General features: G+C 40.3%; 3 protein-coding genes across 4 annotated transcripts; all 3 read right to left on the bottom strand.

Annotated features, from left to right (window-relative positions):
* Positions 1-12,160: 12,160 nt before the first annotated feature.
* bub3 (BUB3 mitotic checkpoint protein) lies at positions 12,161-50,548 on the bottom strand. Of its 2 annotated transcripts, none has more exons than XM_078223377.1 (7): positions 50,346-50,548; positions 44,191-44,385; positions 41,204-41,273; positions 39,151-39,302; positions 29,243-29,401; positions 22,712-22,889; positions 12,161-13,124 (listed from the first exon to the last, which is right to left on the bottom strand). In XM_078223377.1, the coding sequence occupies exons 2-7, from the start codon at positions 44,383-44,385 to the stop codon at positions 12,904-12,906; spliced, it is 975 nt and encodes a 324-aa protein (XP_078079503.1). In that variant the 5' UTR covers positions 50,346-50,548; the 3' UTR covers positions 12,161-12,903. The 2 variants fall into 2 exon arrangements, with proteins under 2 accessions (XP_078079503.1, XP_078079504.1); XM_078223378.1 differs by having other exon boundaries at positions 12,171-13,124; positions 50,402-50,548.
* A 3,050-nt stretch (positions 50,549-53,598) lies between these two features.
* hmx2 (H6 family homeobox 2) lies at positions 53,599-55,819 on the bottom strand. The gene is given in 2 exon segments (XM_078224374.1): positions 53,599-54,300; positions 55,369-55,819. Coding segments are annotated over 2 exon segments (993 nt in total). The 3' UTR covers positions 53,599-53,758.
* A 9,934-nt stretch (positions 55,820-65,753) lies between these two features.
* On the bottom strand, positions 65,754-66,753 carry hmx3b (H6 family homeobox 3b). The gene is made up of 2 exons (XM_078224373.1): positions 66,458-66,753; positions 65,754-66,358 (listed from the first exon to the last, which is right to left on the bottom strand). Exons 1-2 carry the CDS (start codon positions 66,750-66,752, stop codon positions 65,754-65,756), a joined length of 900 nt encoding a protein of 299 aa, XP_078080499.1. The 5' UTR covers position 66,753.
* Between the last annotated feature and the right edge of the window lie 5,336 nt (positions 66,754-72,089).

The raw sequence follows: 72,089 nt of genomic DNA, 5'->3' as shown, positions 1-72,089 counted from the left end.
ATCCTACAAGAGTAGATCAGAGACCCAGTGGAAACATAGGGGGCATTGCAGTGCGACACTGCTTCGGAAAGCAGTCCTGTTTAATAGGGCAGCTCCCACATTTGAACACCAAACTGCCGCTTGGAATCTTTCTTCTCTCTCGTTGGGATGAGTGAGTTGGGATTTGTGAGTGGGAATACTGTGGCAAGTAACTCACCTCCTCACTTTTCCCAAAGGTAGGGGAGTCTAAAACTAGAGGGCATAGGTTTAAGGTGAGAGGGTATGGATACAAAAGAGGGCAATTTTTTCACAGAGGGTAGTGAGTGACTGGAACAAGGTGCCAGAGGTAGTAGTAGAGGCGGGTACAATTTTGTCTTTTAAAAAGCATTTAGAAAGTTACATGGGTAAGATGGGTATAGAGGGATATGGGCCAAACGCGTGCAATTGAGACTAGCTTAGTGGTTAAAAAAAAGGGCGGCATGGACAAGTTGAGCCGAAGGGCCTGTTTCTATGCTGTAAACCTCTGACTCTATCATATCCTTGGGGTTACCATTGACCAGAAACTTAACTGGACTCACCACATAAACACAGTGGCTACAAGAGCAGGTCAGAAGCTAGGAATATTGTGATGAGTAACTCATCTCCTGACTCCCTAAAGCCTATCCACCATCTACAAGGCACAAGTCAGGAGTGTGATGGAACACTGCCCACTTACCTGGATGGGTGCAGCTCCAACAACATGCAAGAGGCTTGACACCAGCCAGGACAAAGCAGCCCGCTTGATTGGCACCACATCTACAAACATCCACTCCCTCCACCACCGACACTCAATAGCAGCAGTGTGTAGTATCTACAAGATGCACTGCAACAATTCACCAAGATCCTTAGACAGCACCTTCCAAACTCACGACCACTTCCATCTAGAAGGACAAAGGCAGCAGATACATGGGACCACCACCACCTGCAAGTTCCCCTCCAAATCACTCGCTGTCCTGACTTGGAAATATATTGTCTTTCCTTCACAGTCGCTGGGTCAAAATCCTGGAATTTCCTCCCTAGCGGCATTGTAGACCAACTCACAAGACATGGACTGCAACGATTCAAGAAGGCACCTTCTCGAGGGCAACTAGGGATGGGCAATAAATGCCGGCCAGCCAGCGACGCCCATGTCCCACGAATGAATAAAAACGTATGCGCCCAAGTTTCTGGAACAGGATTTGAATCCACAACCTTCTGACTCAAAGATGAGCGCTACCAATCAAGAAGCATTTTTCATCAAAACATATTGTCATACATTACAAACTGGAATTCTACAGAAAACCAAAACAAACCCATCATATGACATCAACTTCTATACACTGCTGCAGCAGAACATCATGAAGAAAGTTCCTTTAATAGCAACAAGGGGAAGTGGTGGTGTAGTGGTACTGTCACAGAACTAGTAATCCAGAGATCCAGGGTAATGTTCTGGAAACTCGGTTTGAATCCTACCACAGAAGATGGTGAAATTTGAATTCAATGAAAACAAAGGTCTGGAATTAAAAGTCTAATGACGACCATGAAACCATCGTTGATTGTCATAAAACCCATTTGGTTCGCTAATGCTCTTTAGGGAAGGAAATCTGCTGTCCTTACCTGGTCTGGCCTACATGTGACCCCAGACCCACAGCAGTGTTTGACTCTTCACATACCCTGTGAAATGGTTCAATTAGGGATGGCCAATCAATGCCAACCAACACCTGCATAATGTTACCAACAAGTATCTGTAAAAAATGCCAATAAATGTATTGCATATAGTAAGACCTGCTAGAAATGCATTACTACTCTAGTACATGTACACTTAAGTCATTCAACAGACTGTATTCCACTGATCAACCTCCTGTTTACTTCACTCCATCACATCCCAAATAGGCACCGGTAAAAATCTCCATTTCTCAATGTGGTCAATTATGCATTTTCTATTTGAAGTTACATTTTTATACTACCTTCATTTCTGAATGATTACAAATGAAATGGGTTGCAATAGCGCCTTTGATCACAATTGACCGTTGACTTTCTTGAGGGGCTGGACTTTGACACTAGGTTCCTAGAGGAGACATTTCCCCTCCTCTTATTCCATAGGGCAAGAGGACCCTGCATTAATCCCATATCTTATCTCATGGGATCCTGTTTAATATAGTCTCCAATTTATACCTTCCCGTACTCATTTATTTGTTCACCCATATTTGTTCTCTCATGCAGGACTGCTAAGCGTCTCTAGGACCATTCCCACTGTAAATTCCATGTCTTGTTGTCCCAACAATTCATGCTCATTTATGTGCTCTCTCCCTGAAGACAGGTCCTTGGCACATTGTGTGTTGATGCTTCATCCAGAGCCACTTTCTTGGCAGTTTTTGTCACTGGTGGTTTGCCATTACTTTCCATTCTCATGGGCAGGGCGAGAAGGTAGTGCCAAAAGCCTTCCCATTCTTACTGAAGTTATCAAACCCACACTGATTGTGTTATTTTGAACCATACATTAGCCATCTAGCTCCTGGGGCTCTTAGCTTATTCAACCATAGTTCCACTAGAGTACCATACTTTGGTTGCAGGTCACGCTCCGTAGCTCTGCGCAGCTTAAACAATATAATTCAATAAAGTCAGATAGGCCACATTCAAGTACATACAAGACGATGAAAACTTTCTATTTGCGGATGAATTTATCAACCCTCTGTAAAACCAGTAACAGTCCAAGGCATCATTTTTATTTACACAAGCAGATCCAAACATATATATTTGAAGCTATCATTCAGCTCTCTATAGATTTTGTTCCCTGGGGCTGTTATTTATTTATTAGTGTCACAAGTAGGCTTACATTAACACTGCAATAAAAGTTACTGTGAAAATCCCCCAGTCGCCACATTCCAGCACCCGTTCGGGCACACAGAGAGAATTTAGTGTGGCCAATGCACCTAACCAGTACATCTTTCAGACTGGGAGGAAACCGGAGCACCCGGAGGAAACCCATGCAGAGCCAGGAAGAACATGCAGACTCCGCACAGAGAGTGACCCAAGCCAGGAATCGAACCTGGGTCCCTGGTGCTGAGGCAGCAGTGCTAAGCACTGTGCCACCATGCCGCCCTGTGATCTTATGAAAATACAAGAAAGTGCAATCACTTCACAGCTTGATTCTCTAACCAACCCAGAATATTTGTGTATGTATAAGCTCAAGATGAAGCAATCATTTCCATCTTGAAAATATGTCAATCCCAATTTACATTTTTTTTCTGGATATAGGGAATGACAATATGCAACTAGAATTAGCACAAGCTACTTTTTAAATGGAAAATAGATTCTCAAAAACAACCTGTAAACAATTAAATACTGTAACCCAGTGCCTTTGTTTACACAAAATTGCAGTCAACTAAATTAATATTGCAATCAGTTGAGAGAATTATAAACCTGCAATATTGTTATTCTAGTATCTACTGCGATTGTGGCATTTCCTTTCTATTGACATCTTTGCTTGTGCTCATGCACCACCCCCCCCCCCTCCCCTTTTAACTATTAAAGCTATCCCTGATAACAGATTTGTATCTATTAAGACTTCATTCTTTTGTACAACTGAGAATGCTCTTTCCAGGTACAACCCAAGGTTTCAAAAGTTGCAGCAGGATCTTGATCAGTTGGGGAAGTGGGCCGAGAAATGGCAAATGGAGTTCAATACAGATAAGTGTGAGGTGTTGCATTTTGGAAAGTCAAATCAAGGTAGGACTTTCATGGTGAATGGCAGGACAGGGGGACCTTGGAGTTCAGGTGCACGGTTCTCTAAAGGTGGAGTCACAAGTGGATAGGGCAGTGAAGAAGGCTTTGACATGCTGGCCTTCATCAGTCAGGGTATCGAGTATAGAAGTTGGGAAGTTGTACAGGACGTTGGGGAGGCCGCACCTGGAGTATTGTGTTCAGTTTTGGTCGCCATGCTATAGGAAAGATGTTACTAAACTGGAGAGAATGCAGAAGAGATTTACAAGGATGTTGCCAGGACTCAAGGGAGAGTTATAGGGAGAGATTGGACAGGCTAGGACTTTTTTCTTTGGAGCGTAGGAAACTGAGGGGTGATCTTATAGAGGTGTATAAGATCATGAGAAGCATGGATAGGGTTAGTGCACTCAGTCTTTTTCCCAGTGTTCGGAATTCAAGAACTAGAGGGCATAGGTTTAAGTTAAGCAGGGAAGGAATTAATGGGAACTGAGGAGCAACTTTTTTTACGCAGAGGATTGTACGCATGTGGAATAAGCTGCCGGAGGAAGTGGTGGAGGCAGGGACATTGAAAACATTTAAAAGGATAGGAAAGTTTTAGAGGGATATGGGCCAAATGCAGGCAAATGGGGTTAGCTTGGATGGGCATTTTGGTTGATATGCACCAGTTTGGGCCAAAGGGCCTGTCTTCGTGCCATAGATTCTAGATTAGGACATTTATAATTACAGTATCTGTTTTTCCACAATTTAAGTAGTTGACTGAATACTCAGCCATGAACATAACTGATATAGAAACAAGTAGCAATCCGGCATGTTTAATCTGCAAATCAAGCAAATGGAAAGTTTACAGGAGCATTTCCTGTTCCAATGATAAAAAGTGCACTCCCTCCCACAACACAATCCAAACAGGTACACAGTCCAGTTATCCAAGTACAGAAAACCTAGCTGCAAATTGGCAACAGCAAAGGCTCAGAGAATTCACAAGTCTGTGGCTGCAGACAACTACTTGGTGGTATTTGCAAACTAAAACAGTAGTTTACCAGCAGAGAACACAGGTAAATGTGTCCAATTAAGACTACCTTGATTGGTTGGAGCTCAGTGGGAAGCATCCTAAGCCTAGGGAAAGTCTACTTTTCCAGGTACCATTAAAGAGCTGGGCAGCCAGGTGCATCATCTTTGACCATGCACTGTCATGAACGTGCTAGCAGATTAAAAGCCACCAGCATTTCAAAAGATCTAAGTAACGAGATTAGCAGTGCAGACAGACCAAAAGAGTATATCATTCTTTGACAAAGCTTTGACAAAGGGTCATCTGGACTTGGTGGGAGTATATCATTCTGCTAATAGGAAACACTTTGGGTAGATGATTGCACCATCCAGGGATGACATACATAGGTTAATTTTTTTAGAACAGAAGCTGAGGGGACAGACAGCCAAACATATGGACACAATCTTCAAAGGGAAACAATGATATAATTGGCAACATTTCTTTGAAAGCAGGGGGCAGGTTCCATCTAGCAGCCTGTAGGGTAGATTTTCCCGCTAGCAGCATGTAAACTGGTTCCAGCTAGCAGATCAGAAGCAAGAGTGCAGAAACCTTTGTGAAGACAGTAAAACCAGATCTTCATTGAACCAAGAAGCGATGTTCCCCAGAATAACTCAATTGTACACAGTGTGGAAACTATAAGCTGGCCTTTACTTATAGATCTATTGAATTGGATGTTGTTTGAGAAGAGTGAATTCCTTAAAGAGTTCATGTAAATGTCCTCTGGAACAAAAAGGGCAATTTCCACTTAACCTGTGTTTAGTGGTTTCTTGTATGTAACTGTCTTAGATCATTATAGTCCTGCTCATATATATATTTTCTTTATTATAATAAATAGCTTTTAATAAATGTTATACGATTGGGCTGATTACTGTTCTCACTAAGTATCGCATATGTCTCTTCACACCATGCCTGTAAACAAAATATACAACACCATAACCGATGTCCCAGGTTGGGACACCCTTGCAGATATCAGCTGGGTTCGTGACACTGAGCACCACACAACCCATCTAGCTTAGGTATTAGATTAAGTATGCCAGTGGGATGAGTTGGTTCTAATCTTCCATTAAATGGCATATCATATTGGAGCTGATTTAAATCCAAAGAAACTTCACTTCCTCACTCTTCACCTTCCCTCCCTTCACAACAAAGTCAATGGTTGATCATTAGCAGGTCTAAACCAAGCAGTCCTCAAGCAAGAGTCAATGTGAAAGCTTCAAGGAGTATACCAAAAACAAGCACCGAGTAATGTTTTCCCTGATGAAGTGGAAGCTGAGAAATGTAGAACTAGTGCGTGTGTGCATGCGCTTTGCCTGAAGGCAGGTCTTTGGTTCATTGTCTGCTGATAATTCATCCTGAGTCATTTCCTTAGCAGGTCCCGTCAATGCTGGCTTGCAATTGCTTTCCAAAGTCATAGGATCTGCCTCCATGCCATACCCAAGTCTACCTCAGCTGGAATGAGAATCGAGTAAGAGTTTTAACAACACCAGGTTAAAGTCCAACAGGTTTATCTGGTAGCAAATGCCATTAGCTTTCGGAGCGCTGCTCCTTCGATCCAGTGCTGTTGGCGTTATTCTGAAATCATACACTGACCAGCTAGCCAACTGAGCTAACTGACCCCTGTTCACAATAATGCACAAATAACCAAGGAACTGGAGTTGGAAGCAGGAAAAACAAACAAAAAGTTTTTATTTTGCAAAAATTGAAAAAGCAGAGCACAGTTGTAAGTGGCAATCATTCACACATGGAAGGTTTGAACTTTGAAAGAAACAAATTAGTAAAATGATTGCTCTTCTGATTAGGGGACAAAACAACTTTTCCCAGTGGGAGCTGCAGTACATCAAATCCATGAGTTATCCAGTTCCTAGCAGTAAAGTGAGATATAGACACAGCACTGATATCAAGTCAAGCTCATGCATGTTAAGCTTCTTTTAAAACTCTTTAACAAAGGGAATTCTCATCAGTTTCATAAACTGAAATTAACCAGCAGGATTTTCAGTCCAATCTGTTTATCGAGTGTCAGCCATGATCAAATTGCCTCAGAGGTACATGGTTCTGGGACAAGTTCCACTTACGGCCAAGTGCAAAAATCCACGCCAAACTCTCAGTGCGGCTGTGCAGGGATGCTGCACTATCAGAGGTGCTGTCTTTCCAATAAGACTTTAAATTAAGGGTGCAATGAAACATCCATGTGTCAGGAAGCAGAGGTAGTTCTATGTTTGCATTATTAGATGATAGAAATAAGGTATAAATTTAAGTGAGGTTTAATTCAATGTTTATATGGGAAAGGTTTAAAACTTTAGTTAGATTCATGCTAAACTTTGCATGTATGGGAGTTTTGGTTTCATTTCAAACTGTGTCTATATTGTGATTAGAGTTAATGACATGAAAAGTCAACAAGAATAAAGGAGGACGAGGCTGCCAGTTAGAAAGACCTTTTGAGAATGTTTTTTTTACTGGACTCAAAGCAATTGGAGCTCAGGAGAGGAAACAGCTCTGAGCTCTGCCAGAAGCAGGACAATGGAGTAATGGGAAGAAAGCACTCCAGAAACTAAAGATCAGGCAGTTCTAGAAACCAGGGAATAAAAGAGAAGTTTCAGGAAAACTGAAATCAAAGGGACAAAGAAACTAGAAACTGGACAAAGGTACAGTTCATTCGAGTTAAAGAATGGGGCAGAGAGAGGCTCCCAGTTAAAGACATGATGTGGAGTTGCTGGTGTTGGACTGGGGTAGGCACAGTAAGTAGTCTCACAACTCCAGGTTAAATTCCAAAAGGCTTATTTGGTAGCACAAGCTTTTGGAGCATTGCCCACTCACCTGATGAAGGAGCAACGCTCCGAAAGCTTGTGCTACCAGATAAACACATTGGACTTTAACCTGGTGTTGTGAGACTACTTACTGAGTTAAAGACAGTGCTGAAAAGTGCAGACATGGCAACGTTGGCTAGCAAGAAGCCAGATACCTGAAGCAATCCGAAGGTTGCTGACCTTAGTACAGCCTGTGAGGCAATAATGTTCTGCTGGTGAGGCTGGGTACCCGAGTTTGTGTAGAAGTTTGAATGCATGCAACAATTCAATGCAAAGGAATGAGTTGGAAATCCTGGAAGTGAATTGGCTGAGGGAAAGCATTGTTTGGACGGCAATTCTAAGACAGTGGTGGGCAACGTGCAGCTTGGGGGCCACATGTGGCCCATCTAGGTTCTGAGTGCAGGCCACGAGACATTTTGTTGACCACTGCCCACATGCAGGGTTGCCACATTCTGCTGATTTTCACACGCATAGTAAATGTTTCTACCAATATGACTGAAGAGATATGCACAAAGCAAGTGCATGTGAAGTAAGGAACATGCTGACTGCACACAACATTGACAGTGAGAGCTCTGCTTCCAAAGTGTAAATATTTATTTTGTTTTTACCATTTAAAGTTGATAGTTCAATTTATATATGAAATACTCAGCATGCATTAAACGTATCATATTTAAGGGGTCATGGTTAGTATGATTTATTAGATGAATAAATAATTATCTCAAAATAAATAAATTATTATCTCAAACATGATTTCAATCTTGTGGCCCACTGAGATGGAAGGCTACTCATGCAGCCCACTCACGAGCCTAGGTTGCCCACTGTTCTAAGACATGTCTGAGTGTGGTGTTTGGGGAAGTCAGAGTCCCAGGAGGCCAGTTGATTCACAATCTAATCATCATCTGAGGGGATTTGAGGAGAGATCAATAGGATGATTAGGGTGGTCACTTGGTTTCATAAGCGTGAACCTAGCGCCTTTACCTCCAATGGGGATTTTGGATGTGAGCACTCAGCAGCGGTGTGCACGCGAGGGACACAGGTGGGGATACTAGAACAAGCTTAAGAAACCTCAAACCAACAATTATGAAGCCTGAGGCTCTCATGCTCCTGCCTCTCACACAGTGATATTCTCTTGTCTCTGACCAAATCAGAAGACCTGTCCTCAGAGGTACGACTACCACCTGGTACAAAGAAACCAGGTAACTACCCCCCCCCCCTCCCCCCACACTTCCTCATGCATTATAGTGTCCATAGTTCAGCCTCCAGCTCAAACTCTGAACCAAAGTTGCTCAAATACAAAATACTTACTGCAAACATGTCTGCTTGCCTTGGATCAACTGGCATTCAGGAGCTTCCACATACTGCAGCTATGACACCATCTGTGCTCCTATCTTTAATATGTTTGAATTAACAATTTCATTATTTTATTCAATTGTTCTAATATATTTTATTAACCTTACCACCAGTTGCTAGACTATTTTAAACCTTAGGAGTAGAATAAACCAGTCACTTACCAGATACTCACCACATAAGTAGCTTCTCCTGTAGCAGAGCAAGACCTCTTCCTGAAGACTGAAAAAGCTAGAAAGCAAAAAGCACCCCTTTCCCTTCCTTCCAATTCCCTTAATTACCCATCTCCCAGCACTCTGATTCTAAGTCACAATTTTCGCAGTAAACTTTACCCAAAGCACTTCTCCCCATGCATCAAATTTCCACTTTGAACCAAATTCCCAAATATATGCACTCGGTCGCTCACTTAGGCCGAAGTCTCCCCTGACTGACCATGTCCTTCTTCCACAATGGTGACCATGAAACTGTTCTTGATTGTCATAAAAACCCAACTGGTTCACTAATGTCCTTTGGGGAAGGAAATATTCACCTAGTCTGGCCTACCTGTGACTCCAGAGACATTGGTCGACTCTTAACTGCCCTCTGAAATAGCCGGGTTCAAGGGCAATTAGGAATGTACAAAAATGCTGGCCTTGTCAGGGACACCCACATACTAAAAGACAGGGGTAAGGATAGATATATTAGGACTGGGGAAATGAACTATTGGGTATTCCCTAGTCTAATACAGTATGCTAATAGACTGCCCCATCTTCCCCAACCTCAGGAGAAAATCCATCACTCAACAACTTATATTTATATTCAACAATATTCATTTTCCAGAACTCAACAGAACAAGCTGCTACAAACCTCTATCGTGAAAATACTGAAACAAAACTGGCACCCTCTGTTCCAACTTTCTTCAAGGAGTTCATTGACATTTCACCAAGACAGCTCTTTCAGAACCAAGTTTAGTGAAATGTCAATGGAGAGACTGTGGTGTGAACACAGATGAATAGTGTTGCTTTTTCTGCAACATGGAAGTGATGGTCTCATTTAGTACAACTTAATGTAAAGCTAGATTTTCAACAATAACGAACAAAGTACCAAGCCACGGTGGACATTAACCATGACATGCTGTGCTTGTCAAAAATACTTACACGACTTGACAGAATTGTTGCTCAGCACTGCAACAAATTTCACAGTAAACAGAAGAAAATAATGAATACATGTTTAAACATGTATTTGTTTTAATTATACAGAAAATAGACAATAGGCAGCATGGCTTTGTACAGGTGAGATCGTGTCTCACAAACCTGATTTGAGTTTTTTGAGGAAATGACAAAACTGATTGATGAGGGTAGGATGGTGGATGTTGTCTACATGGACTTTAGTAAGGCCTTTGACAAGGTCCCTCATGGCAGGCCGATTCATGGTCACGAGATCCATGATGAGTTGGTAAGATGAAGACAGTAGTGGTGGGAGGGTGTTTTTCTGACTGGAGATCTGTGATCAGTGGTGTTCCATAGGGATCAGTGCTGGAACCCCTGTTTGTAAAATTTAAGGAAAATGTAGGTGGCCTGATTAGTAAGTTTGTGGGCAACAAAGATTGGGGGGAGCTGCAAGTAGTGAGGAGGATTGACGGGAGATAGATAGGCTGGAGACTTAGGTGGATAGATAGCAGATGGAGTTTAATCCAGACAAATGTAAGATGATGCATTTTAGAAGGTCTAATGTAGGAGGGAAGTATATAGTAAATGGTAGAACCCTTAGAAGCATTAACATAGAGAGATTTAGGCATACAGGTCCACAGTTCTCTGAAAGGGGCAACACAAGTGGATAAGGTGGTCAAGGCGGCATATGGCATGCTTGCCTTCAACAGTCAGGGTATATAGTATAAAAATTGGCAAGTCATGTTGCAGCTGCATAGAATTTTAGTTAGGCCACATTTGGAATATTGCATACAATTCTGGTCACCACACTACCGGAAATATCGTGGAGGCTTTGGAGAGGGGTACAGAAAACATTTACCAGGATGTTGCCTGGTTTGGAGCGTACTAGCTATGAGGGGAGATTGGACAAACTTGATTTGTTTTTACTTCAACATCGGAGACTGAGGGATGACCTGATAGGTTTACAAAATTATGAGAGGCATGGATAGAATCGATAGTTGGAGTCTTTTTCCTAAAGTAGAAATGTCAATTAAGTTTAAAAGGAGATGTGAGAGCCAAGTTTTTCTTTTCAAAGGGTGGCAAGTTCCTGGAGTGCACTGCCAGAAGAGGTGGTAAAAGCAGATACATAGCAACGTTTAAGAGGCATATTGATAGATACTTGAATAGGCAGGGAATAGAGGGATATGGACCATGTAGAGGGGAATTTCACAGTAACTTTATTGCAGTGTTAATGTAAGCCTTACTTGTGAATAATAAACAAACTTCAAATAAACTTCAACTTCAAGGTCTTTAGGTTAAAAAGGTATCATGTGTCAGTGCAGGCTTGGCAGACCAAAGGGCCTGTTCCTGTGCTGTATTGTTCTTTTAATATTTGGGTCACATGGGAGGGGAACCTCAGAAATCAGAAGGTTTTAAAACTCTTGGCCAAGAACATCAAGGTGGACTGGGACATTGAAAGCTGTTCAATGCAAGTCCTTCCACTTGCTGAAAAGTGCGCTCAGGCCAGCCATGACAATTGCTGAAATTGTTATTTAGAAGCAATTAGAGACACTCATGATTGGATTGCTGAAACACATAATTGCTTCTGAAACTCTACATCGCCAAATAGTGGATCCATCATTTAGTGGGGTAAGAACACAGAAGCAATATATAATTGCACGTTTTGTTAACTGAGTTGTTTAGCATGGTGCTCATGAGCAACTTAGTGTGCCCACCAATAAACACATTTTTGAAATCTCAACATTGCAGGCATAATTTCCGTCATTTTTCTCTCCTTTTGTTTGCCAGTTTTTTCTCCTTTCCACTGTTCCTGAAGATATCAGCTCTTAATGGCGGGGTTCCATGGATGTCACTAATGGATATTGGCCCAATTAACCATTCTTCACAAGAGCCCAAACTGCAATTATCAGAAGGGACCACATACTTGTGCACTTTCCAGCAGCACAGAGCAGTCGAACAAAATTCCCATCCAATTTTCATCTCCCTAACAGTTTGTCCCAGCTGAAAACTGCACAAACTGGAATTTGAACCTGGAGCCTCAAAACTCACCATATAACGCATCACAGGAGCTGCAGGTACTTGATTGACCAAAAAAAAAATCAAAATCAGTTTTTATTAATACCTTTATTGAATTTATAACAAAAACCTTCAATGAAGTTTCAAAACATTTAAATGTATTTGACAATGATTACAATTGAACTTCAATGGAAAACAAATTGTAAGTTTACATATCAAACAAGTAGAAATTGGTTATTTACAAATTGTGGTTAAAAAATCCTTTGCTGATATTAGATAGCCATGTGCTCTCTTCACAATCTTCAGCTCACACCAATTTAGATGGGAAGTTAACTGAACTGTTCACTTGCATTAAGTTGTATATCTAAGCCTATTAAATATTTCACACAACCCTACCATATTAGAGGCAATTTATAACATAAGAAGCAAGTTCATGGCTTTTTGCAGTTTGCACACGTAGTCTCAAAATGCATTTATGTCTTTGCATAATCAAATATTGTTACACAGAAGAAATAAAAATATTCTATTTTGGGAAAATAGTTCTAACGTAAAGGACCAATCACCGATCCAAGCTCCATTGTATAGAAAAAAGAATGACACTATTTGACATGCTGCCTCCGAAAACAAGTAGGCACATTTTTATCAATGTGACGCCTATCATCCAACGGATATTGAAAGCTTGGGAGAACAAGATAAAATCAATACTGGCTCTGCTGGGAGCTGTGTTATCTACTCAACATCAATAATTTCTTTCATGAAATTAGGAAAATTAATAAATGTTTGGATAAATGATGGAAAGGATAAAACCCAGCTGCTGAGAAACTCACTTGGGCTTTGTTTCCGCATCTGTCACTTGTCGAATATAGATACTGTCTTCAGGGTGTTCAATTTCACCTTTCTCATACATGTATGATGATGCTATTGCAATTGCAGAGCCATCATTGCTGAAAGCAAGCGATGCAATACTGGTTGGGTATCGGTGGAACTGACACAATCTTTTCTTATTGAAGGGGTCCCAGATATTCACAAATCCATCAGAGCCACCTACATTTAAATACCAAAAAATGTTTACTGTATTTTGCATCTTTAAAAATGAAATAATTTCTATATTTTGCCAAATAAGATCTGTTGGCTTCATGCGAAATTCACCAAAAGGTAACATTTTAAATCATTTATCAAAAAGTCAATAAACTCTTGACATTCATACGAATCTTCATTTAGATGCAAGTACCCCAGACCAACGGTGTTTTAAAACAGTACCACAAATCAACATGCAAGTGATGAAGGACTACATTTTTCACAGATTTAAATTTCAAATCAACCTGTTTCCATTAACAGGGGAGACTAGGACGCGGGGGCACAGCCTTAGAATAAAAGGGAGTCACTTTAGAACAGAGATGAGGAGAAATTTCTTCAGCCAGAGAGTGGTGGGTCTGTGGAATTCATTGCCACAGAGGGCTGTGGAGGCCGAGACGTTGAGCGTCTTCAAGACAGAAATTGATAAATTCTTGATTTCTCGAGGAATTAAGGGCTATGGGGAGAGAGCGGGTAAATGGAGTTGAAATCAACCATGATTGAATGGTGGAGTGGACTCGATGGGCCGAATGGCCTTACTTCCGCTCCTATGTCTTATGGTCTTATGGTACGTTTCAAAGTAAACCAAATACTTCATTACCAATCTTGCTTCTTTCCATTTCTGACTAACTACTACACTACAGTAGTAATGAAAATCTATGTGCAACAAGTGTTGCAAAATCATCACTTATAAACTAAGAAAACAACCTAATACCGCTTATAACGTAACTAGGGATGAGCAATCATTTTAATGGCATGCACACCCTGAGAATTTAAAGAAAGAAAATAATGCCTATATTGTCTGCTCTGAAACTATTTGGGAAGTTCGTCTATCACTGCCCGCCTCCCTACCCACTATCTCCCCCAAATCTAAATTTCTTACAGATCATTAGCATCAGGAGTAAAGTAAAGTAAGTAAAGTTTATTTATTAGTCACAAGTAAGGCTTACATTAACACTGCAATGAAGTTATTGTGAAATTCCCCTAGTTGCCACACTCTGGCACCTGTTCGGGTCAATGTGCCGAATCAACACGTCTTTCAGACTGCGGGAGGAAACCAGAGCACCCGGAAGAAACCCACGCAGACATGGGGAGAACATGCAAACTCCACACAGACAGTGGTCCAAGCCGGGAATCGAACCCGGGTCCCTGGCGCTGTGAGGCACCAGTGCTAACCACTGTGCCACTGGAGTTGTTGTTCTTAAAATTTAACACAACAGGCTGTGTTTCAGGTCTTTTGCATACATTTCAGGTGATTAATCCTCATGATAGCTGAAACATTTTTGTCTATCTCTTCAGACAGGCAAGTTTTCAGCTCAAGCAATGAAACAGGGGTCGAGTTCCACTATGATCCCCTATCGACAATCCAGGCCCAAACTGTGGTTTTCAGAAGGGCTTTTCTGTCAAGTTTACCTCAACACTCATTTGCATTATTGTTGGCAAAATATTTGTCAAGTACCAGCACGATCAGGCAGCGATTTCGGAATATAATATTTTCTTAAATTTTGCTTTCAAAAATGTTCCATGATAAATGTGAAAATGGTAACAATGCAGTTTTATTAACACAACTGAAAATGGGTTTATTATAAAAACAGCATTTTTAATCAGGATGTCTAATCCATTTGTGGGAAATTAGCTTTTAAATAATTGAAAATAACTTTAAAAACTATGCAGGACAATTTATTTAGTATTGACAGTTTCTTAGTAAATTAAAAAATTACATTCAAAAGTTCTTAAACTGTGCCCATTTTCTGTTCCTGCACCCAAGAGAACCAGCTTAAATTGGAGGCTTCTCAAAGGCATACAAATGGGCACAACTGGTGGAAAATTGCAAAGTTAGTTTTGTGGGCATAGTGTTGAGGTAAACTTGACAGAAAAGCCCTTCTGAAAACCACAGTTTGGGCCTGGATTGTCGATAGGGGATCATAGTGGAAACTCGACCCCTGTTTCATTGCTTGAGCTGAAAACTTGCCTGTCTGAAGAGATAGACAAAAATGTTTCAGCTATCATGAGGATTAATCACCTGAAATGTATGCAAAAGACCTGAAACACAGCCTGTTGTGTTAAATTTTAAGAACAACAACTCCAGTGGCACAGTGGTTAGCACTGGTGCCTCACAGCGCCAGGGACCCAGGTTCGATTCCCGGCTTGGATCACTGTCTGTGTGGAGTTTGCATGGCTTATCAAGTCAGCCATGCTCTTATCAAATAGCATATCACCGACTGTCATGATGAACCCAGGTCTCCAGAACATTACCCTGGATCTCTAGATTACTAGTCCTGCTCTTAATTCATATTTTCATATAGATGGATTCTTGATTGACAAAGGACTCAAAGGTTATGGAGTAGGGAAGAATGCGGAATTGGGGCCACAATCAGATCTGCCATGAAATTATCAAATGGCAGAGTAGGTTCAAGGGGCCAAATAGCCTACTCTTGATCCCAATTCATATTTTCATAAAGCATCCAGGATTGCAGAAACTCAACTTACACTGCAAGTAATTTGAGTTTGAAATTCTGCAACCCTTTTGGGCCGATTTCAGAAGCATTGCACTAAAACAAACAGTGCAATCTAGCAGAAACTTTTTTTATTAATTCATGGGACATGGGCGTCACAGACTGGGTCAGCATTTATTGCCTACCCCGTTTAAAAGTCAACCACATTCCTGTATATCTGGAGTTACACATAGGCCAGACCCCCAAAAGGACATTAGTAAACCAGCTGGATTTTTACGACAATGGTTTCATGGTCATCATTAGACTTTTAATTCCAGATTTTTATTGAATTCAAATATCACCGACTGTCGTGATGAACCCAGGTCTCCAGAACATTACCCTGGATCTCTGGATTACTAGTCCAGTGACAATACCACTACACCATTGCCTCTCCCACTACAGCCAATACAGTAAATTGTTATGAGTAATCTCATTACCAAATTATCTGGAAATAAGCACAATACAATTTTTAAAAACTGAATCCTGATCTTTCTTTCCTCAATTCTCTTCCTTTCAATTCTGCCCTTATAAAAATAAATTCTGTAGCTTTACTATCCAATCTATTTTCTAGATCTTATTTTCCTAAAAATCCTTTCCACTTGTCTTATTTTTACCATTGTCCGTATATTCTGAGATTGGAGGCAACTTTCAAAATACTAGTTTTTCCTTGATTCAAAATCAATTCTAAATGATTAATGGGATTTTGATCCGCCACAAAACTAACGTAAAAGGCTGACACCATTAAAATGCATCAAACATGGTCAAGAACATGAACAAATGTATTACATCGCTGCCAGGCCCAACAAATTCCGTACTACAAGATACTTTACTGTAACAATATATAATACCAGATCCCTATTACAGCATTTTTTCTTAAAGTTGCGATGCCAAAAAATTGATTTTTAGTAGATTTGTGTGATGGATCAATGAGTTAAATAACCCAGTACTGTTTATTAATCTGCTCCAAAGCAGTCTGCTTGAACATAGTGACTGATTTAAATAGGACTCAAATTCTTTCATATTGAATTCTTTGCAGAAATAGGAGCCACCTTCAGATACTATTTGAATACTCCCAGGCTCAACTCCAAACTGCTTCCCACCTTCAAGATCCATGGTTCCATACTCTTCCCTCATCCTCTCCCTGGCATCAATCTACTATTCCGTTTCTCAACTATTGTTTCCTGGCGGTCTCGGTCTATTTGAATCGAGCATACATCTATAATTTGTTAGATATTGCTTTCTTTCTACATACAGAAACAAGTCTAAGTTTCTTTTCTTCATCAAATGTCTGTTCCAACGTCACAGCCACCAGCTTCATATCAAGGCACCAAATAGCCAATTGAGGAAATCATTTATGACCAAAATCAAAACCAGTGTTATCTTTGTTACCCATGACCCACCCAGCCCCTTTAACACCTAATCCTTCCTCCATCTGAAAAGCCTGCATCTGATCTCAAGTCGTAGAGTCAAAGAGGTTTACAGCATGGAAACAGGCCCTTCGACCCAACTTGTCCATGCTGCCCTTTCTTTTTTAAAACCCCTAAGCTAATCCCAATTGCCCACATCTGACCCATATCCCTCTATACCCATCTTCCCCATGTAACTATCTAAATGCTTTTTAAAAGACAAAATTGTACCCACCTCTACTACTACCTCTGGCAGCTTGTTCCAGACACTCACCACCCTGTGTGTGAAAGAATTGACCCTCTGGACACTTTTGTATCTCTCCCCTCTCAACTTAAACCTATGCCATCTAGTTTTAGACTCCCCTCCCTTTGGGAAAAGATATTGACTATCTAGCTGATCTGTGCCCCTCATTATTTTATACACCTCTATCAGATCACCCCTCAGCCTCCAACGCTCCAGAGAAAAAAGTCCCAGTCTATCCAGCCTCTCCTTATAACCCAAACCATCAAGTCCCGGTAGCATCCTAGTAAATCTTTTCTGCACTCTTTCTAGTTTAATAATATCCTTTCTATAATAGGGTGACCAGAACTGCACACAGTATTCCAAGTGTGGCCTTACCAATGTCTTGTACAACTTCAACAAGATGTCCCAACTCCTGAATTCAATGTTCTGACCGATGAAACCAAGCATGCAGGATGCCTTCTTCACCACTCTGTCCACCTGTGACTCCACTTTCAAGGAGCTATGAACATGTACCCCATGATCTCTTTGTTCTGTAACTCTCCCCAACGCCCTACCATTAACTGAGTAAGTCCTGCCCTGGTTCAATCTACCAAAATGCATCACCTCGCATTTGTCTAAATTAAACTCCATCTGCCATTCATCAGCCCACTGGCCCAATTGATCAAGATCCCATTGTAATCCTAGATAATCTTCTTCACTGTCCACTATGCCACCAATCTTGGTGTCATCTGCAAGCTTACTAACCATGCTTCCTATATTCTCATCCAAATCATTAATATAAATGACAAATAACAGTGGATCCAGCACTGATCCCTGAGGCACACCGCTGGTCACAGGTCTCCAGTTGGAAAAACAACCCTCCACAATGGCCCCATCTTGTGTCAAGAAGCCAATTTTGTATCCATTTAGATACCTCACTCTGGATCCCGTGAGATTAGTCCTAACAACTCAACTACTTCAGCCCATCTCAGTCTTCAGCACCTCCAAGATCAATGATACAATCCATTCTTCACACCCAAACCCTCTACAATCTCTCAGACCTGTTCTCCAAAATCCTGTAACAATGCTTTATCCTGATACCTTATCTGAGGTCCTTCAATCCAGCTTCTATTGAGCTCTCAATTAGCATTGGGCAAAGTCAAAAATGACACCTTGTGACTACGAGGCGCTCAGTTTCCTCATGTCCTTCCACTTTTGCAGCAACAATCCATCCTTCTCCAAGGGTTCTCCTCAACAGTCTGCTTCCATGATGCATTCTTGTTTCTATTCATATCTAGTGTAATGATGCAATATCACCTCCAGCAATTTCTTCTCTCATAACTGCATGGTCAGCTCTGGGATATTCCATAGCTGCACTGTTTCTCCCCTCCTTTAAGCCTTATATATCTCTCACTCTTTTTTATCAAAGCACACGGTCAACTTCCACATGCAAATCAACATGCTCACACATAGACCATTCAGATGCTTTATAAATGGAGATAAATAGATGAAAGGACACCAAACTAGCAGGAATTAGGGTAAAACTGAAAACAACATCATTCATGTGGATAGTAGCAGAGAGGGGGAACTTGAAAAAGTGGTACCAAGAAAGCTAAAGGTTCTACAACTAATAGAGGCAAAAGAAGGGAGAGCAGATTCAAATTAATTTGTAGAAATGGAGGTATGGAGATATTAGTAATATAATATTATTATTATATTATGAGATATTATATTTTAGTTGGGAACCTGTCTCGGGGGCAGGGAATTCATATGGTGTTCGTGGAAGTGGAAATGACTAGGGTTGGGAAGCATTTTCCGATCAGGGCCATTGTGATCTCCTGGACTCGTTTCGATCGCCTCAGGGGGTCGGAGAGGAATTTCCCAGATTTTTCTTTTCCCCATATTGGCCCTGGGGTTTTTCACTCTGGGTTTTCGCCTCTCCCTGGAGATCACATGGTCTGGAATGGGGGCGTGGGGGTGAGTTAATAGGTTGTAATGAACAAAGCATCGTAGCTGTGAGGGACAGCTCGGTGGATAGGATATTGGTATGTAGATAGGCTGGAAAAGTGGGCGGGGATCCTGGATTCAGGATTCAATCCTGGACCGGGGAGCGGCGCGGGCTTGGAGGGCCGAAGGGCCTGTTCCTGTGCTGTATTGTTCTTTTGTTCTTTGATATTTAGAGGAAATAAATACTGAATGTGCTGGGGGACAAGGAGACAATGTCAGTAAATGGATTGTTGTAATTGTACCTTTGTTAAGATGGGATCTGGGGTGCTATATTTCGGCTGCCAGTACCAATTTTGTCTCTGCAGCCATGCACTGATCCAAAGGCTGTTGCTCCATTGGGTGGAGCCAAAATTTCCCCAATTTAATGCCAGCAACGCCCACCAACACTGACATGCTCGACTTTCCCTAAATTAGCCCAATATCTGCTAACTTATGTCCACAGGCTTTGAAACACAGGAAATAGGAGTAGGCCATTCAGCCCCTCAAGCCTGCTCCATTCAACTGGATTACGGTTGATTTTCTACCTCAATGCCATTTTCTTGCACTATCCTCTCCCTTATCTATAATATCTAGAAATTTATCCATCTGTCTTCAATATACTCAACCCTCTGGGTTAGAGATTTCTGAGTGAAGGAATTCTTCATCTCAGTCCTATATGGCCTGCCTCTTATTCTAAGACTATCTTTAGTCAGCCACATGTGCTGACCTTGAACTCCACCCACCTGAAAAGACCCTACCCCACCATGAGGGATCTAGCCAGCTGACTAACTGCATGGTCAAGGTTCACTACCCTGGGCACTCACCATCAAAACCATTGACCCAAACCTCAAAGACACTCTTATCAGTCTCCTTCCCCAGACACTCTCCCCACCCTTCCCACAGAAGCCTTCCTCCCTTGTCCAGCCTACACTCCACCCTATCACATTCCAGTCTTTGCCTGCCTCTTGTCCAGTTTTGAAGTGTTTGCTAACAGCAGTTGAGTGAAGTTATGCAAGGTCCCCAAGAAGGTTCTTTGCTGATTTCAGAAATATTCCCAATCCTCAGGCTTACTATTTTTTGTCAACTTTATAAACATATTTTTATCTCTCTCAATCTTTAATTCTCTTAAGCCATTGTTGGATCACCTTTTCTACTGGGTCTCGATGCCTCAGAGGAATGCAAAACATGTATTAATTCTTTCAAAGCCATTGCCTGTCTCCTGTCATACCCATTAATGTAGTTTCCCAATCTACGGCAATTGAGTTACTCCCTCATATTTTCTAGATTCCGCTTAAATTTATGACAATATCACTTTCAAATTTAATTCTACCGCATTATGGTCACCTATCCCTAAAGGCTCCTTTACAAAGTGATCATTAATTAGCCCTTTCTCAATGCACATAGAGCTTAACCCAAGTTGTATTTCTTTTTCCATAACTGCTGTTTGCAAAACCACTTTCTTAACTTGCTGCAGACAAAATTTTATTGTGCTTTTACATGGGAAGTTTAAGCCTATAAACATTATTCAAGTTTTATTTATGTTAAAAACCAGTGGTTAGTGATCAAATGTCACAATGCACCCTAGCTGCATATTCTCACACCCAGAAAAGAAAATCAGGCAATTTTTTTGTAAAGCGTACAAAAGAATCAGAGTATAGCTTCAGGAGATGCACTGATCAATCGTAATCAGGAGATGCATTTTACCTAACACTCTCTTTCCATATAAATTTCTAGTATAAATTTGACTCTTAGCTGCAGAAAAAAATGCCATTCCAGTGTTCCAATGACAATCCATTGACAAACATTTTGCATCAGTTTTAAATCCAAGTATGATAATTCATTAATTTGCTGTATCAATTTTAAATTCATGCCATCAAGTTTAAACCTCATATCTTTTTAATTGACCCCTGGTTTATTATCGGTGTCTGCAGAAACAGACTTTTTAAATTCTTTCATGTGATGTGAGCATTGCAGGCATGGACATCATTATCCTGAATAGGATGAGGTGGTGGTAAGCAGTCTTCTTGGACTGCTCCAATCTATCTGGTGTAGGTACACACTCTTGTAGCCACAGTATTTATATGGCTGTTCCAGTTCAGTTTCTGGTCAATGGTAGCCCCAAAATTATTGATAATGGGTTGGATTCAGCGATGATAATGCCACTGAGTGTCATGGGAAGATGGTTAGATTCTCTCCTGTTGGGCCTGGATGTTGTCTGGTACTTGTGTGGCACATATGTTATTTGTCATTTATAAGCCCAGGCCTGAAACTTATCCAGGGCTAGCTGCATTTGGCACAGACCACTTCAGTATGGGTTGCCGCAGATGTACTAAATATTGTTCAGTGAACAATTTACTTTTGGTCTTATGATTGAAGGATGGTTGTTGATGAAGCAATTGCAGATAGTTGAGTTTAGGACACTATCCTGAAGGACTCCTGCAATGATGTCCTTGGACTGAGAAGATTAACCTCCAACAATGATAGCTGCCTTCTTCTGTGCTACCTATGACTCCAGCCAGTGCAGAGTTTTCCCCCAGATTCCCACTGACTTCAATTTTATTAGGAACTCCTAATGCCACACTTGGTTAGATGCTGCAATGATGTCAAGGGCAGTCACTTTCAACTTCCTCCATGTTTAGCTCTTTTGTCCAAGGCTATAATTAAGTCAATTAATTAAGCCCAATGGCCCTGGTGAAACCCAAACTGAGCATCAGCGAGCAGGTTATTGCTGCCAAGTGCCTGATAGCACTGTCAATGACACCTTCCAGCACTTTGCTGATGATCAAGGAGGCCAATGGAGAGTAATTGGCTAAATTGGACCTGTGCTGATTATTGTGGACAGGACATACCTGGACAATTTTCCAAGTCATCGGCTAGGTGTTAGTTTTATTGCTGCACTGGAACAGCTAGGCTAGGGGCATTGCTAGTTCTGGGTCACACTGTCAGTACTACTTTTTTCATAGTCTATGCATTCAGCTGCTTCTTGATATCATGTGGAGTGAACCCGAGATTGGTTTCCGTGATGTTTGGGACTTCAGGAGGCCACAATGGATCATCCAGTCTGCATTTCTGGTTGAAGATGGTTACAAATGTTACACTCACTCTAGCATAGGCACCAGTAGACTCATTCATCTGACCATATCAGTGCTACCTTAGAGGTTGCACCTTTCAGTTTCACAATACCAGATTCAGATTCAATCATTTCATGGCCCTTATGGGGTCCCCCTTTGCTCTCCTATACCAACAAACAAAGTAGCCACCACAATGCCTTGACAACATTAATAAGTTCCATGATAGATATGGTCTATCAACACTGAAACTGCTAAGAGACCAAATTCTGCAACCCGTGGTATTTATTTCAAGTTGAAATAACTGGGAAAAAAAATACTGAAATAGGATTCTTTCAGGCAAATCCATTAATTTTGTATTTTTTTTGTTATATCTTACCTGTAGCAAATGTGTTATGAACACTGTGGAAAGAAATGGCATTGACTGGATAAATTTGTTCAAGGTTGTTTTCTTTTAATCGATGACATTTAAAAGCATATTTTTTCTTCTGCACTTCTGGGTTTGGGTCAAGGTACTCCACTGCAACACGTCCTTCAATTGAACTAAGAACATAACCCTAAAAAGCAAAAAATTCCGATCACATATCATCCAATAGTTGCACAAACTAGATTAAAAACACCTTTCCCGTATATCAACAGCTGTTGGCTCTCACGTTGTCCTAATACTTCATTAGATGCAAGGCAGGAGAATCAATTCATAATTTAGCTCTCAATTGACACTGTTCAACTGATTCTGAACATGTAGTAATATAATAAAAACAGATAAAGTCACCAGAGCTGACTGGTGGTGATTTAACCCGAGGATCACCACACCTCAGGCGAGGAGCAAGGTTGAGAAGGTGGACCTTCATGAATAACCTCAGACAGTATGGGAATTGAACCCATGCTGTCGGCGTCGGTCTGAATCACAAACCAGCTTATCAGCCAACTGAGCTAACTGGTCTCCACATATAGTAAAATAGAAACACAAATGTCAGACTGGCACAAGTAAATTGTGAGTAAGTAGAAGTGACTAGAGCACACAATATTCAACCAATAGTCCAAAGTAACATCGCCAGCTCTGTCTTACACTTGGCAAAGAGTTCTTCATATGCATTCTTGCATGCACCTGCAGATCTTCACAATCCTGTTGTAGTGCTGATTCTCTCATACAAAATACTCAAACCATGATAAAAGGATACCACTCCAGTGAAACACCTGGGCACTTTGACATTGCTTTCCACCGAGCTGGAACTCTATTACACTGGTGCAGAGTTGAAGACATTATTCAATACCTACTTCATAGTGTCTCTCTTTGCCTGGCTTCAGTGTATTCAGGAGTTAAACTGGCACTTGACTGTGCGGCAGTGGGCATCCAAAGCTGCTTTGCAGTGATTTGAAAGTACAATTTAACAACCTTGTTCAACTAAGCCATTCATTTGGTAGCTTTTCCTATCCAACAACTAATTTAGCTTTCCTACTAGTGTATTGTCAACTGTGGAAACAGCTGCAAAAATAAAGTCAACTTGACCAAGAATGATTGCCATCATATTGGCTGCCATCTGCGCAACTGAAAACGTTTCTTCACACGTCAGAGTTTTACAGCATGGAAACAGGCCCATCAGCCCAATTTGTCCATGCCATCCTTTTTTTAAACCACTATGCTAGTGTTTGGCCCATATCCCTCTATACCCATCTTACCCATGTAACTTTCTAAATGCTTTTTAAAAGACAAAATTCTACCCACCTTGACTACCACCTCTGGTAGCTTGTTCCAGACACTCACCACCCTCTGAAAAAATTGCCCCTCTGGATCCTTTTGTATCTCTCCCCTTAAATCTATGCCCTCTAGTTTTAGACTCCCCTACCTTTGGGAAAATATGTTGACTATCTACCTTTTCTATGCCCCTCGTTATTTTGTAGACTTCTAAAAGATCACCTCCAACACTCCAGGGAAAAAAGTCCCAGTCCTTATAATTCAAACCATCAAGTCCCGGTAGCATCCTAGTAAATCTTTTCTGCACTCTTTCTAGTTTAATAATATCCTTTCTATAATAGGGTGACCAGAACACAGTATTCCAAGTGTGGCCTTACCAATGTCTTGTACAACTTCAACAAGATGTCCCAACTCCTGTATTCAATAAAACCAAGCATGCTGAAAGCCTTCTTCACCACCCTGTCCATCTGTGTCTCCACTTTCAAGAAGCTATGAACCTGTACCCCTAGGTCTCTTTGCTATATAACTCTCCCAACACCCTACCATTAACCGAGTAAGTCCTACCTGGTTCGATCTACCAAAATGCATCACCTCGCATTTGTCTAAATTAAACTCCATCTGCCATTCATCAGCCCTCTGGCCCAATTGATCAAGATCCCACTGTAATCCTAGATAACCTTCTTCACTGTCCACTATGCCACCAATCTTGGTGTCTTCTGCAAAATTACTAACCATGCCTCCTAAATTCTCATCCAAATCATTAATATAAATGACAAATAACAGTGGACCCAGCACTGATCCCTGAGGCACACCGCTGGTCACAGGCCTCCAGTTGGAAAAACAACCCTCTACAACGGTCCTCTGTCTTGTGTCATCAAGCCAATTTTGTATCCAATTAGCTACCTCACCCTGGATCCTGAGAGATTTAACCTTATGCAACAAACTACCATGCAGTACCTTGTCAAAGGCCTTGCTAAAGTCCATGTAGACAACGTCGACTGCACTGCCCTCATCTACCTTCTTGGTTACCCCTTCACAAAAAACATGTCCTAATAGCATGAGGAAATTCATTTTAAAACTTTTATGCCCCATATTCTGCACTCATGAGACATGCTGGGAGTACCTCTTTCAAAAATAAGGCCCATTGCACCCTTTTTCGACCAACAAAGAGAGAAGATGGTAAGTATATCATTTGTAGAATAAGCAGCAGCAACCAGCCATACTTTGGCCAAACCTTCATTAAACCACCAGTTTTACTAGCAGGAAAGTGAAACAAACATACGATCACCATGAAAATTGAAAAAAATTGGTAGTTTTCAGTCAGAGTCAGACAATTGAGTGAAGTTGGACAATTGCAACATCACACATACAAGGGTGGAAAATTCCAAAGGGGTTTGTATCTTGGAAGAGTGTTTGTTAAAAGAAACAAGAAGAATTCTACTGCAGTTAACTTCATGAAATAGTTAAAGAAAAGCACGGACTGTGGCCTGGATTTTCCTCTTCTAATAACAAATACTGAGACATCAGGAGTGTGAAAATTTTGGCTATTTGCTCATAGCTTGCACATATTTTTACGCAATAGGACCTCAGGATGTTTTTAAAATGGGAGAGGAGGTAGGGAGTATTGAAATGCTTAATTGAAGATCTGTCGACCTGAGTAGACTCCAATTAACTACAGGGAGAGAAAACAAAATAGCCTGGCCCCGCTTCATAAAGACCGCAAGACTTCGCGTAATCCAGGCACAAACCTTCTATCCACGGGGTCTGTCCATTGGAGAGCATGGCCCCCAACCTCCCCAGTCCCACTGATGGAGTCCTTGATGGGAGGGAGGAAAACAGCAAGAAGCGTGGGAGAATGAGAAGCAGGGGGATCCAAGGACCAGAGAGAATTGCCACAGAACCTCTCATCTGTCTCTCTTTCTCCATATCCATTTCCCTCCCTCTTTCCTCTTAACACTCTGCCTCAGTATTTAAAAGTTTAACTTGTAAATAAAGTATTAAGAGTATTTAAAAGTTTTTAGGAAGTGTTTTAACAGTTTTACAATAAACTCATCCACTATTGGGCTGACGATTAGACTCAAGGGGTGCATCTTCATCTTATGACATCGAATGTAGGGGGTGGGGGGTGTTCTACCAATGTGCCAGTACTGTTTCTTCTGATGCTAGCCCTTGCTACAAGAAGCTTCATGGGGCAGTCAACTAACCAGGTAACTTAATTCCTCTGTGCATTCAGCAGCAATAATCATTTCTTTGCCGCTGATCACAAAATCTGGGTCAATTTTAAATTGTACTGTTAGGATTGCTGAATATAACACTAAGCTATATAAGGATTTTGTACAAAAGCAAAATACTGCACATTCTGAAAATATGAAATGAAAACAGAAAATAATTAAATACTTTGCAGGTCAAGCAGGATATGTGGACAGGGAGATTTCTGTATATTTGCAACTTAAATTGATCAGTTCAAATTTGGTTTCCAACACTGGTGAAGAACAGTGAATCTTTGGCAAAGATGCAAAGGACAGTCACCAGGATGAGACAAAACTTTCCATCTTTTTAAAAGTTTAAATATTAGGTTATTACTTTGATAGATTGAGGCAGAATACTTTTTCTTAAATTAGAGGGATTAAAGTTTAGTTAGATAAGTCACTGAAATGCATTTGGATACTAAAACCAAAGGAAGGATGTGGAATAGATAAGACAATGCAAGTAGATGCCTACTTGTATTTATTTTAAAATCACAGCTGTTTGGAACCAATTTCCATAAGTCATGAAGTATTGAGGTTACTAAAATCATTTAAAGTGAACTTGACAAGTTCCTGAGAGAATGCAACATTGTCAGTTAGAACATAGAACATTACAGCGCAGTACAGGCCCTTCGGCCCTCGATGTTGCGCCGACCTGTGAAACCAATCTAAAGCCCCTCTAATCTACACTATTCCAATATCATCCATATGTTTATCCAATAACCACTTGAACGCTCTCAACGTTGACGAGTCCACCACTGCTGCAGGCAGGGCATTCCACGCCCTTACTACTCTCTGAGTGAAGAACCTACCTCTAACATCTGTCCTATATCTCTCACCCCTCAATTTAAAGCTATGTCCCCTCGTGCTAGCCAACACCATCCGAGGAAAAAGGCTCTCACTATCCACCCTATCTAATCCTCTGATCATCTTGTATGCCTCTATTAAGTCACCTCTTAACCTTCTTCTAACGAAAACAACCTCAAGCCCTTCAGCCTTTCCTCATACGATTTTCCCACCATACCAGGCAACATCCTGGTAAATCTCCTCTGCACCCTTTCCAACACTTCCACATCTTTCCTATAATACGGCGACCAGAACTGTACGCAATACTCCAAATGCGGCCGCACCAGAGTTTTGTACAGTTGCAGCATGACCTCCTGGCTCCGAAACTCAATCCTTCTACCAATAAAAGCTAACACATCGTACGCCTTAACAACCCTATCAACCTGGGTGCCAACTTTCAGGGATCTATGCACATGGACACCCAGATCCCTCTGTTCATCCACATTACCAAGTATCTTACCATTAGCCCAGTACTCTGTATTCCTGTTACTTCTTCCAAAGTGAATCACCTCATACTTTTCCGCATTAAACTCCATTTGCCACCTCTCAGCCCAGCTCTGCAGCTCATCCATGTCCCTCTGTAACCTGCCACTTCCCTCCGCACTGTCTACAACTCCACCGACTTTAGTGTCATCCGCAAATTTACTAATCCATCCTTCCACGCCCTCATCCAAGTCATTAATAAAAATGACAAACAGCAGTGGCCCCAAAACAGATCCTTGCGGTACACCACTAGTAACTGAACCCCAGGATGAATATTTCCCATCAACCACCACCCTTTGTTTTCTTACAGATAGCCAATTCCTGATCCAAACCACTAAATCACGCTCAATCCCATGTGTCCGTATTTTCTGTAAAAGCTTACCATGGGGAACCTTATCAAACGCTTTGCTGAAATCCATATACACCACATCAACCGCTTTACCCTCATCCACCTCTTTGGTCACCTTCTCAAAGAACTCAATAAGGTTTGTGAGGCACGACCTACCCTTCACAAAACCGTGCTGACTATGCCTAATCAAATTATTCCTTTCTAGGTGATTATAAATCCTATCTCTTATAATCCTTTCCAATACTTTGCCCACAACAGAAGTAAGGCTCACCGGTCTATAATTACCAGGGTTGTCCCTACTCCCCTTCTTGAACAAGGGGACAACATTTGCTATCCTCCAGTCTTCTGGCACTGTTCCTATAGACAATGACGACACAAAGATCAAAGTCAAAGGCTCTGCAATCTCCTCTCTAGCCTCCCAGAGAATCCTAGGATAAATCCCATCCGGCCCAGGGGACTTATCTATTTTTACCCTTTCCAGAATTGCTAACACCTCCTCCTTATGAACATCAATACCATCCAGTCCAACAGCCTGCATCTCAGTACTCCCCTCAACAACACTGTCCCTCTCCAGTGTGAATACCAACGAAAAATATTCATTTAGTGCCTCTCCTATCTCTTCAGACTCCACGCACAACTTCCCACTCCTGTCCTTGACTGGCCCTAATCTTACCCTAGTCATTCTTTTACTCCTGACATACCTATAGAAAGCTTTAGGGTTTTCCTTGATCCTACCTGCCAAAGACTTCTCATGTCCCCTCCTGGCTCTTCTTAACTCTTTCTTTAGGTCCTTCCTGGCTAACTTGTAACTCTCAAGCGCCCTAACTGAGCCTTCACGTCTCATCTTAACATAAGTCTCCTTCTTCCTCTTCACAAGAGATTCCACCTCCTTGGTAAACCACGGTTCCCTCACACGTCTGCTTCCTCCCTGCCTGACAGGTGCATATTTATGTACCTGTTAGATGGCAAGTAATCAGTTAGCTCAGATGGCAATGTGCAATCAACAAGTTTCTTGAAGCTTCCTTGATTTCCTTCACAAAATTTATTTTGGGCTAGTCTTTATGCTTCTCAGGAAAAAAAAATTATGGGCAGTTAGACTGGTTTATCCAATTGGATGCAATAATCCAATGAATTAAAATGAATTATTTCCAACCCTTTTTCCAAGACACAAATATGTTTTTCACTATACATTGTACAATAAGTGGTGTATAATTAACCACTGAAATATAATTAAACAAATTAAATGCAATGCAGAAATTAGTACAAATATCGCCAAACATGATTAAATACCTGTTTATTTGGAAATGCTCTAATGCAGCGTGTCTGATACTTCAGGCTAGACTCTCTCCTTTGCTGTACATATCCCATGTTTCGCAAGTCCCACACCAACACACGACGGCTAGCAGTTCCCACAATTAGACGATCCCCAGACACAGAAAGAGTATACACCTTATAAAAGAAAAAAAGAAACAAACATTCACTCAAAATTTTATACATGCAAGAGCAGGCATGCAAATACCTATCTTGCAGCCTGAGTGCAATAGTCACCATGGACGACAGGAAGAAAGGCCAGGAATGGACTGACTGACCGCAGAACCCACCTATTGGGGTTACTCAGCAACTTGATAATGTGTACACCGATTTGGGGGAGCTGTCATGAAACAGACCAATTTGGGATTATTGTTTGTGATTAAACAAACATCTGTCTGTCTTTTCTTTCGATATATACAAAGTGCTCTCTCCTTTCAATAAAGTGATCTTTCTTTTTACTTTTTATATATATTATCAATTATAATTGTTTTATCATTCAATAAAACTGTTATTTTAAGACAATATTCGTCATAGTCATTCATCCCTGTTACGTTTAGGATATGCCTTTGAACCGAAGTGAAACTCAAAGGGACTCTCACGGGCTCCTTGCAGATAGACTTGCAACATCTTTCATGACCACCCGATGCCCAAAGTGCTTTACGGCCAAGTATGCTTGACGTGCCGTCACTATTGCAATGCAGAAACAACAATGTGGAAGTATGCTGTGCACAAATTAATGTAACAGTAGCAATAATTGCTGGATAATCTGTTTCTGTGACATTGATTGATGGATAAATATTGGCAAGGCCACCATGCCTGGGTGATTGGGACATGGAATCTTTTACATCCACCTGAGAGAACGGACAGTGGTTTAATATCTCATCCAAAGACAGTCATGACGTAGAAATAAATAGAATACAAGATGTGAAATTCAGCTCAGAATCAAACACAGGCTGGACATTCAGTTGATTGAACACAGCAGTAGAACGCAGAGTTCCAAGCTTGTGGATGTTAACAAAGTAAGAGTTTTAACAAAACTCTTACTATGTTCACCCCAGTCCAACGCCGGCATCTCCACATCATGATGTTAACAAAGACAGCATGCAACCTAGAAATAAGAGTAGGGTGAGCATGGAAACCTCAAGCACATTCCTGTGGATGCAGGACGAGAACCATAACAGGAATTGTGCTAGTTATGCTGCAAAAAGGATGGAAATAATGAGAACACAGATTCACAGAAGTGTGTCGGCAGAGGTTTCAGAGCACAAGGAATAAGTAAATAATGGACCTGATGGGATCAACAGCCACCTTCTGTACCCTAAATGATTAGTTCACCTTGGTTGCAATCAAGGAACAATCAGAGGTAACTTTACCAAGGGAAGGATCAATTTGAGGACAGAAGTCAGACTGAAAGGATTCAAATAGAATTTCCATCCAAAGCACGACAATATAGATAAGTGGACAGAGTAGCTAGAGAGAAACTGATCCCCCTCATAAAAGGATCAAGAACAAGAGGGTACAGATCTAAGGGGATTTGCAAAAGAAGCAAATATGATGTGGGGAAAAACCTTTTCACACAAGTGGCTCGGATCTGGAATGCACTGCCTGGTAGTGTGGTGGAGGCAGGTTCAATTGAGGCATTCAAGTGGGTATTAGACGATTACTTGAATGAAAACAATATGTAGGGGTGCTGCACTAAGCCATAATGCTCATTTGGACAGCCAGTGCAGACATAATGGGCCAAATGGCCTCCTTCTGCAATGCAGTGATTCTGTGAAGATGTGACACAAATCATCTTTTACTCAATGTCTTATGTTACTGTTTCATTTAAATTTTGAAGCAACAAAACTCAGCTGAACAAGGAACTGAATTAAGCCATCCATACAGCTACTCATAGTTGGCCACTAGTTTACCTCATGCCTTTGAACATTAGTAATGTTAGGATCCCGGATCAGAACCCCAAGGTATATTTTGAAGTCAGACTATACCCCAACAATTTTTTTTATTTTGACATATATGTGAGGGTAGGATGAGTCACTCCAGGAGTGATTCTACTGACAAATTAGGGATCTTTTACCTAAACAAGCTTTATTCGTAATGCAGTTTAAATATAGCTCAAACAAAATGAAAAGGCGTAACTGTTAATAATTGAACAATCTTTGAACATGAAAAGAACTCTAATTTTTAAACTTAGCACTATTTCAGTTCCAAGTAAGCAACAGTCTTTCCCCAGACTTAAATATCACTTTGAATACAGTTAGTAAACCCAGGCATACTTGGGTTAACAGCCTTGGAGCTTCCTGTAAGATTTTGTGGAGAGAGAACAGACTTGTGTCTTTAAACAGCTTCAGTTAGCAACTATCTCTAAAATGAAACAGAAACTGTTCCCTTGCTACAAAGTAGTTCCTCCCAATAACCATTACCACACGACCTGGTATACTCAAACTCACCTTCCATTACTTTAATCAAAAAGTAATGGAAGGTGAGCCAGAGATCCTCTCTATTTATAAGCTTCTGTTAAATGAGTAATTATCCTGCTTTTTCAGGATCTGAGTTGCATTCCTTCCAGACATACTGACTCACTGTAGAAAAAAACTAATTAAAACATTCTACAGAAATATAAAATACATCAATAGAACAGTATCATCATAGTAAACAAACCTCAAGATTTCTGAAATTCCTCTTTACTTGAAAGATGAAAATCAACCAAAATAACAGACGAAAAATCAATGGGAATGGCATAGAGCAGCTTGTGGCTCTATCTCCAACCCATCCATTGAAACGAAGATATCTTTCTCTGACTCATTGTCGGAAAGTTGCCCAAGAAATTTGATGATAAACACATTTCCCACCATCACTGTCGTCAACCCCAAGGATCAAAAGTACAAAGCTGACGGCAGTCCCTAGGGCACTGGCATCAAACTAGTCCCCAAAACAATGGAGAGACAGAACCCTGTAATAAGCTCCTCTGCATCTTGAGACCCAATATTAAGGATTTACTCAGGTCATAATGAGACTTTTCAGACTTCTCCTTGAACAGCTCCCACTCCTCCTTTTGGCGTTGCCCGCTTCAGATGTCCCATGAAGCTGCCACTACCAGAATCCAACTTGGAGGCAAAAATCCCACCGTGCCGGGATACAAAAAGCACCAACATAGGAAAAAAAAAAGAGGGTTAAGATCACAGCAGGGTGGACCCCATACAGACCGTCTCCAGCAAAACTGCCCTGCATCCTGACTTGGAAGTGGACAAATTGTGAAACAATTACTTTGCCCAAAAGTAGCTGGAAAGCAGGTTTTGCTAAGAACTTCAGATGATTTTCAAGTACCAATGTCAGAATGCCAAATCAAATGTCAGATAGAAAGTTTTAGATTACGTATTCAAAGAAATTTGAAGGATGGATGTTTTAAACTACTGCAGAAGTAATTGAAACTCCCATCTGGAAACCAATGAAAGTCTATCTGGAATTCACTACCTCAGTAGGCTGTGGATGCTTGGGCATCAAGTATATTTAAGGCAGAGATTGATAGATCTTTGAATATTAAGGGAATGGTGCAGGAAGATGGAGTTGAGATCGATCAGCCACATTCATATGGAATGCTGGAGCAGGCTCGAAAAGATCTGCACTTGTTCTCATTATATTCCTAAATAGCCTGCCAAAACAGGACAGCAAGAGATAATCTCCCAATAAAAGACCAAATAGCTTCAACATTTTCTTTTAAAACTAACCATTTTCAAAAATGTTAGCTAGCCTGCAATGTGAATGGCATCTATGAGAAGGAACTGACTGCAAAAAAAAAATTCAGTGCACAATGCAATTGACCCAATCAAGATTATCCACTACTGAATGTAGAAGATTGCTCCAACAGTCATAATTTTCAATAAATTAAATCTGAAATTTATTATGGTCAATTGTTGAGGAGGTTCCCTCTGAACAGTCGTTCATTCAAACTCAGGCATGTCTTGGCATCCAAGAAAACAGTACAGTGAAACAATCGTGAGCACATTTAGCCAAAGTGATTCTCATTCTCAACAAGCAGACAAACTCGAGGATATCAGCTCCTTTATCTACCTTCAGTTCTTCCTCTTTCCAGTTATTTATCAAGTACCAAGAGCGTATCTATCCCTATTAATTATCTATGATGGGTAACCTGTAATCATTCAGCCATGGCAATGCAATGCTAAAACCCAGTCAACTGCTTTCAACTTGTCCTCAATACTTATTCATTGCTTGCTTCTGTTCGAATTGTGAAGCCTGGAATTTGGAAAAGATCAGTTTTTATGAAATCATATCAGTGGATAAATCCTAATCAGTTCACACAGTACAGTAGCAGCAACTTGTGACATTCAGGAATGAGGCAAGCTTTATTTGTGGCTGCAGATAAAACTTTTGAGCAAGTTGCTGAGATCAACAAATCCTGATTTGTTTAAAATTAGTCCAACTTTGAGGCAAAAACATTATAAAGAGCCACTTCTAAAATTTCACACCCACAAAATGTGGATATGCTAGAGAATAATAAATAGCATGCAAATAGGACTGAACTGTTCAGAATTTAAGAGTCAATTGACATATCCTATATGTCCATATGCAGGTGGTCCATATGACTGTACATAACACACTAATTACCTCGATCGGGGTGTTTTACACCAACCCTAACTAAATGCATTAAGATGATTCATAAAACAACCCGTCAACATTGCGTGAAAAATTACCATTTAATTGAGAAGCGTATTATTCTCAAAGCCATGGAGAGTAAAGTATTATGAAGTAAAGGGCACCATTGTGCACATTTAAATTAAGCTCTTTATTAAGAACTAATATCATATAATCATTCATTACTGTGGAGAGACAGACAGACAGACAAAAATGAAAAAAAAAACCTTACAAAAACAATTTAAAAAGGTGAAGGCCCCCAGAAACAAGATTCAACATTCCTATGGAAGTCTAAGCTGCACTGGCTTTTGTATTCTCTGCAGCATTAACCGCACTGTGTCAAAAAAAGTAATCAGATTCATAAAGAGGGAGAACGTTCAAAGAAAACTACACACAAAAGTGCTGAACCCACTGGCACACAATGAAACAAAAAAGTGCAGATCAACCATTTTAAGTTGGGAACCCCACCATCTGCAAGTTCCCTCCAAGCTGCACACCATCCTGACTTAGAATTACATCACCATTCTTTCATAAATTGCTGAATCAAAATCCCAGAACTCCCTTCCTAAGAGCATTGTGTGCACCTACACCACACGGGACCACAGCAGTTCAAGGTGTCAGCTCACCACTACCTACTCAAGGAAAATTAGGGATGGCCTAGCCAGCAATGCCCACATCCCATGAACAAATAAAGTACTGAATGCCTTTTGGAATGAAACATTTGTTAACTGCCAAAAATGAAATTCTGTTGTACCAATTTACAGAAAAATGTCAAAATAGTTATTTGACAAGTTGAGATATTGGATGGAAGCATTGCTGAAGACAAAGACCCAGATTTTGTGGTCAGCAGCAAGAAAAGGCGCTGCTTGCAGACTTCAAAGAAAGCCTCAGAGACCTTGCAGATTGCAATGTTGTTTAATGGGGATCCCCAGTGCTGATCTGCAGTGATTTTATCAAACTATGCAAACAGCAAATCACATTCAAGAATTCTCAGACAGCCTGCCAGGAAATGAAAAGCACTAACCAGCACATCACTTTTAAAAACAGCAAAATAAAGATTGAAACATATGCATGGGGCTAAAGTAGAAGTTGAAACATCATTAACAAACTTGAATTTTTATTATTTAAAAAATTAATGAATCATAATGGAAATTCTTAACAGCATCCCACAAATATAACATTATTTTTCCGTGGTCAAATGCTGTCCTTTAGAAATACTGGTTGTCAGGTACTTTCTGCACTGCAAGTTGTGATCTTCTTAACTCCTAAGCACTCATAAATCAAACAGCAGAGCTGATGGGTCATGCAGATTCTGCCAGTCTACTCTTGTGCACACATTCATCAGGAGAAGTATTACTCACTCAGATAAAAAACCTGATGCCATAATGAACCCCAGTGAACCAATAAACAGCTCCATCGACAATGCCTGTCTGTTCCACTCCATTCTGTCACAGATTCATCACTAGCTCTTGGAAGCTAACATGCTATAAATCATACTCGCATTCACCACAACCTATTTTCTTTAAACTAAGACCTTACTAAAAATTAGGCTAAGAGTAATGGGGTGGCTTCACGGCCACTTAGTAGATAATGCAGTAGATAATACAGTAATAATAGGGTGCTTAACGGTGAGACTTTAACTACCCAAGATATACCTATATTACCATATAAGCCTTATATCTACAAGATTTGAACCTCACCTATATACTACAACTTGGCAAATCAAATGTTAAAATTACTTGGTCAAAATCAAAGACCATGAAAGTGCAAATCTATGTTTTTGCTCCACTGATAACATCTTCATATTTTTCACAATATCAAACTCCATTAAAAAAAATTCTACCCAGATGTGGAATATAATTTAGCGACACATGCTCAGCTGCCTGGAAGTACACAATCTACTTAAAAATGACAGTGGGCTGAAGTTGAGCTTCTCCTTGCCCCACAAAGCAACAAAGATTTTCAACAATTCATTAAAATGGCTATCAAAAGCAAGTATACTTTAATATTTTAGCACAATACCTTTCTTTAGCATTCAGGGTCTTGCACCAACATCAACTTAAAGATGCTGACCACGTTGCTATGTATTTCCAGTTTTTCTGTCTTTATTTCAAATTGCCAGCATTTTTCCCTTGTTCACAAAATTATCTAGCCCAAGTAGACAGAATTTTCTTACTAGAATTCGGTAAATAACTCTGGAAAAATATAACTGTCTAAACATATATACAGGTACATTTAATTATACTCCAGTGTTCTTTGTCTGATATAGACTTATGGGTTTTCAACATAGCAAAACAGAATGCCAACATCACTTTACATCGGAACAAGATTTGGACAATTTTGCCTCTCTAGCCAGTTCCACCATTCAAATAGATTGATTTGCTTTGTAGACAAGGGTTATAGGAGGTAGACAGGAAGGTAGAGCTGAGGCCATAAACAGATCAGCCATGATCTTATCATATGGTACAGCAGGTTCAAGAGGTTGAATGGTCTCCTCTTGTGCCTACTTTGTATTGTGTTCGGGGTAGAGAAATTATTTGAAAACATTTGGAGGGACAGAATTAATCTCTGCTTGGAGAGGCAAGGAGTAATCAAAGAGAGTCAGCATGGCTTTGTCAGGGGGAGATCATGTCTAACAAATTTGATTACATTTTTCGAGGAGATGACTAGGTGTGTAGATGAGGGCAGTGCAGTTGATGTAGTCTACATCAACTGCAGCAAAGCTTTTGACAAGGTCCCATATGGGAGACTGATCAAGATGATAAGAGCCCATGAGATACAGGGAAATTTGGATCCAAAATTGGCATAGTGGCAGGAGGCAGAGGGTGATGGTCAACGGTTGTTTTTGTGACTGGCAGTCTGTGTCCAGTGATGCATCACCGGGATTGGTGTTGGACAGCTTGCTGTTTGCAGTGTACATTAATGATCTAGACGTGCAAGTAGAAGGCATAATCAGTAAGTTTGCAGATGACATGAAAGCTGGTGCCGTGATAAACAGTGGGGAAGAAAGCCTCAGATTACAGGACGATATAGATGGGCTGATCAGATGGACAGAATAGTGGCAAATCAAATTACCGCTGAAAATTGCTGCCAACGAGCCAAGGGAATATACAATGAATGGTGGGACGGTAGCACATGGGATACTTGCCACTGTTAGTTGAGACATAGAATATAAGAGCAGGGAGGTTATGATGGACCTGTATAATACACTTATTAAGCCATAGCTGGAGTAGTATGTGCAACTCTGGTCACCACACTATTGGAAGGATGTGGCTGCACAGGAAATTCACCAGAAAGTTGCTTGGGCTGGAATGTTTCACAGCACGGCTGATGTTAAATGCAAGGATATTCTAAATCCCAGAAGAACTGTATTTTGCAATTCACAATCTCGTATATAAATCCCTCCAAAGTTGCAAGATTGTCCAGTTCTCTACAATCATGTTGTATTATTGCCATAAATGCATTCTTCCTCTTGGCCCTGCTGCCCTTCAGCACAAGGTACACTGTACCCTCACTGACAAGAGCCTTCAGATTTCTTATCTCTGCATTCTAGAAGCATTTCATTCATAAAATGCGTAAACGTACAGTAGGAAACAGTTAAAATTTGACAAAGTGGAATACAGGACAAATTGTCAATATTTTGAGGAGCTTCACTATACTGAAAATATAACATATAATGGCAAAAGTACATTTCACTTCAAAACATTCTCTAATGCATACAGCCTGAAGGTTTTTACAAGGTTTCCAAGTCACTTGGTATAGTATGCAAGAGTGGCCTTTCCCCATTGAAGCTTTGGTTGTCTCCACCTTCAGTGTGTCCCTCAGCATGTGATCCTGGAATGTGCCAACCTACAAGACTAGGTCCCTGACAGCTATTTACGCTACACATCAAGTTTTGGATTGAGCAAAGAGCTTCTTTCACTAAGTTGATCATCCTCCAACAGCAGCTTACGTGCATCTGTGTATACCCCTAGGAACAGCCTTTAGAGCTGTTTGGGATGAATCTTAATAAAATCCAATACAGTAGTGAGACCCTAAGTGTGCAGGAAGAATCTGACAGAAAGGGTCCTCCCCACCACCAGCCAAGCCACTTTTGTGTGCTCGTTTGAAAGTTCTGCTGTTGAAGCATTCTGCCAAATGATTTTGAGAGTGCTGAGGGAACCATCTGACCAGGATATGCTTTCTCCTATTCATGTAGAGCCTTGAGGATGCTAATGTGGGGGCCACTAACTGATGGGCGTGTGTTCAAAGGCATTTTTCTGCACAAACTTTCCATGAGGCAGGTGATACAGCACGTGCAACCGAATAGGGCGTTCTGCAGCAATGTGGTCAACCCCATCTTTCGCAACAATCCCTCCAACTAGCTGCATCTCTCTTCCACAAATTTGTCTTTTCTCATCCTTCAGTCACCTCCCACAATTTGTTCCTCATGTCACATTCTTGCTGAATGTCTGACCCCATTTCAAGAAGCACTTTTGGGACCTCATTTCATTAGAGTTGCTGCATAAATGAAAAAGCGGTTCCCAGAACAAATAAAGTTGTGTAGTCGGATTTAATTCAAGGTATTGCTTTGGGATGCTGAACATAGGATTTGGGTGCAGGAGTTGACCATTCAGCCCTTTGAGCCTACTCCGCCATTCAATATGATCAAGGCTGAACCTCTATCTCAATGCCATAGAGGCGGGAACCTTTACAACATTTAAGCATTTAGATGCGTACTTAAAACACCATAGTGTACAAGGCTATGTACCAAGTGCTGGAAAAAGTGTTTAGACTAGATAGGTGCTTGATGGCTGGCGCAGACACAAGGGGCCAAAGGGCGTCTTTGTGTGCTGCAAAACTCTATGACTATGTTACAGCATCTACCTACCTTGCTTTCATAACCCTCATACCCTTGCCTTATGAATATTATCAATCTTGATTTTGGAAGCCTCAACAATTTTCTGGGGAGGAAAGAGATTCATGATTTCCATCTTTCTGCCATCATTTAATCAACTGAAAACATCTCAATTACATCACCCTTCATCTTCCCTATTCAAGGGATTACAAGCCCAATGATCATGAGTGACATATAATAGTTGGTAATTATCCAATCTACCTTATACTTAGAAAGATAGGCCTTTTAAATAGCTAACATTGTGAATAATGCTAATAGCTTTTACAAAAATATACTGTAACTGTCCATTTATTAGTCAATTTTTGAGCATTAATTCATAAACAATATGAATGCATACCCTTTCTGGCTGTGCAAACGTTCCAGCATTGCAAGGTGTTCTAGGATCCCATAGCTTGACTGTTTGATCCCAACTTCCCGTAACCATTACATTCACTTCCGGACAGTATTCAACACAACGAATTGAAGCATCGTGCGAACCCACAATAGATTCTATAAAAAAGATCAAATTAACTGAATTGTGCCTTACATCAAGGAAAAACTGGCAGTTTATTTTGTTATTGTTTTATTAGTGTCACAAGTAAGCTTACATTAACACTGCAATAAAGTTACTGTGAAAATCCCCGAGTCTCCACACTCCGGCACCTGTTCGGATACATCGAGGGAGAATTTAGCATGGCCAATGCACCAAACCAGCACGTCTTTTAGACTGTGGGAATAAACTCATGCAGACATGGGGAGAACATGCAGACTCCACAAAGACAGTGACTCAAGCCGGGAATCGAACCAGAGTCCCTGGCACTATGAGGCAGCAGTGCTAACCACTGTGCCACCACCAGTTTATTCCCTATAGGAGCAAAGTGTGATTTCTTTATTGTAGTACAACTGCCAGCTGCAATGCCCTTGGGATACACCCTTTCAAAGAGTGGGCAAGTCAAAGGTATGGTGCCTATGCTTTCCAGCTCAGGCCACATAGATGCATATCATGGAGTCTCGAAGGCCAGAAAGGTCTAAACTTTCATCTTTCAAAGTTGCTGGATACGGATATGCTCATTCATAATTTATGTAGCCATTCAACTGAACTAACAAAAACCATCCCCATGACTCAAAGCTTACATTAAATGGACCAAAAGAGCAAGTAAGAATTGGGGGAGTAAATATAATGAAATCACTTGGGCTTTGAAGTTGCAAATTGGAACGTTTCTGGTTAGCACTTTTTGCTTTAAGTACTCCTCCATTTTTATTTAAATTAGAAAATAACCTGATGTGATCTTTAATTACTGAATTTATTCAAAACAATGAACTTTACTGTCCCTAAGCCACTTCAGTATCAATAATGGGAGTGCATGCAGTGTAAACCAGGGGCAGTAGTTAGAAACCAATCCAAGAGTCATTCTAGGACTATCTTCCTCCAAGGTACAACCCTCAGACCAGAATGAAGTCATAAGACACCCCACCACACCCAAGTGATTGTAATGCAACCTGTCTTCAACATACACCAGAGCTTGCGCCTCAAGAGTCAGATGTGATTGGTTCACCCTTTAATTTACTGTTCCTTCACCATAACCTGAAAAGGTTTCCCACTTTATCACCCCGATGTAGTAATTCAATCAACATAGAAGACATTCAGGAAACTTTCCCATTAGATTAAAATTTAGGGCTTTAATCTCAATTTTGAAGATAGTTTTAAAATCAGTGAAGTTAGGTATATTTGTGTATCATCATAGGTTTTCCTGAATCTTTCAATACAAAAATCTTCCATTACAAGCTCAAAGATTCCTAAATGAACGAGTTGCACTTCTAAAATGCAGCTGGAAGCAGAGGTTACCAATCAAATTCTAAATCAAAGACAAGAGGGAATGGCAAAGGGGTTTAAAATTATGAAAGAGCCAGATCAAGATTAAGAAGTCTACAACAATGGGACATGGATGAGTAAATGCAAGATGTTGAGGACAAAGAGAACATTTTATATAGAGGTTGTGAGACTGTGCAGTATACAGTTTGTTATTAAAGCTGCGACAATGTCAACATTGGTTGCAGGAAAGAGGAACAAAGGAATACAGGAAAAGAATAGACATCACAGATTAGGACTATTGCTCACACATAAGATAAACATCAGCACAGACTGCTTAAGTCAAATAGAAATTAGAACATAACATTAGGCTATGTTAAAAAGAAACAACAGGAGATGGGCTTTCAGTTTTGTTAAGTTTAATATACTCTGTCAGATTGGTAGATCACAAACATTCAAAGCTCAAACAACCAATGCAATGAAATAATTTCCATGAGCTAAAGGTATCTTCACAAACTTGGGAGCATAATTTAGCTTATATAAAAATATAAGAACATCATTAAACTCCTTACACAGCATGTTTAACATAAGCATTTCTCACCCTGGTCTGTGTTTAAATCACGCATTTTCAGTGAAAGGTCCAGTCCGCCACTCCATGAATGAGTCGGGTCCTATTAATAGGGACAAGTGGACAATTAAACACTGTTAATACACAGCTTACTTTGGACCAATATTTGTTTTATCAAAGTACCAATATTTACAATGAAGTAGCAACATCTGTGCTTCTCCTCAAGTATGCCTCAAAAGAAATAATCCTCATCAAAACAATATAACATGATGGAATAGCTATCAGCTATCACATTCCATAAAAAAATACACGGAAAATCTGCACTTCATCTTTCAAAATGTAAACTTTGGATAGCTCATTCATAACTCATTAAAATAATTAATAACTGCAAAATAATTGACCAAGAAAAACATAGGATTCTCAGATTCTTGAAATCATGTGTCAAGTGATGGTGTTTCACTGTTTGCTCCACATATTAATAAAAGCTATATGATCTGCAACAAGGCACATTTTAGGGTCACACTGAAATAAGCTGGAGATGCACTACTGCAGCCCGGAGATTCAGTTAATTTCTTATGGAAATTAATGTTCTAAAATAGACTTTGCAGCCCAGCCAACAGAGAAATAATGGGGTGAAGGAAAAATAAAATTAAGTGCAAACCTGTGATATACTATTGCATACAGCAGCTTCAACTAACCTATTCCATGCCAAGGTAAATGCTGAGATCCAGGGCATAAGGTCTTAGAATAAGGGGAAAAGGAGTAATTGTTTACTCAAACAGCTGTGAATTTTTGGAATTCTCTAGAGACTGGTGGAAGCTCAGTTAAGTACATTCAAGATGTGGAGATACCGGCGTTGGACTGGGGTGGGCACAGTGAGATGTCTCACAACATTCCAACCATTATCTTGCATTTGCGTATCTGTCTATGTACGTCTTTTTTGTGAACCCAACTCTCCACTCACCTGAGGAAGGAACAGCGCTCCGAAAGCTCGTGATTCCAAATACATTCAAGACAGAGGTTGATAGATTTTTGGGTGGTAAGGAAATGAAGGGACAGAGTGGGAAGGTAGAGTTGAGATAGATGATTGACCATGATCTTATTGAAGTAGCATAATAGACTCTTATTTGTTATATTCTCCCCAATAGACATTTTTTGTATTGTACCTCATAAAAACTACTTGCATAATCCATAAGGCCTCCAAAACCAACATGTTGTCAATTTAATGTTCTCCCCATTTTGTTAATAGAAACAGACGATACAGTAAAAGAGTTGCAGTAGGACTTAGATTATCTTTTCAAATGGAAAATAAACAGCAAATCGGATTCAATATTGATAAATATAACTGTTTTGCACAGCGGTTAAGTTACACACCATAAATATGCACTGAATTAAAACGAATGAGCTTGATGGCTGTATGATGAACAAGATAATAGCTGACATTATGTACTATGATCAGGCAATACATCCAAGCGCTCAAATATTAGCAGAATGCAAGACAGTACAATTCAAGTCCCCATTTATACCAAGACATTAGTATTTATATCAAGAGCATAAATCAGACCTCAGATATATTTTATAATATTTTACAATCTATTATAAAATACATACATGCATTGGAAATTGTGCAAATTTCTGTTAGGGGAGCAAACACATGTTTTGTAGCTGCAACCAAGAGTCATGAATATTGGAATAGTGTAGGTTAGATGGGCTTTAGATTGGTTTCACTGGTCAGCGCAACATCGAGGGCCGAAGGGCCTGTACTGCACTATAATGTTCTATGAATGGTACATTGTCATCCAGGTTCAAGAGTCAAGAAAAATAGAATGGAATGCAAAAGATTTGATATGGTAAGTTTTGATTACTATTGGAACCCATTACACAAAAGAAATAAAACGAAGGCCCTGGAGAAGAAACGTATAACTAAAAAATTTATATAAATTACCTCAGAACCCAAAGCATTTTTGAACCAATAAAGTAACTTTTAAAAAAATAGTGCAGTCACTATTGTTCCCAAAACCAGCAGTGCAATAATGACCAGATTAAACGCTTTTAGTACGGATCGAGGGATAAACATTGAAAGGAACACCATGTCATGGGACATTTTATGCCCATCTGATAGTGCAGAGTCTCCAGTTAAAGTATCACCCAAAAAGGGTGATACTCTGACAGTGGATGCTGGGACAGTGAGTAAATTTGAGGAGTTAGACAGATTTTTAATTGGTAATGGGTTGAAAGGTTATGGGGAGAAGGCAGGAAAATGGGAATGAGGAGCATATCAGCCATAATCCAATGGCGGAGTGGACTCAATGGGCCAAATGGCCTAATTCTACTCTTATCTTATGATGTAAGTTACCTTTAACATCTTTTGGAGAAAATAATTTTTATTTAATAAGGCAGCATATTCCCTCAGTACTGCACTGGAGTATCAGCCAGACTTTTGTGCTCAATTCTTTGATGACATACATTAAAGAGTAATATCTCAAGGGTAATAAATCTTGGTTACTCCTAATAACAGGAAAAATAAGATAAACAATTCAAAATTTTGGCAAGAGAAATTGGGGAAAGAAAGGAATTAGGTTCCTAGGACACTGCCAGAGCGACGAAAGCTGGGACCAATGTGTTTACACTGGAAGAGTAACCAATACTCTGGAGGAAAAATTAAATTAATGTGGCAGAAGGGAAAACACACAAAGCAGAAAACAGAAGGGATGAGAAAAACAAGAATAAATTAGAAAGCAGCGGAATTATAATAGGATTATTCAGATATGAGCAGATTTTAGTTTCATGTATATAAACGAACAAAGTATTTCAAATCTATAGGCAACTATTGCTTTGTGAGGCATGATATACAAACAGGTATGGCTAAGGCTAATGCTTATTTTGGGTGATGTTTGAGAGTGAAGTCAAAATGGCAATATTATTCAGCTACTCAAAACAAATATCCACATAGCTACTAGGTGAAATGTTTTCCAGTTCCGGTAACTATAATTCAGTGGCAAAATAAAATTGCTTCTTACATGAAAAGCACAATCCAGGACAGCTGCTGAATGCTGGTACTTGAGTCGCATGTTATTTGATGTGATGTCATATAAACGAACGGTACAGTCCCAGGATGACACCAACAGGAACTGAGAGGTGTTTGGACTGAACTTAATGGCAGAGATCCCATCTTCAGGGCACTGGTTTAGTTTGAATTCATTTGAACCTGTCATCTGAAAATAAGTAATATAATACTTCAGCAAGATCTGTACTAATCATTGACAAACTTGAAACAGAGATCAGAGAACTAGGAGAGAGAATTGATTTGTTACCACCACTAATAACGATTCCTACTGGTCTAATTTGAATATTACTCAGTACTTTAGATGAAAACAAGGAAAAGGTGTGCAATTAGACCAACCAAGCACAGAGCTTTGTGCTCTCTTGGATTAGAGTATTAACCACAATGACTACTGTACCTTTCCCTTAAGCATGACTCCGAGTCCTCTTTCTTCCAAAAATAATAAAATCTAATATGAACTACTGAAATGGTTCCCTCACATACAACCAGTCAACTGCCAGAGCACAAGTGAAAATAAAAACTGAATCATGCTTAAAGGTCAATTTCAATGAAAGGTCAAATTACCAATATGTTGGGAAAATGCAAAACTGCAGGGGTAGCGCTCATACTTGTTCTATGTAGTTACACTTAGTAGTATACTCTTCGTCAAATATCTTTAACCGTAGACCTCAGAATTGCACATGGCACAGCAATATCAATTGGCTTGTATGGAGCATCAACACCAGTATGGATCTGTTGGACTATTTCAGCGCTGTAAATACTTAATCAATTCTGCCTGTAACACGCTATTCAGACAAATTAAGACAGTTTCTTCAAACATGTAGAAGTGAATAATTGCAACTCATTTTGTTCTTAAAGTTATGCAATTTTAATTTTAAAAATCTCCTCTAAAATAACTGGATTTCTCAGCACTGTGCTTTGACACCCACCCACAATATTTAACTTGGTAACATGACTGATAGTAGAAGCAGTTCATAATCAACATGTAGGTACCAAATAGTAGTAACTGCATATAGCTCCAGAAACATTAAAGGTATTTTTCTGAATAAATGTACAAATTGGTTTTGAGAACTATAAGTTAAATAAAATCAAACATGACTGAGCTTCCATTTGCCTGTCATATAATTCTCCATCTCATTCAGTCGTCCATACTCCTAAGCTGTTCCAATGAAGTTCAATGCAAACTTGAGAAACATCATCTCATTTTTCTACGAGGCAGTTTGCCATATTCAGGCTCTAATATTAAGATTTCTATGACAGCATTAGAGCTCTTGGAATGGGTAAGTGCGTTGGGTTGGGACCTCCCATTTGTACATTGCAGGGGGATGGTGTACACTTCTGAGATCTACCTGCCTTTTCTCAGCTAGGCAGGTCTCTCCACAATGGCAGAATTTCCATGTTTCTCTGCCTCTCTATTGTTATCATTTATACCTGTTCTGAATTCATCTTTTGTTTCTTTTTTATCCCTCTTTCATCATTTAACTACTCCTGCTCTCCACCCTATTACAGATCTTTCCCTGTCTGGATTCAGACAAATTTATTTTAATTGTTCACTGGAAAGCTACTACTCCCATTGCTGGGGTGTTAGTGGCATCAAAACACTCCCCACTAAGATCCCCTACCAATAACCACAGCTACATTCTTGAGCTTGTCATTTACAATAGCGCCTCTACTTAATATTCAAGTAGGACCTGAAGCAGGTTCGGGCATGTGTAATAACACAATACCCTATACAACAATGAGCCATCTAAATCCCATAACCTATCATATAGGGCAGCATGGTGGCACAGTGGTTAGCACTGCTACCTCACAGCGCCAGGGACCGAGGTTCGATTCCAGCTTGGGTCACTGTGTGGAGTCTGAACGTTCTCCCTGTGTCTGCGTGGGTTTTCTTCGGGTTCTCTGGTTTCCTCCCACAGTCCAAAAGATGTGCTGGTTAGGTGCATTAGCCATACAAAATTCTCCCAGTGTACTTGAACAGGCGACGGAATGTGGCAACTAGGGGATTTTCACAGTAACTTCACTGCAGTGTTAATGTAAGCAGACTTGTGACACTAATAAATAAAATCTATTTATTGCCTTCAGATTTCCTGCAGACACAGTGAGAACATGAAAACTCTGCACAGACAGTGACCCAAACCAGGAATTGAACCCGGGGGCCTGATGCTTTGAGGCAGCAGTGCTAATCACCGTGCCGCCCTCACCCTCGTCCCTCTCTTCTAATCCATCCATGGCTTAATTCCCTCTGTATCTCTAACCTTCTCCATCTCTGTAACCCTCCAAAGCATTCCATTGCAGTATCCTGTGCATTTCTCCTGCACCTAATTCTAGTGTTCTCCCTCCTGTAAGGATTGGCTTTCAACAACCTTAAAATCTTTTTTAAATATCCTATTGCAGAGAGTCAGGTTGACAAACATAGATTAGTGTAGGCCTGTTAAATCTGGAAAGAACATGATTCTAGAACAAACATTCCTAAAATGTAGTGTATCTGGATATCCAGAAGGCATTTGATAAGGTGTCGCACAAAAGACCAATACACAAAATAAGATCCCATAGGATTGGGGGTAATATATTAGTTTGGAAAGAGGATGGGCTAATCAACAAAAAGCAGAGTGGGGGTAATTGGGTCTTTGTTTGGTTGGCAAGCTGTAACTAGTGGTGTGCCATATGGTTCGGTCCTCAGGCCCCAGCTATTTACAATCTATATTAATGATTTGGATGCAGGGATAGAAGGTACTGTAGTCAAATCACTGACACCACCAAAATAGATGGAAAAGCAAGTTGCAATGAGAAAATAAGAAATTTACAAATGGATATGGATAGGTTAGGTGAGTGGGTCAAAACTTGGCAGATGGAATTTAATATGGATAAGTGTGAGGTTATTCATTTTGGCCGGAGGAACAAAAAGGCAACGTACTACCTAAATGGAGAGAAACTTCAAAGTGCTTCAATGCAGACAGATTTGGGAGTTCTCATGCACAAATCATAGAAAGTTAATGTGCAGATGCAGCAGGTAATGAGGAAGGCAAATGGAGTTTTGACATTCATTGTTAAGGGAACAGAGTATAAAAGTAGGGAGATGCTTTTGCAACTGCATAGGGCGTTGGTGATACATCTGCACACTGGTCTCCTTGCTTGAGGAAGAATGTAAATGCATTAAAGACAGTTCAGCAAAGGTTCACTAGATTGATTCCAGGGATAAAGGACCTGTCCTATGAAGAGATATTGAGATGTAGGTTTATACTCGCTGGAGCTTAGAAGAATGAGGGGAGATCTAATTGAAATATACAAGATGCTAAAGGGGATTGACAGGGTAGATGTAGAGCAGACGTTTCTCCTTGTTGGGCATTCTAGAATGAGAGGCCACAAGGCTAAGGATTGGCAGGTTTAAAACAGAAAAGAGGAGAAATTACTTCACTCAAAGGGTCGTGAATCTGTGGAATTCTCTATTCAAGTGCAGTGGATGCAAACACACTAAACAAATTTGAGATGAGAGGTTTTTAATTAGAAGGATAAAGGGTTTTGGGGAGCAGACAGAAAGGTGGAGATGAGATCAGCCACAATCATACCGAATGGCAAAGCAAGCACGAGGGCCTGAATTGCTTACTTCTGTTCCAGTTCTTATGTAAATCTGATGAGATCAGATTTTGTGACCCAAACACAAACCAAACCAAGCAAAGCTTAAATATGTCCTAGCAAGTGGTAAATCATGCCACAAGATTATTTCAGGCAGAGAAGCGGTTTTCCAAGTATCCATCCCTCAGTGATTGGGTAAACAGGAACAAATGATTGACATGGGATTTCCAACAGCTTTTAGAAATAAGGTACATAAAAAAGGTGCTAGGAAGGGAGTCTACAGTCTTCTGTGGAGAAGGAAACCGGAGGGGGGCTGCAGAACACTTTGGTTTGCTCAGAAGAGATGTCACCACCAGCCACAGAGGTCAACATCCCTTTACTTTCCCCTATTCATTCATCTGATCAGAGACTACCAACAAATTCAGGCCACTTGTCTTTTCTATCTATATGTATCATAGCTAAACTGTTGTTAATTAATAAACTGCTTTAAATTCACCCATGACTTCGGCCCCTTATTTGGGTAATGTGTCACCAGGATCAAATCTTGCGCTCCTCTCCATTGTAAGAGTTTTAACAACACCAGGTTAAAGTCCAACAGGTTTATTTGGCAGCAAAAGCCATTAGCTTTCGGAGCGCTGCTCCTTCGTCAGATGGAGTGGATATCTGCTCTCAAACAGGGCATACAGAGACACAAAGTCAAGTTACAGAATACTGATTAGAATGCGAATCTTTACAGCTGATCAGGTCTTAAAGATACAGACAATATGAGTGGAGGGAGCATTAGGCACAGGTTAAAGAAGTGTGTATTGTCTCCAGACAGGACAGCCAGTGAGATTCTGCAAGTCCAGTAGGCAAACTGTGGGGGTTACCGATAGTATGACATGAACCCAAGATCCCGGTTTAGGCCGTCCTCATGTGTGCGGAACTTGGCTATCAGTTTCTGCTCAGCGACTCTGCGCTGTCGTGTGTCGTGAAGGCCGCCTTGGAGAACGCTTACCTGAAGATCAGATTTTGGTACATGGTATGGTACATTGGGGAAACCATGCAGACGCTACGACAACGGATGAATGAACACCACTCGACAATCACCAGGCAAGACTGTTCTCTTCCTGTGGGGGAGCACTTCAGCGGTCACAGCCATTCAGCCTCTGATCTTCAGGTAAGCGTTCTCCAAGGCGGCCTTCACGACAGCGCAGAGTCGCTGAGCAGAAACTGATAGCCAAGTTCCACACACGAGGGCGGCCTAAACCGGGATCTTGGGTTCATGTCACACTATCAGTAACCCCCACAACTTGCCTCCTGGACTTGCAGAATCTCACTGGCTGTCCTGTCTGGAGACAATACACATTTCTTTAACCTGTGCCTAATACTCCCTCCACTCACATTGTCTGTATCTTTAAGACCTGATTAGCTGTAAAGATTCACATTCTAATCAGTATTCTGTAACTTGATTTTGTGTCTCTGTATACCCTGTTTGAGAACCCAAGATCCCTCCATCTGATGAAGGAGCAGCGCTCCGAAAGCTAATGGCATTTGCTACCAAATAAACCTGTTGGACTTTGAGTTTTAAAACCAGGTTACTGTATTTACCCCAGTCCAACGCCAGCATCTCCGCATCATGACTCCTCTCCATTGGCAGCTACCTCTTCAGCTCCTTCTCCACCTTTAAAACCCACTTCTTTTACTAATTTTGGTCATCTCTTTAACTTGATGTCCATGTTCGGCCCCTACATCTTTGTCAACCAAATTACGAAACGTTTCTACATTATACTAATGGAAGTTCTCGGCTCTATTTGCTTTGTTATCTGGGCCTACCTGGCTCCAGGTCAAATAGGCCAGGGATGTTAGGCATCAGTGTTCCAGTCTGTTTGGGAAACAAGCAGAGATGCTGTCTGCCCATAAACAAAATGGTGCCAGTGGAAAACGAGAAATATTAATGCACTAAGTTGTACGCTTCCCCTTTATTAGATTTGTGGAATTGCCAGGCTGTAAATGTTCGTATTAACCACATGACGGGTAATAAAAGCTGATTGATATAGCAACTTCAATAGTTTCACATTGTACTGTTGAAAGGGATTGCTCCTTGAAGGAAAGTATCACGGTTTGGAGGCTGAATTGGAGCAGCGCCTGACAATTAAAATGGCCGCCGTGTCAAACTGATTTGCATGTTGGCGCTGAATTTCGAACCCAATCCCAAACCCCCACCGCACATCCTCCATTTATTTGGCGGAAGCGTTAACATGGGAGGTGGAATCGCCGTAAAAAAAAACCCCGCCGCATGCTCGCCCCGTAAAGCCGGGGAGCCCGGGGGCGGACTCGCACTGAAAACTGAGCCGCATGCGCCGGCTCAGGCCTGCGGCCTACCCGCAGCGGGCTGGGGGGGGGGGGGGGGGGGGTCGACTGGCCGGACCGTTTCACTGCATCGTCCCGGCCGCCAAGCTCAGGCACAACGGGCTGCCTGAGAGAGACATAATGCCGGTGGTGCCAGCGATGGCGCCGCACTAAGTGAAGTGCGCAGAGCCCTCCATTACCTACCTCCTCCTCCGCGGTTTCCTCTCTGTTTTGAACTAGTAACTGAATTCAAACCGCACTCTGATTCCGCTCCGATTGTTCCAGAAGCTGCTCCGCTCGCGCCGGCACCCTTCACAATCCTTAATCCTGATTGGTCAGTTTGAACTCGGGCCGCTCAAGCGCCCGTTTGGGTTGAGGATGTGACGTCACCGCTCCCCCACCCCCCCGGGGCTGGCTGGGACAGCTCACGTGACACCCACCCGCCCAGCTTCATTCCCTCAAGCTTCAACAGCCCAACTTCAACTTGAAGGCGCGAGAACCCGCATTTAAAACTGCAAATCGCGGGAGAATGATTGTAAAACAACACGAGTGTATTTTTTTTTAAAAAAGCACACACAAAAGAAAAGTCCTGCTAATTTGGAGACGAATTAACAATTTATACTGCAGGTTTGCCCTGTAGGGCAAGAATGCAACTTTGTCACGCTCTGCAACTTTGGATGGCTACACAGTTCAAATACTTCGAAAGCATAACATTTGCAGTCATATAATAACATAAATGTTAAAATATCGTGAACCGCTACTTGAAAGTGAGCCACTATGGTTTTGATTTTCATCCCACGGAGGAAGTAATTCGTATAGTTTTAATGACAGTGCAATGCAGTCAACAGAAACGTGTATGCATGGAGGAGGCTATACTGAGGGTATCAATACTGTTAAAGTAATTAAAATATAACGCGTATGCATAATGGATGAATGTTACCTTAGTGGGTTGTTATCTGGTGCTATCCGGACATTCAATACCGTGCATATTCAAACTGTTGCTAATACTATTGACGCTATTCATAAATAGATACATACGTTTGTACTGCTACTAACATTTGATTTAGTCTACTTTTTTTGTAATTTAATTTGTGATCGTTATTTTATTGAAGAAACCAACGTACCTGCAGGACTTTGTTATTTTTGTTAAAATATGTGTTTTTCTCCAAAATGTTCCAAGGAATAAATGCAACTGGAGACTTTCAAATTGTTCTCAGTTCGAAATGATGCTTTTCTTGTTCCAAAGTACCCATTCCGTAATTTCGCAGTATTATCTACAACTCCCACTTTTCAGGATGGTATCAGTTCTGTTTGATCATACTTGTTTAAATGCGAAAAAAGTGTTATATAAAGATATCTTAATAAATTGTGTCAAAGTAGATCTTGATTTTATTGCGGGCCCCAATTGCAATTCGCATAAATGCAAGTAGAAAATACGTTATATTTGACTAACGTTATATAACGGAAAATGATATCATAAACTACCTTCTACCGCGTATTACATTGAGTAAATGTTACTGTTTTTAGACATAATGTATTTAATAAAAGTAATAGCTTTCATGTATTACCGCTTTTAACTGATTTTTCCTGTCAGAGCAGGTGCATGCATTATTACCCAATATTTTCGGAGACCATAAGTAAAGTTCGAATTACTCTCTAAAATTCGACCAAGAACTTCAAATGCAAATCAAAGCAAGTTCGGCCTTATTGTCTTGAATTGCATAGTTGTGCAACATGTGGGTGGAGGTTTACACTGCATATTTATAGTAGTAACATTAAAAATCCATATGTTCCTTTCAAATATCAGGTGCCTTTCTGTTGTTACATTAATTAATGTTTAGTGGAGTAGAAATACAACATAAATGCGTTATTTCATAATAAATGTCAGAATTTGTGAAGAAAATATGTTACTCCCCCAAATTTTGATAAAAGATTTCGCGATACAAATGTTCACGTCAGAACAAACACCTGCCTTGCACTTAATTCTTCTAAACTGTTGATTAAACGATGTTACATTTAATTTAGGCAGTAACTATTATCGCAGTCTGGTAATGCTGAAAGATGACACATATTTCTACGTTCAACTGAAGGGCGTGCGGAAAATGTGGAGTTTCAAACTAGAGATAAGGGCGAAGATGAAAGAATTGTGTATGTTGGTCATCAGTTAATTTCAATAGCTGAAGGTATTGATCGTTCATCTTATAAACGTTCAGGTAAAGTAAAATGTCAGTGCTAACTCGGGAGAAATACTCGGGAGAAATAGCAATGTACACTTTGTATAGTGGTGCATAGCCGCAATAAAACATACATAAACAATGCCTATGCCTCTTCCAGCTTTTCCTATTTTTGGCTATTTGTTTACATTAAAAAATTCTTAATGCGCCTAAACTGTTATAACTTTGTACCCTTGAAGTTGAATTTTAAGAGACGTCCTACGCTGTTTCGTCTCTGAGAGGTGTAATTTTCGACCACTTGCTTCAGTCTGCATAATTCAAAAATGCAGACTTTGTCCTTTTAAGATCGTCGTTCTGTTGAATAATGACGTGCCTTTTAAAAATTTTGCAACTAAGTTGAATAGCGCGAAAAGGTGGCTTTACAGATTATTTAAATTAAAAAATACTATCTCCCAAGATTTTAATTAAGTACTCTGAATTAATCTTTCCTTTGCCCAAATGCATTACCCTGAAAATGCCAACCTGAATGTGTTCCTCATGTCAAAGTTAAGAATAAGCAAAATATTTGAAGTATCCGCTATTGTACCTTGCAATTGCATCATTACCTTTTCAACAAGGTTTGTGTATTTTTTGCAACAATTTGTAAGATTCGGGAGTACTACTTGTGAGAATTGCGAACTCTAATCTTTTGCACAGGAAATGTCAGGTTTAGCTAGTAGCAAAACATTCAAATTTCTTTGAAAGTACAACGTTCGGGCAACATTACACAACAACGTGCTACTAATATTGTTTTTCCTGTTTCCGATTTTCAATTTATTAATTAAGCACATGAACAAAGTTTTCTAAATTATGTTTGACATATAATCCACATCCGTCTGCATTTCCTGTTGCAAATGCCATTATGTCAGCGTTGCTTTCGATGGCGTGAGTGAAAAATCAACGTAAAAGAAGAATCATGTGCAGAATAAGCATATGTATTGTTCCTTGTATGTCGTTATTGACTATTCATTTCCCTTGTCAAAAAATGCGTTTATGTCAAAAATAAATTCCTATCACCAAAGTTGAGCAACGTCCTCAGATGAGATATACACACTGTGGTTTGCTGTTAGCCATTAAGAATTATTCTTAAAATCAGTACAGTACTTCATTTTTTGCACGTGTCTTTTACACATTCTGAAAAAATCTATTTTGACGTGAATATCTTTAGTATAATGCACCCATCTTCAATTGTAGGAGTTAAATAAGTCTCATTATCAAATAAGAAACTGCAAAATAATCCATATATACACTGTATATTTAATACAATTTATAGAGAAGCACGTTGTCTTTATAATTATGCAAGTGGTTGCATATAAGAAAGATATATTTTAAACAGATACGGATATTATATAAATATACAATTTAATTGTTAAACAATTATAAAGAGACGTGGAGCAGAAAATGTCAGTACTCGATTTTGTTGTAGAGATTGTAGAAGGGAAGAGCTGTAAGGTTGTTGCCTGGGTAGTACAAAGGAGCAGGGAACGCAATTGATCTGGGGACTGGAACCCTCAAAAGGGAATTGTCTCTGAAAACTAGAGGCATTCCTACTAGAGTCTGCGCTGACGCGTGAGCCATGTTGGCCGCCTCGAGTTCCGCTGAGAGCTGTCGCTTCCACTTGTTCCTGCGGTTCTGGAACCAGGTTTTGACCTGGGTCTCTGTGAGCTGGAGGCTGGTGGCGAGGCAAGCTCTCTCCGAGCTGCTCAGGTAACGTTTCATGTCGAAGGTGGATTCTAGCTGGTAAACCTGGCTGCGAGAGAAAACCGTGCGAGTTTTCTTCTTTGTCGGGTTCCCTTGTCTGTCTCCCTCCCTCTGTCTGTCTGTTGATGTCTGCATGCAGTTCTTTTCTTTTTCTTCCTTGTAAACCTGACCATCTTGCGACAGGTACTGCTGCTGCCTTCTCTCTGCACTTTCCTGCCCAGCGGTGCCAATTCCTTTAGTATTACCTACAAAGCAGAAAAATAAGGCATTTCTCAGATATATTATAGCCAATCTGTACTCTTTTCATCCTGCCCCTTTATATATATTTTGTTAAATCTATATATGACAAGAATAAGGGATCGACACACATATTTACAATTATTTTGATGTTTTTAATCCGGTCTGGAATGTATGACATGCATCTTTGCATAAAAACTTGATATGAGAAACTGCCTTCAAATACAAAGAAAACTATATTATAAATATACCAACGGGCAGCAAGGGGAGTGAAGATTTTTAAGATTAGGTGATAAGAAAACATATTTTCCACCTCTGTAGCTATCTATATATGTACGTCGAATTAGCGGACAACCTCACCTGTATTTTTTGCCAAGAATTTTGCTAAATGCCGCCGCTTGCCTGTGTTTGTCGGGCTTCCTTCAAGATCAACAGGACGAAGTATATGGCTTGATTTGTATCATAATTCGCAATATTAAATGTGATTAAAGTAAGTAGTCATGTAAATGGATTATAATCCTGAAGCAATCTGGTGTGAATGATGGCAGGTACTGCACGGCTGTCGCAGTCTCTTACCTGGTGTTCCAGTAATAACGTAACTGTCCCTTCAATTCTATTCACTAAATGGCTGTGTTTTTTGAAATGCAAAGTTGCTGGTGTCAAAGAAAAATCATGCGAGTGCTTTCTGTCCGCGGTAAAATATGGAATTCCTTTATGTTTGCACAAAGTAGCTTCCCCGACCAAATCCATCCAAAGTATTAGAGCCCACAGATGCTATCTGATTGCAGAGAGTTTCTAATAGTTTCGCTTGATATGTAAGAGGCATTGTTGATTTAAATGGGTTTACAATGTTGGTATTAGCTTGGGCGTTAGCGAGAATGGAGTAAGAGACATGAATATACGATAGGACGGAACAATATATCTAGAGAGAGCTATAAATAAAGACTCTTTCATTTAAAGTTAAACATTATTAAGGGCAAGCGCACTGTTTTCTCAAAATCATTCTCCAAACTATACACAAAAGGGAGTTGAGGATAATGCTGCTCGATAAATAAAAATGATTTCGCTTTACTTACTCACACAAGTGTAGCTGATCGTCTGGTGTCTGCGACAGGGCTCTGCGGGGCCAGAGTCAGAACAGAAGCAGGCTAGGTCTTTGTATCCTTCCTCGGTTAACTCTTCGTCCGAGGAGTCGGATAAACAGCGCTTCCTGGCATTTACTTTGGCATTGTCTTTGCAACCTGTGCGTTCTTCCTCCGACGAGGTCCCGAGTATGGACTGTATCGTAAAGCTGGAGATCGGAGCTGGAGAACACTTAGTGATGTCGTCTTTGTTACTCATTCTGTGTTCATAAAAAAAGAAAATAAACTTACTTACAATCGTTTGCAGAAGTGTTAGACGGCGTATATTGTTGTGGCTTTGTTCTGCAGTCGTTTTCCCTGAGCATGCACGGGCTGAATGCATTCTCTGCGCCCCGTAAACCTGTATTGATCTGCTGCCTAGTCAGTGGCGTTGGCTGATTTGCATGTAGGTTTGAGTTGCTGCAGCCAATCAAAAACAGCAGTCAGTCCCGGAAATTTTGAACTTTACACAAGCTGAGGGATGATTAGGTTAGCCCAAGAATGTGATTGATTGTTGATGTTTGTGATGTTAAAATATATTCTCGCTTTGGAGGAAGATGATGCAATATTGTGTGACAATAGGTGCGGCCCCAATACGCGCACGTGGTGATTCTGATTTGTTTGGTGGTTTTAAGTTTTAATGAACGATAGGCTGTGGTGCAGGTCACTTGACAGTGTAACCGTCTAACTCGATACTAGGCTCCGAGAAGGCTGGTTATTGCTCACCGAAAATCAGGAATGGGACTGCTCCCAGTTACATGCCTATAAAATAGATCAAATTGCTAACGGCTTTGTACCTGTGTCCTGTTGGGATGTTGCTTTTTCTCGACAGAGCATGGGAGTGGGAATGGGCTAGGTGGGGATGGGTGGAAAGTCATGAATCTGAATATTCACTATTTATAAAATGTTATCAGAATTTGAAAATGAATAACACCAATTGGGAATTAAATAGCAAAATTCATTTTGTTTGCCTTATTGAGAGATCGTGCACATGGGGAATAATTCTTCAGCCCATTATGACTAATTCGACCCGATTTGGTGCAAGCTTTCCTCCGTTTTATAATGTAGTTGTGAGGATTGGTGGTGTGAGCAGTCACTAGGCTGTGACTGGCGCAGTTAGCGATACAGTGATACCAGCAAAACGTTGGGTTCTGTTTCAATACTGGAATTGATTCATGAAACGTTTATTTTTTTCAAAATGCAAATTGGACTGCAGTTGAGCTTTTTTGTTTTGTTTAGTTTGGAGGTTAGGAGACGGGTAATCATGATCACACCAGGAGCCTTGTAACACCGTAGTGGAAGCTGGTGACAGATTCAGCGAATAACAAAAGACATTGGAGATTTGGAATGAGTTTGGTTTGGTGTCTGAATTTCCTAATGCACAATGGCTGCATATCAAGATCCCCACTGATTGGGAGTTTGGGTCAAGTCTGGTTACTATTCTGTGGAAAGTTAAAGCGGTTATGTTCGGGTTGCGAACAGGCATAGCCTAATAACAAACGTTGAATGAATTTGGATAATGATAGTTTCTGGTTGAAGCGACATTTGGTTACTAACGACGTCTATAAAAATACCTAGCTGGTGCTAGTTTTCTTAACCGATGGCTAAATACGTTCGGTTATTTAACTGCAATCAAACTTAGTTTCCAAGTTAAAAAAAGCTGGGGTGCTAATATAGATTGAAAACTGATCACGCTGGGTGAGTCTGATGTAGGTTGGATTAGTTAAACTTTACCAAAATGTGACTGTTGACGGGGTAAAGGGTAAAACATGGTCACCAATCTATATTTTGATGAGGACTGGTCACAAGAAGCAGCTGATACTGGAGGCTGGAATTTGAGCAACTGAAGGGATGCTTCTCTTTATTTTGTTGTGGGCTTGGCACCACAGTTGTGTTAGCACCCGACTGAATTTATGAGCAGTTGGTTTTGTAAGTTATAAACTGACTAAAATCGAAGGTTAAGTGCGGTTAGAGGGTCATGTACCAGTTACAGCAATTACATTGGATGCACATTTCTTGGCGTCAGGCATCATGGCGACGCTGGAAAAGATGCAATATGAGATCGCAACAGACATTCAACAGATTATTGATATGACAGGAGGAAAAATAAGATAAACAACTTAGTAATCGGAATTTTAAAGCTCGTCATTAGTATTCAATTGGACTGTGATTACCAATAGCCAGATACAGTTACTTGACATTCCTATTGGAATGGACGATATTGAATAATTGATGCTAAATGAACCCTCTTTTATATTTGAATCGATCATTAATTCGCCACGGACTTTAGAGCGTTTTGGCCACTTCATTGTTCTATTCTTGAGATCAGGGATAGAAACAAACTGATTGGAATTAAGGTTCCGGAACTTGCGTTTCATAAAAGTATTTGAAGATATGTCTGGTTGTAGCAATAACATTCTAGACGTAGAACCAAATGAATGGAAGGACGCAGCTGTATATTTCTGTAGTTGCATCCAATGTGCGTATTTAACAATTTGCCAAGGAATACGGAGTGGAAAGAAGTATTCAAAACAAAGTGTCTCAAGCATAGAAAATGCAATTTTGTTAATTATCCACATATTATAACAGTCTCAAACACAGTTTATCTTAATTCTTGCCGCTCCCCAAATGTTGCTGATACAATTGTAATGGATCTGATAGAACAGCCAAGTGGCGCAACATGGGCAGTTGTCAGGACATTGCAAACCTCGACAATTTATTTACTATCAGCAACAGATATGCAAGTGTGAGTAATACACGATGTATTTAGTGCTCATTGGACAGTTCGTTGATTAGTGAATGAATAAATTAATCAATGACAAAATTTCCAACACCGCAGCTAGATTAGTTGAGGGAGATGTACCATTAAGAAATGGGTTAATTTATGGCTGTCTAATTGAATCCTCGGTTTAATTAAGGAACTAGCTGGTTAGCCGGTTCATCGAATAAAATGCACCTATCCCATAATCTGAGTATTTCTTGATGTACAGATATGTGAACCATTAAAATAACGCATTAACCGTGTTGACCAGGCAGAGTTTGTAGGATGACATGATTTTGATAAATGATGGTGATGGGCGGTTAATAAACACAAAGCTGGAAATGTGCTGATTAGATTTAAATCGCTTTCTAGGTACATTAACTCCTCAAAGTATCGCATTACTGATTTGACTGACAGTTCTTGCTTCCCCACAAAGTTGGTAGATTGTCGAAAGATTAGCATGATCTCTTCTATTGATTATCTCATTACATAGTGGAGCCTTGTAAGCATAAGATTAATTGGAGCTAACTTTTGAGAGGGTCATAATTATCAAATACTTAAAATTTCACGGATTTAGTTTAATAATAACTAGAACTTTGCCACTAATGCGTTCACCGTATTTACATTCACTTCCTTCATATATTACAGACCTCTGCGACTTCTTAGTTGACTGTCCTGTATCTTAACAGCTGCAAAAAAGCAACTCGATTAACAAATACAGTTTCATTGACATTGTGTGTGTGTATATATATATATCTATAGAGTGGGCCTTGTTCCAAAAAGGAGAGTCTTACTACATTATATTAATTCCAGTACAGTCATATTTTGAGGCTGTCTCTTTATATACCGCGTGTTATCCAATTAAACACCACCACTGCTAATACTTTGTTTCTACATTTGAAGGTTGCTGTAGCAAACCCGAATCGATCTTATAGGAGTTCGACTTTGTTTACTTGATTATTGTGCTGGCTGCTGAGAGCTGACTGCAAAAAGGGCTTGGTTAATTGATTGATTGACAGGGGCTGCGCTCCTGTCCTGCTCTGGGCGGCAGGTGTGAGAGCCCCGCACCGTTCTACCACATTAACCTTTTCATGCTTTCACGGGGTCGCGACACATTACAAATGGTCAGCTTTAATCATTGTGTCAGCTCGTTAGCATGGCGCGCCCTTGCAAACAGCGCTGGATGATCAGTCTTCATTCCGCTTTCAGTCAGACTCTGGGGCTGCAGCCAGCATTTAAACAACAAATAGAAATGGTCGCAGCTTCAGAAAGTTACAACCCGAGCGGACTTATCCACCGGGTTCCTAATGTAGACACTAAACACGGATGTCATACAACTCATTGGGAGATCACACACGCTGCTACAATTGATTTAAATCCATTTGGAATTTTCCAGCTTTGTGATTTGTAATACAAAACGCACTTCGCCAAAACAAAAACATGTTTCCATATTTTCCAGAGCATAACTAGACTTAATTTGGTGCAAATGTATATTGGAAGCCAAGTTATCATTGTTCGTACTTGAATTGCCATAGTATTGTATTAAATTATATTTTAAAAATGTACTTGCACCGTGTATAATTCCTGATAATTAAGTTTCTCTTTGAGTTGCTCAACTAAAATCCGAATTCGGTAGCCATATGTGCACATGAGCAAACATTTTACCATGTGATGTATTGCCTACAGCTAAGCAGGCAGCCGTGTTTGAATGGAGTTTGGAGGTAATAAAGATAAGGCGTGAAATCTGCTTTGACATATTAAATAGGCACATTTTGAGAACCTTTACTATTTAAAAGCCTGTTAAACGTGGACATCTGCTTAAAGAGAGCGGTTAAAATCACTTATTTTAAAAAGGGTTCGCCCTAAGACGCCTCTGCTGTTCTTCGCCGCATAGCTTGTAGCTTTGTGAGGTGATTTTATTTCCCCCCTCGGTATTTTCTTTTGAAGGCTGGTCAGAGGGAAACGTACCTAGAATAAATCTGCCCTGTAATCACTGCTACTGTATCACGCCTGTTAAGCTTTAAGCACAGATTGCAAGAGCACAAAAAATGGAATCCTCCCTCCTCCCTCCAAAAAAGTATAGAGGATGTCAGGAGCGCATTGTCACTAATGAAAATTGATCTTTAGTAGGTTTATGCTGCTAGAAATAGCCTCCTGACCGCCTATAATATTGCAAAGGTTCCACCTGCCGTGACAGATGAAGTCATAAACAAGTTTGATCTGGGAATCAAGCTTCGATAAATATTAAACACAGTCCTTTACACGTGTGTATTATGATGTATGGCGCGTCGAACTTTAAAATAAGGAAATTACCGAAGAAAATGATATCAATAAATTTTCTAAGTATAAACGTTGATTATGTTTCGATTTTCATTCAAAAGCTTGGTGTTGCTGGTACAAATGACATCTCACAACGGGCTGCAAAAAAGGCTCCCTATTCCACGGGAGCCTGGAGGTGTACAATTTATGTAATCGGGGCTGGAAAATGAATTGTGTAATTTATTGGAAAACAGAAGTCATCGAGATTAGATCAGCATAGCCTATCAAAGGGCTACAATCCATCAAGTTCCAATTAACAACCTAAGACGCGTAAACCATAGAGCGTTAATGGGTTTCCAATCTACTGGACTGATAGACTCATCAATTCCTCGGGGATGAATTAAGAAAATCGACCGCCCCGTAGCGTGTAGTGTCATTCTTTTCAGCAACTATATGTCAAATTAAAAACACAATTAAAATTTAAACTGTTTCAATCAGAGGTGCCCTGCAACCTATGTTTCACTTAATAGAACTTTGATGAAAATCTGATGGTTACACTCCATCACTGAGGCGAATGGGACTCAGAGGTGCAAAGGATTCTTTAAACTGCGGATCTAAAAAAATAATAATAGACCCGGGTGATGCTCAGTAGGGCTCACACTTGACATCGGGTAGAACAAGGTACAGGTTTCCAACTGAGCAGCAGATACTTCAACCCTGCGACTTATTTTGTATATCTGATGATGTTAGTCTGCAGAATAATAAGTTGGGCACAGCCGGAAAGCGCGAATCACGATTCATTTACTAAGTAAACCTATTTGAGAGATGCCTTTACAAGAGACAAGGGTTCGAAACGTGAATGAAGACATTTTAGCAGCAGTTAAACTCCATTCTGACTTTCCTTTTTTAAAAAAAGAAACACATATGACGAGTATTACAGTTTATTTGGAGTTTGGAGATGAAGTTTGAAGGCCCCCTAGGTATCGAGTGATAATTTTCACTCCCCCCCCCCCCCCCCCCCCCTTTCCCCTCCGTGCCAACAAACCAAGGTCACAATATTCCAAGAGCGTGCGATGAACAATGCAGCTCTCATTGAAACAATATTTTACAGACATTTTACGATCAATACCAACTAAAGCATAATGCTATGCCAATCTATTAATGCTCTTTAATGGCCCCTCGCAGAGTTTGCATCGCCCAAGTCGATACTGGAACGTGATTATCTCGAAGGTGCTTTGTATCTCGTCCCTCTGAATAAAATAAACACATTTTATGCACAAATAAAGTTTGTAAACAAATATACTGACCTATCAATTGCCGCCGTTCCCCCCCTCCCCGGAAAGCTGCAAAGCGTTCCTGAGAGATAGGCACAGATTAACGCCAGAGTTGAACAGATATTTTGAAGAGTTCGACGCAAATTAGTGCAGTTGTTAAACTGCAAAATACCCGCAGGCCGCCGAAGCTGAACTAAGCTCACTACAAATGATCCGCATGATCATTCTGAAGACTGTTCCGGAGAGTGATGGAAAGGTTATATCTGTTTGGAATGATTGGAGTGTTTGCTATACAAAACTTTCCAGTGTTTTGCACCAAATAAAAGAAATACATATTTGTGTAATGTACAAATATGACAGCGGGGTATGTGCAGCCATATTTACAGAAATGACCATATATCAAACAAAAGCAGAGATTTGGGAACCTGAACGTTTAAGTGCTAAGCAGGAGGTGTCCACGTTTAATGATGAGCCTTTGTACAGTTAGCGTCTCTTATTTCTGAGTCATCACTCTGCAATCCATCTTTTACCTATGCTTTACAAGTCCGGTCTTCAAAATGTAAACGTTATTAGTCCTTAAAAAGAACTGTACATGATTTGTGTACATTTCCCATTATAATTATGATCGTGTGATACAGTTAAACAAAGGAACAGACGTAGGCCATTCAGCCCATCGAGCCTGCTCCATCTTTCACTTAGACCATGGCTGATGAAGTAATTATTCACATGCCTAATGGATTTGAAACATGCCATCATGCATCCTTAAGTTTTATATTTCTAAATAAGAAGTTTTGCCGAATAATGGAAGAGATAAACTGTTCATGTTAAATGTCTTACTTGATGCATATTCTGATAAAGATGTAAAGGCTGCTTAGCTGCATGTCCTGAGCAGGAATCTTTTTATTTAAACAGGTTTGTGATAGTGACTTTCAGAAACTGTTTTCCCTCAACAGTTCTTGTCTGACCATTAATCCCAGGCACCGAGCGAGAAAATTATTTCTGTGGGGGGAAATGGGTGACAAGTTATATTGGTGGCTAAGATGTGAGGAGGGGAAATAACATGAAACCAAATGAATGAATGATGGAAAGATGAGAACAAGAAATTAGTCTCCATGTTTATTAAATATTTTAATTGGTCAGTAACCATTCTAGTACCATTGGTATGTGGACATGGGGTGTAAACAAATTGATTTCACCTGAATTGCGTAGAAAGTGTGTTGCAAATAAAATCTGGAAAATTGAAATACCATCGGGTGAAAGAACTAAGTAACAGTGAAGCCTGCAAAACTACTAAAAAAACTTTTGAAAAAGGAGGATTACTACAATCGTAAATCTTCGAAATAGAATTATACTTCTACATATACATTTACATATTTGGAATGGCTCCAATATTAAAAGGTGTGACTATATTTAATCATATCACCATATTATTTGAATTAACAAACTAACCGTAGTTCTAAATCTTATTATTTTAATGGATATACACTTGATATGCAACTGTAGAATCTAATGAAAGTGGAATGTTGGAGCTGGTCACCCAAAGCCAAAAAATCAAAAACAGGCAGGTAGCCGCATTTTGTTTTATTTTTTGATGTAAAGTTGGACTGATTATTGAAAAGAGGTAAAATTTCTGCAGGTTGGTGCTGAATCAGATACAACACAGTTGTTGTATCAGTAAAGCTGCGTTAGCAAGAGGGCACCACGCCTTTTTCCTACAAGACTGTCTTTTAGTTAGCAGACGCTTCACAGCTTGATCAATTTTAAAATGCAATCAAAGTGCAAAATTAGAAGTATAACCATGGGTGTTTATCGGTCAGCTCTTGATAGAGTGTAGATTAGGTCAGACAAGGTACTTTTAGGATACTCAATACAAAATAAAAGTACTTTTGTATATTTGTAGTCGTTGTTTTCTGTTGGTTAAACTGTTGAGTGTTTACTATATAAACGCCTTAAAGTTCATGCTGACACTGTTGTCATAAAGTTAGTATCGCCAACAATACAAGGCACAATTTTGTTATTACTTCACACAAGAGGCAACATATTTTGGCTTCTGTGTTGTGTTTATTTTCAACCATGACGCATAACAAATTAAAACACAATCAAAGGCTCAGAGCCACCTAGTTAGCGTCTTGTCACTTGCGAATCATCTGAGAACATTGTTGACAGCTTCCACGCGATAAACTAACAGCAATGCTATCTGAAAATCAGAACACGGTGCTGATGGTTTCTTGGATGTCAACCATAAAAATACACACGGAATAACCTAGAGTTGTTCATCTGTAAAGGACTATAACCGTGACCTTCTGCAAAAATAGGAATGGTTAAAATATATTTTCAGTATACAAGCGCCGGCACGTATCTGTGCTTTCAAGGACTCACTAAACTCGGTTGGTCTGTACTTGATTCAGCAAGGGCATCTGGCTGGTTTAAGGATACTATTTAGATATCACACCACTCTCAGAATAGAAACGATCCTTTTACTCGCAGGAATTCCATTTAAAAATTTAAAAAAGAACTGTCACTTAACATAAAGGCAATTTTAAAAATTCATATTTAATATACTCCTACCTTGTGAGCGTGCGCGTGTGTGTATGCAGCAAAGTGAGGTGCACTGACATTGCGATGGAAACAAGGAATTACAGGTAACTGTAAATAGTTTCAGTTCCCTTGGAGAATCAGTCGGCCTTCCCAATAACATTCATTATAAATTGAAAGGACTTTTGAAAAGTAAAGTTTTGATTGAAAAAAAGAATCACTTTGCGGATCAGCCATCGGTTTCACAGCAGTTTCCTAACTTGTATTACAGTTAGTTTAATTAACCACTGTCTGAGATTTCAAAACTAACGCCGTGAAGGGAGACATCAGACGTGATAGTAACGCAAAGCGTGACTCCAAAATAAACACCAACCTCACTACACTGGACATGAAATATAATACGGCATGTAACAGGTAATAGTTAACTCAGAATACTTCGGAATAACTACTGAAAAGTTGAGGTGGTGTTTCCTTTGCTGTGTAGAATAATGTATTCATCTGATTAAGATACACGAATGCATTATGTAAAATACCGATCCAGCTAGTTTCCCGCTAAACGGTCCTCAAGCATGGACGCCATGAAATTTTAGGCCTCTCAACTGATGGCGTTTCAGCAAATATCTTGGCCATAAATGGCATTTTATTGACGAACCAGCGGCTTCCCTGTTTCTTGAGCCAATGTTTGGATGAAACTACACATTTGGGTAACAAGGAATGCTTACATTTTATTTTAGTTTACAACAAGTCTGTTCAACAAAATTCGGCATTACAATATCAAAAACGCCAATATTTTATTTCTTTTTTTCTAAAACATACAGAACACCAATTATTCTCGCAGCAAATAACTATGTTACATCTGGAGAAATCATCAGAAATAATAAACACAATAGTATTTTTGTCTGGAAAAAAAATTAGAAACTTTATCTTTTGATCTCTGTCGATAAACTTACAATCCAGGCAAATTAAAATACGCTGCCACCACGTAAACAGTACATTTATTAAATAAATAAACAGAACCTTAAATATTTTTTTCTGATTGTCCTTCAGTTAAAGCGCCTTGACATGAGAAATTTGATAGTGTTCAGAATCTCCACACGCTAATCGTCACACGTTATTCCAGTTTAGACCAATGTAAGTTGGATTTCGACTTGCACTGATTTTTTCTCGTGACTCCAAAAACAGTGCTTTAACTCCTTTAGTACAATATTGCACAGATACGTGAAACCATAATTAAGAACAACATCGTCACCACTCTTTTTAGTACTTACAAAAAAGACATTTACAGCAGGTCCTCTCAAAACTACATGGCTTGATCTTACAAAACAAAAAAAAAGGTTAAACAGAATGAGAATAAATGGATAAACCAGACTGGCCTTAAAGGGGTACAGGTGAGGCTAAAGAATATGAGCAATGTAGAAATTTACAGCTGGTCTTCTTGTGGCTCGTTGTTTCAAAACTACAAGGTCTAATCTTACAAAAAAGAGTAATGCAAGTTAAATATTAAAATAAGATCAGACTGGCCGCAGGAGGGGCACGGATGTGACTACAGGATGTGAGTAGTAGGCTGGATGTGGGAATGTTAGTAAAGGCTGGGTGACTGGTGCGTTGCCCGGGCTCCCAGACTCCGAAGCCGAGTTCTCGTGGTATAAGATAGGCACCCGGACTATCCTCTGAGCCGCGTGGCTCATGTTGGCCGCTTCCAGTTCGGCAGCCAGCTGCCTTTTCCACTTATTCCGGCGGTTCTGGAACCAGATCTTGACCTGGGTCTCAGTCAGATGGAGAGAGGCGGCGAGCCCCGCTCTCTCCGAGCTGCTCAGGTAACGCTTCATGTCGAAGGTGGACTCCAGCTGGAAAACCTGACTCCTGGAGAACACCGTGCGAGTTTTCTTCTTCCTGCACGGCTTTCTTTCGGGACTTTCCGCCCTCTTTTTCCAGTCCTCGCTATTATTATCTTCCTTCTTTTGTTCCTCTGCGTCGCTCGATTCCTCCAGCACGATCTCTTCCAGGCTTTTGGAGTCTTCCTTGTCTTTGCGGTCCGGCTCGATTTTGAGCGCCGGCTCGGGGGAGTCTCTGTCTGGAGACGAGTCTCTGGCACATCCGCTGCTTTTCTCTACAGCTGGCATGAGAGAAAGGATTGTTGTTAGATACGCTGCAGGCCATGAACGATTAGAGGACAGTGCATTAGGAAGGATGATGTGCTTAAAAGATCCCTTACCTTCTGTCCTCGGCAGATGAACCCCCGATGACAGTGTGCAGGGGTACCACCAGGCAGGGGACCTCTCCAGATAGTGCGCCGGGAGCGCAAACCTCTGCGTGGGCATTTCAAACCTGGGGAAGCCAGGCTCCCTGCAGTGAGGTAAGGAGAATGTGGCGCCCTCCACCACCCCCTTCACCGCCGAGAGCAAAGTCTTAGGCTTCGAAGGCTTTCGATCACAGTTCAGCAGGTTCTTAATGGAGAACGACGACTCTTTGGGCAGAATGGGGCTCTCCTGCGCTGCTGTCTCGGGCATGGTGGCCTGACTCCGATCAGAAACTGGGGAGGAGCCGTGCAGAGTCGGAGAGGGAAAGCAGACCGCGGCGATCACAATCCCGGGGAGTTCAGGAAAACGCACCAAACTTTTGCATGTGGGGAGACTGGAAATCCACAGCAATTTGGAACGGAGTAGGAGGCATTCAGCGTCAACCTGGCGCCAGATGATAATGATGAAATAAAAATGTCATACAAGTTAAATGCAGAAAGTATACGGCGATTGGGCACGGACAATGGCAAATGGGATTACCGAAGGGGAAAAAAAAGAATGGCATGTAATGAGTCCACCTCCCTATACTTTGCGCTTCGCTTAAGGCTATAAGAGCTCGCCTGTTATTGGCTTTATATAGTCCAATTAGGCAGCAAATGAGGACGAGACTAATACCACAAAAGAAACTCGTCCTGTAAACCACCACTAGACGAGCAGTAGGCAAATGACTTACTCCTGTCCATTGGCACAAAACGCTGCTTCATTTCCATCTGTAAGAGAAATTTGTTTAAAGTGCCCAGGCTTTTTTGCTCCTCTGTCAGTTTGAGCGCCTCAGCACCCTGGTCACCCATTGAGGGAGCACATTTTCCAATGAGGAAACAAAACAACCTTGTTTCTGTAAATTGGTTATTTTCCAGCCTTTGTCTTTTTTAAAAAAAAATTCCAGTTTCTATCCTGGCTGGATGGTGCTGCACAGAAAAAATAAAGCTTCTCCGTGTTTGAAGCAGCCAGATTCAAAAAGAGATGTCTACAGTGTTCCATGCGGTTTTAAACTGAGACGTAGAATTTGAGAGGTTTTCGTGATGGAGTATTATATGCCAGGGATATATGGCACATTAAAACGCGATTTTATGAAGTGTAGCACTGCAAGAAATAGCAATAATTTTATTATGGAAGCAAGCCCAATTTGTATATGAAGATTTATAAGTAGAACGGATATGGTATGACCTCAGATTGAAGCAGGATTTCGCATATGTCATTTTAATGTTATACTGTATTTCTCATGAGTTCATTTAATAGAGATAAACCATTTCCACCGTTTGCCTGACGAATTTACCCCCCCCCCCAACCCCGCCCAACCCCCACCCCTCCACACACACACACACACACACACACACGCATAAGTCGTGGATAGCTTGCGCACTTCTACTTTATAAAAGGCAAAAACGTGTATAATATTTTAGAATATTATTTTAGGCGCAGCCTATTATAACACAAACATTTGCAAAACGCGACAGCACTAATTCAGTACGATGAGGAAGAGGAAATACTATGTCTGTAAACGAGACCAGTTTTATATTAATCTAACACTTAGGTGTAGCCCTTGGTTTTTGGTAAATGTCAACCGAGGACTGTATTTTGATTATTATTCCAATTTCTACTGCAGACAGACATGTTATTCTACCCATCTCGCCAGCTCAGTTTGGCAAACAACATAACGGCGTGCTGCAGGGGAATTTGATTGAATTTGTTTTGAAAGCTTTAAACTACGGCTTCCATTTAGTTTATCTTCATTTTCATATTATTAATCTGTTTCCTTTATGTTGCTGCTGAACACAGCGCATTATTTGTATTACTCATATATTTACATAATGTTCTAGAACTGGAATCGGATAGAAGGCGTCAATTTGCTGTTTGGACCGAAAGCACACACTAGATAAAGATTACAACATTCCAGCTCTCATCTAGAATGCAGATAGTTCACAGCAGTGATGAACATGCCAACACATTTGGATGAGTGTGCGTGCAAATTGAAACACCCATTATCATTCCTATATCAACCTATGGCGTTTGTTGTTTACCCAATGTTAATTTTCGTTTCGTTCATGCAAAGTGACAGCATTCACAACTTAATGCCATTCCACAGGATACAAGGCTCTATTCCACTATAAACGACCAGGCTAATCTACCAGTTATCTGCCTTTTACTCCTGTCTTTGATTGAGACCGGTGTCTACATCTCCACAACACGCAATGTATTATCTTTCAGCACATATTACAATTGCATTATTGTCCATTCTAATAGACGCAAATGAAGCGATACTACCCGCCGTGACACCCAGGAAAACATTTACCCAAATCTATGGGGAAATGAGTCATGGGTGCATAACTTTATATAGAAAAATACTTGTTAACGATTACACAGGGCAGTAAAGGTAGCTGTTGCAATGATAATTACAACTGCAATGCATTTCCCTACAGGCTGCAGATTAATTCATGATTTGCATCTGCAATTAATTTGTCTTTTCAAAAAGAGAATCACCTGCACCCACGAGGAGGACTATGTCGTGTTGATAGTCATTAAAAAGGGGACTGGACTTACTTCTAAAGTTCGAGCCTCATTACGCCAACGCCATAAAGCTCTTTTGTTCTACAGTTCCGCGTATTTGCCTGCCGAACTGAAATATTGTCAAGGAGACTAAGCGCGATTGTTTGCGAGATTATATGCAAGGGAGGGAATATACACCAGGGCTTCAGTCAGTTATTTAAAGGCAACTGCTGACTGACTATGTAAATATGTGTAATATCCAAAGGTGATCAGATGGCAAAGTGAGATACAGTACTCCTCAAACAAATCTAAACTGTGCACCCTTTTAAAGGGAAGCGCAATGAACAAAGTGATAAAAGGATGATCCAAATAATTTTAGATGTGGGGATATGACTTCTTTTGAATGAAGTGCGGGGTATGTAAAGAGTTTGGGTCTCTTTTGATGGATGCCTCTGTAGATTGCGAACCGGTGAGAACTAGTGAACGTTGCGAGATCCTCATTCGAAACTGGCCACTGACACCATTACCGGAAACGGTTGGTATCAAAACATGAATCTCAGTAGGCACATGTGAACGCGTGAGGAGGGAGTTATTTCATTCCGCCATTTAACTGACTTAGCCTTTATTATCCTTTGGCAACTTTTCCGTGGTCTATTTATATTCTGGTTGAATTTGTCATGTTGATGGGAAGTAACAGCATTAATTATTTTAACATTAATGCGCTGGTTGGGACTGAAATGGGCACGTGTTCCCATGATGTGGAATAACCAGCGACGATAAAAAGAAAGTGAGAGTGTCCTTCTGTACAACGAACATTACAATTTAAGATTATTTTCTTTGAAGATACCAGCTTTTACAAACCAACAAGGAAGTCTCATCTAAATCATTAATTCATGTATGTCTTGCAACGTTAATGTCTCGGGGTGCTAAAGGTTACTTAAAAATATTAATCGTATCATATTCATACCTGGGCTTCACATTTGGAGGTTGTATGTCACCATTGTTGGAACTTTTAAAAATACTTTCAATATCCTATTACGGTACTATCTCATTAGTTACGTTTGAATAGCACATGCACGGTATATCATAGTTGTTTTATACTTACAAATACAATAACTATGACAGAGCACTTCTCTTTATCAGTGTGGCATATTAACAGAAGTTAGCACAGATGTATATAAAAGTCTTTAAGTACTGTTGAAGATGCACGTATATCGTAGTGTAGATTGATAGTTGAGGGAAAATGCTGCTCTAAAAGGACAGGTAAATGTTTATTTCTGATATCTTGCATCACCCCAGCTCCTGCATTTGTTTTCCTAGTTCGCTTTACGCAGCCACTGAGCTATTGTTCCACTACATGCTGGTTTAAACAATTTGTCCCCTTCCTGATTTGGTGAAGCAGTGTTTACATATAAAGGGTAATGCAAAGTTATCAAATCACTCCAAACTCAAATGCCGCCGATGAAGCCACAATAGGTTAATGTGTAGATCAGAATCCTGCAATGGCCAGTGTATTTACTGTAAAAATAGTTAAACATAATTTACTGTGAATTCTCTGAAAACTTGGCAAAACATTGAATCTGGTGCTTGGTATAAAATGAACGAAGCAAACTGAATTGACTGGATATGTATTGTTAAATGTGATACAAATGCTGCAGGAACACACACAACACATTACACAACTGTGCTTAAAAGCATCATTAACACACGTTGATTTGGCTCTTTCTTTGAATGCGGCAATTAGCGGTTAGGAACAAAACGGTCCACATCTAAATTGGACAATGTGTTTTTAAAAGCAGCCACCTTCTTATTAATTACATGACTTTCACTAAAGGAATGCATTGTTCTCTCTGATGTTGCTTGGAGATCACATTCGTCCCTCCACTGTGTTGCAAACTGACTTTTTTTCTGTTGCTAATTATTTCCCTCCAGGTTATGGGAAGACAGATCAGAGAGGTACAGCTTTCGAGGTCTTAAAACAACCCCTGAGGAGAAGACATCAGAAACCGCGAACATGTCCATCAGGGCAGTCAATCTCTCTGACAGCAGATACTTATCATCAGGGAGCTCCTTTGTAATATGAAGTCTTGAAACAAGAGATAAACGAGCTGCTTGATACTTTAGGTGTTGTCCCTGAATGTTGAAGACTTATATCGTTTTAGGGAATGATTCTTTTCCTCTCTTTTTCCCCCAGTTTCTTTTTAAAGAGCTGACAATCATGCCACTAGACAGAGACAGAGGTAAGCCAAGGGCAATTAACCTTTTGCCAGCTGCAGTGAGAGTTTGAAACCACACCCCGGAATCCTATTTGTCTGCGGTGTTCTGTGAGGAGGGGAGTTATCTGGGAGAAGTTCTGTTCCTTTGGCATAATTGTTCTATCGTGATTCGGGATGAGTTACTTCGTGTGGCTGGAAGAATCGCAGTTTGGGGGAAAGTACGTCATTAGTTCTCGGGATTAATGTTGTGTACGGGAAACCCTAAACCCCTCTCATCTGCTTGATGAATCCATTCATAAAGGTCGTGTTCAGGAACAAGTTGTTCTATCACTTCTGACGAAGGAGCACTGCCGATAGGAGTGACTGAATGACTCATAATTAGGGATCTGTGGCGAACGCTTCCTGTAATAGCACCCCCTATCGATATACATTCTTTTCATCACCATTCAAGTAATTTACAAGTCAGCATCATGCATTTTTGTATCATACTTAAAAGAACACGACCTGGCATTAATCAATTTTGTTTCTGTTGGGAACAAAAAAGTAGAAAAATATGGTCAGTATTAACCGGGAAAAATGGCCGAATCATATCTGACAATTGTAAAAAAGTTTGTGCAATTCTGCGGTGTCTGTTTTTATGAGATTGGAAGGTATTGGATTTGTCGCTTTGTAGGGATCTCTGATTGTATTAGGCTTGTTCTTTTTTACAAGCCTGATTCTTTTTGTTACATTCGGCTTAGCTCTAAGATTCCAAAACGAGCCTGTAATCACTCTGTATTCAAAGCTGATTTAAACCCAGAACATGACTCTAATACATTCTTGACGCCATGTGCGCCAAAATGCT

Source organism: Mustelus asterias, chromosome 11, assembly GCF_964213995.1.
Source record: "Mustelus asterias chromosome 11, sMusAst1.hap1.1, whole genome shotgun sequence".
In the NCBI taxonomy this organism is placed as follows: domain Eukaryota; kingdom Metazoa; phylum Chordata; class Chondrichthyes; order Carcharhiniformes; family Triakidae; genus Mustelus; species Mustelus asterias.
This window is presented reverse-complemented; position numbering and strand designations above follow the sequence as displayed.

Bases quoted from the DNA above. Each gene is read 5' to 3' on its own strand.
- hmx3b (XM_078224373.1), bottom strand. From the start codon at position 66,752: ATGCCCGAGACAGCAGCGCAGGAGAGCCCCATTCTGCCCAAAGAGTCG. The intron at 66,359-66,457 runs GTAAGGGATCTT...CTCTCATGCCAG, and splicing joins TCATCTGCCGAGGACAGAAG to CTGTAGAGAAAAGCAGCGGA.
- bub3 (XM_078223377.1), bottom strand. From the start codon at position 44,385: ATGACAGGTTCAAATGAATTCAAACTAAACCAGTGCCCTGAAGATGGG. The intron at 41,274-44,190 runs GTAAGAAGCAAT...CCCTATTAATAG, and splicing joins TCCTGGATTGTGCTTTTCAT to GACCCGACTCATTCATGGAG. The intron at 13,125-22,711 runs GTAAGATATAAC...ATTTAAATGTAG, and splicing joins TCATAACACATTTGCTACAG to GTGGCTCTGATGGATTTGTG.